Raw genomic sequence first — 72089 nt, 5'->3', positions numbered from 1 at the left:
GTGAATATTCCAAGAAGCCAGCAAGCTTGCTGTTGTATGGTATGAATTGCTTAGATCCAAGTCAGTCTTTAATTGTTAGAAGAGCTACAAACCAAACTCTTTTTGGATATATATATCTAAAGTTCTTGAGCCTCTGGAATAACAGCCACAAACGGAGACACTTTATGCAGAAAAAGTCCCTGATAGTTATTCCATGGGTATTAAATTAGTCATAAAGAGCATTGAAATATCCAAATGAGCGTTGGAGCTAGAGAGGCAAAATACTCGAGTAGTATTTGCATACTTTTACTAAGTAAAGAGTGGGTCATCCACAAATTTCTGCATGGGTGTGACATAAAAGCTTCCAATTTACAATTCAAAGATTCTTGTGGCTAGTGGCAAATTCAAAGCTGACACCTGATCAAGGGCTATTGGAAGCCTTCTGAAAAGACCAAAATTGTAAGTGCATGGACGTGGTTCATGCTCACTATGGTACATTGGGCTTGCAGTAGCCTGGCAACACTTGGATGTGGGGATAGAAACTCATGGGGATATTGCAAAACAGGGCCCTAGGAGAAAGTCATAGACATACACTCTCAAATAAGGAAGAGATACTATGACATACATGTATGTTTAGGTAACACTTTCATTGCACCAAAAAAGGGGTTCAACCAAATGATTGAACCTTTATTGTTGTAACAATGGGATAAAGTGGATGGAAGCTATGTGAAAACAGTGTGCCTAGAGAAAGGCATTGCTATATCCATTCCCATGCAGTGAATCATGGATGTGAGTCAGATGTATTTGTTGGAACCATTTTGTTGGGCATGTATGCAAAATATAGGAGCATGGAGGATGGACATCATGTCTTTGATGCGATGATGCATTGTGATATGATGTATGCTCAGAAGGAAGATGGTGTGCAGGCTGAAGGAAGATGCACATTCCAAGGTTATGCCTAGAAGGAAGACGGTCTTATGGCTTTGGAACTCTATGCATAGATGCAACAAGAGGACACAATCCCAGATCATCATACTTCCATTGGTATATTACAGGCTTGCAATAGCCTAGCAACACTTGATGCGGGGGAAAATTTTGATGGGAACTTTGTGAAAATAGGGCCTTTGGAGAAAGTTAGGGACATACACTCTCAAGCAATGAAGGGATGCTCTAAGATACATATATTTGTGGGTAACACTTTGGCGGATACTTATGCAAAATGTGGGAGCTTGGAGGATGCAAAGCATCTCTTTGATGAGTTGCCTGATTGTGATGGCCATGATTTTGGGAGATGCCGAGTAAGGAGAGGGTATGCAGGTTTTGGAATTGTATGCACTAATGCACTAGAAAAAGGTTCAACCAAATGATCAAATTCCAACATAGAGAGTGTTGTCCCCTTGCTATGTTTCGTGCACCATTTGGCTGAGAGTATGTGATCTTCGTTAGAATAGCTTTGCTAATGTAACACATTCACAGAACCAGCGCTCTAAATTATGGAGTGGATAATTTACACTTATATATCTTATCCGTGTTGTGTAGCTCTTCCAAGCTTTTTAGAATCCTTAAGCACGTACATGGCAAAGGTTTTTCGGAGTGGTAATTGCATACTTTTTGTTTGGACATCATAAAAATTGTTTCAAAGACAAATGGACATTGCATTATACTGTTTGTATTTTGTCTTGGCAAGGCATTTTGTGACTTATTTAGGAGGTAAGAAGCACAGGTCAATATGTGATCTTCACACTCGGCACAACATCGTGTGGGTCCCATACTTCTTTGAGAAAATAAGTGTTTCTTTCTTAATATGGGTTTAGTACGCGTGTGGTAAAGTACTCGCGCGATGTTAAGTCAACTTATTGTGTGTGTGTGTGTGTGTCTACTCGTGTGATGTTAAGTCAGCTTATTTTGTGTGTGTATGTGTGTAGACACACTTTTTTGGGTGAAGATTTTGCTGCTTTATATTACACGATATCTTCCCCCGAAAGGGAAGCTCAATAGTACATGAACTGAAAATCTCGATATATGACAAGTATACATCATAGTCTATGTAACGAGTTTGTAGATAATCAAAAAAATATTGCTGCATAGAGCATCTGAAAAAAGAGAAAGTGAAAAAAGTGGGATTACCAAAGACTCTATGATTGCAATCCTTCCATAGAGTCCATAGTGCCCAATAAATAACACATAAGAAAAATAACTCTTAACTCCTGTCCGTGTGGGTAAATCATCCCAGAAAGCCAAAAATGCTTGCCAAAGGTTGCAGTAGAAAATCTAGTTCTCAAACGCTGCCGAAGAAGACCCAAAAAGTCTTTGATGTGTGGACAATGCCAAAGGAGATGAGGCACAGATTCGTGTGGAGCCAAACATCGGTGACAAATAGCAGGAGCAATGTGTCTGCGTGCTGCTGTACTGACAGAAAGATCTCTAGCATCACCTGCCACCAAAAAAGCTATTGTGGGGAAGAGGAACTTTGGATCTCCAAAGCTTCTGTGATCTCTTCCGCCACCACTTCACTGGACGATTCATGCGCCAGAGTTGATTTGCCTTATAAAAAATCCAAGGTGGGAGCAAAGAACCTTATACAAAGAAGATACCATAATATGAGATAACGTCAAAGGATGGACTGATGAACCTGTGGAATGACGAGTCCAATCTTCAAGCTTGTCCTGAAGCTCAACTGAAGGTATCGGCGGAAAGGGTTGAAGCATACGAGCAATGGTTTGCCACAGAGGGTGATAATGCATCCCTTAACCGTATCCTAGGGTGTGTGGTGGCATCTCTCTCCATCAGAAGCATGTCACCCTTCCCAATGGTGGGTTCTTTGTCCCACTACCCATAGCTAGTTTTTTGCCTTCATATCTTTCTTGACGCAATCTCTGTGGAATGATAGCCGAGTATCGTCAAAGACACTCGGTTCATTCTCTGAGTTGGTCTTCTCAAAGGAAAAGATATGATGGTACCATCTGTGGGGGAAGAGGGAGCACTCAGGAAGGGATAAGAAGACACCAAAAGTGGTGGAGCAAAAGCTACTCCAGCTTATTCCTCTATCATATATATATGAGTATACATGGGCACTATACAAGTAGGTGGGCACACTGCCCTTTGCCCCAACAACCTCCCACTTAAAGGCAGTGTGCCTTTAAGGGAGTATAGTACACATATAATACAATCAGCCATAGGCTGAAAAACAAGATGACCAGACCGTCATCCTATGCCCATGAGCACTTTACAATGTGCAAAGTGCATAGAGGATAAGCTGCTAGCAGTCATCAAGTCTATAGGATAGAAAATGACAAGCTGTAGATGCCTGTCAACCAAGATCTCATGCCAGATCTCACTGGGAGAGTGAACTCTCACCAGCACGTGCTCCTATGCTAGGTCCATAGCACCCGAACTATCACTGTGCAAAGAAAATGTCTCTGTACCACTGTGACCATAAGCACATGACCTATAATAGACCTCTGCTGGTCTACCCAACCTGCATCACCTGCATGCTGCTCCTGGAAGCATAAGGACCTGATGTCCACAACCGCTTCCCTACTGCCAAAATCTATCATAATCATGCTACCAACTCCCACTGCAACGAAAGCAAGAACTGGAAGTGTAGCCCCAATGGCAAACATGTGAGAACCAAGTCTCAACACAGTCATGGATGCATGAAGTACTATGGCTGCCATATCAACCATAACTTGCTGCTCAACTAATCTGTGATCGTCAAACCTGTTGTGTTTCAAGTATGGAGCCAATACAGGCAATGGAGTACTCAGTAACTTCCCCCTCTCCATACTAAAACAACCAAGTATCTGACAAACATCATCAAGACCATGCAGCTCCCACCGCAAAGCATCCTTGTCCATAAGGAACCATATGGCAAGTAACCTCAGAAGGATAGCAACCTCCTGAATATTGAGACCATAGCTTGTCTCACTGCGCATCACATCCTGAGCTCTTATAACGGTATCAACCCTATGAAGCCAAGCTCGAGGGGCTGATCCATGGAGGCACTTACAAAACAAACATATCAATGATTCCTGCCCATGCGCAATATGACCCGAGTCAAAAACTCCAGATACCACATCTGTCCTGGCATAACCAGCCAATGGATCATACCGGGCATCATTAGCCAAGGTATCCTCCTCACCATGCATAGCCTCATCCTCATCTGCAAGAGGCACTCCGCATCCTAGGAGTAAACTGTAACTGTCCATAGAAGATGCATCAACAATCTCCATAGGAGTATACTTGTGGAATACTCGAGACATCTGACCATCTCTGACCAAAATCAGGAAGTAATCGTGGCTGTCCCAACTTTATAACCTGCTCACTGTGGGAAAAACCTCCCACTCCAAGGGATATGGGCTGCCCCTGCAAAGAATTCGGAGGTATCAGTGCACTTACACCCTCCTGGAATACCACTCTCCTGCTATCCACAGTCTTGGGCTGTCTAAACATAGCATCCTCTCTGAAATAGACATTATGGCTGTGTATTAACTCTCTAGTTGAAGAATCCCATAACCTGTAGTCCCTACTGGACTCACTGTATCCAAGGAAGATACACCTCCTCGATCGAGAACCATGAGCATAAGCCTCGCAGCCAAACACACGTAAATGCTCATAACATGGTGCCGTGCCTGTCAAGAAGTCAAATGGCACTCTACCATTCAGAGTTCTCCTGGGTGACCTGTTAAGCAAGTATGCAGTTGTCTTACATGCCTCAGCCCAATAGCATTCAGTAAGACGTGCATATTGTAGCATGCTACCAATCCTGTCCAATAGAATCCGATTTATGCCTTCTGCCAAGGCATCGTGAGCAGAAAGATGAGGAGTGGTCAACACCCTCCTAATACCAAGTGTATCACATAGATGCTGAAATCTAGAAGAGGTAAACTCTGCATCACCATCAGTCATCAAGCTCAATAGCTTCTTTCCTGACTGATTTTCAGCATTACCTAAGAAGCGCTGAAATGTATCATATACATCATGCTTCTGCGGAATCGGATATACCCATATGTACTTTGTAGCAGCATCAATAAATGTCACAAAGTAAGAGGCGCCACCCAGTGAAACGGTAGGCATAGGCCCACAAACTGCACTATGAACCAACTGCAATGGCTCAACATACCTCTCACTGACTGTCTTCCTCACAAAAGAGGATCCTGATTGCTGATCATCATCACAATCATGACATAAAATTTGAGAGACATCCATAACAGGAATGTATCTCAATGTTGTAAGGGCTTCCATACCTGCAGTAGACATATGTCCAAGTCTGGCATACCATAAACTAACTGATGGCTGCTTACTAATCATAAGCATCTTATCCTGGACACTTGATACATGCAATGCATAAGAGAATCCACCCCGTAATCCCCTAGCCATAACCAGATTGCCTTTAGCAATCTTCCATGCATGATCACCCAAAGAGACATGATAACTTGCCTCAACCAACTGTCCAGTACTAATCTTGCTCGTAGCAAGTCTTGGTATATGTCTAACCCTCTGTAGAACAAGAATAGAGCCACTAGGCATAACAAGGTGGATATCCCCATAACCATAGACATCCATAGAATGATCAATGCCCATCAAACCACTCTCCACAATGCATTCCTGATATGCACTGAACCATGACCTATGAGGGGTCATATGACATGAAGCACATGGATCTAACATCCAATCACCGAGAATGGGTACATCAGTGGCCAAGAAAGAGGGCCAAGAAAGAGGTGTCAAACATAGACAAAAGAATGCCTTCATCACTGCTACTGTCAGTGGAAACCCTGGCATCCACGCCTTGAAGCTCAACATGCTTCTTCTCCTTCCTGTCATTCTTAACCTTGCTCTTCTTCTTGTATTTTCTCAGCCATTTCCAGCAATATTTTTTCATGTGGCCATACTTTCCACAATAGAAACATCTAACACAAGTCCAAGAGCTAGACTTGCTCTTGGAATTCCCCCTTGAACATGACCTGTTTCTACCAATTGATCTACCTCTGGAGTGCATATCAAGGCTGTATTTCAACCCATCAGGACATTTCAACCCATCATGCTGTAACATAACACTATCATGGTCATACATCCGGCATATACGAGTATAGAACTCATATGCATGGCAGTCTACACCCTGTACACCATCTTGTACCTGCAAGTAGACTAACTTCGAGAGCGATGACTGAATGATAGAGCATGCTTGCTTATCCATGTCATCCCAATCACTCTGTTTAATGCTATTAGGCTTGACACCTTTGCATTGAATGGGCTTATGCTGCCTATTCTGCACTAACACATCATAAATCTGCTCTTTCCAATACTGAAAGTTTGATCCATCCAACCTCTCAATATCAAAGAGGGCACTACCAGCTGTAGATGCCATATCTGTGGCACAATAGCTCACAACCAAAGAGCAGTATAGTGCAATAGGCAACCCAAATGACCAAAAAATATAGTGTTGTCCAGACCAATCAGGTCTCCAAGTAAACTGGCTGATCCAATGCTCAAAAGCACTCAGCCATAAAGAGGCATAAACAAGAATATATGCAGCCCGCCAATGCCTGGCAATCCAGGTAAGAAATGCACTAAACCAAATGAGCAATGCATGTTCAACCAATGGCAATAGGAGCCAAGCTCAACTATCCATAAACATCAGTGCGGCATCCACCAATGCAAATCCATAATGCATCGAAATGGCATTTACTGCATCACCAATGCATCACCTCAAGTGTGCAATCCTTTTGCAACAAAATCAAGCATTCACCACTTGCCAAATGTGCCAAGTGACTTGCCAAAATGCCAATAATGCCCTTGGATTGAAGTGAGATCCCAATCACTTTCTGTAATTTACTGTGAGTTCCCAATTCACTGTTGTGCAAGAGAAATTCCTACAACAATACCTCACAGCCACTTTGGGCAAAATAACACACTATCCCTATTTTTGAACAGCGATATCTTTTCACTGAAAGACCGGATGCCAAAGCTGTAAAAAGCAAAGTTGTAGCTGGTAGAAAGATCTACAACTTGTCAGTTGACCTCAAGAGCCAAATCCTTGTGGATTCTCAGATATTCTCACCTGAAAAATAGCTTCCTGCACATTGGTCACAAATAGACAGTAGACTGCAACTTTTTGTGGTTTTGCAGAGACTAACTCCTGCAGCTTATACCGGATCAACTTGCTTCCAAAAGCAAAGTTGTAGTATGTTCTGTGAACTACAACTTTCCAGTTCGGCACAAAGTGCAATTCCGCACCAGGAAAGAGATATTCAGTCCTGAAAATGACTGTTTTGTCATAAAAACAGTAACAGCAGCTTCCTTGAATGTTTGCTGCCCTTTACAGCACTCATCTGCTCCGGCAAAAAACAGCCCCAAAAATGGTCAAAATACATCCAGCAGATCACCCCGTATGTCAACTGCAACACCAGCAAAATGGCAAGTACAATGCCCAACCAAATCAACCCCGAGAATGCTCACAGATCAGCAATAAAATAGCCCAAAAGCACTGGCAAAACAGCCCCGAAATGTGCTCCAAACAACGCTAATCTGACAGGATCTCAATACATCACCGTACCACCGTATGTATCCAACATAGGCAAATAACCATGCATCCAACGAACTGTCAATGCATCTCAACTAGGCATGTACCACTGTCAAAGCATGTGTCAATGCCACTGCCAAAGTGATGTACAGATTGAAAGCTCCTTGTGCAAGACTGCAAAATGGAATATGACCAGTTCCGCAAAGTGCCCAAGCAACAGCCTCAAATCAGCCTATCCACAGCTAATGTCCACAAGGCGTACTTCTGCAAAATGTCCCGCAAAGAGACCAAAATCAGCCAATGCTCAGCTCCAAGACCCCAAATGCAACACCGGCTATCTTCCAAGCATACAACTGCATCAAACATGCAATCCACAAGCTCCCCAACAGCTCATCTTCTCCAAAATGGATGTTGTTGCTATCACTGGGCTGCTCTTCCTTTGCTCACGGGATGGAGCATCCCTACAACCCTCCATGCAACGGACTGCCACGAGTGATCCTCAACAGAGCTAGCCATCATCAACATTGCAACGCCCACAGCTCTTGCTCCCAAGCACTCAGCCATCCACGGTAGCTTCAAGCAAAGCTTCAGCACATGTTTGCCCCCAACGTGAGCAACTCTTCATGCCTCGGCAAGCAAGCTGACTCGACATAGCTCACAACACAGTCAACCCTCCATCGGCCAAGTCCTCTGTTCAATGGGACAAACCAATCCGCAGCTGCGCCTCCACCACCCACGGACGAGCAAACTCCCACAGACAGTCAACCATACAGACAGCCAAGCCATATCCCTCAGCTACTCTCTCACGAGCGCCATCTCCATAGCCCTTCAGCAGCGCCACAGCCTCTACCCCGACGCTCAGCCTCAACGTCCATTGCTCCAAACCCACCGACAGCGATTCGTAGGCCAAATAACAAACGGCTCCAGCATCGACAAACTCAGCAACGACCTCTCATGGCATCCCTCAAATGTCAGAGCGGATCTTATTCTCCACGCACAGCAACTCCAACAACCTGCTGCCAAGAGCTCCTCATCACTGCGCCCATCGTCGTGGAGACTGGCAAAACCAAAGCCACCTCCAGCGCCGCTTCCCAGTGCCGCTTCCTAGTGAGCCGAGTCTCCATATTACGATCTGGATGATGTCTACCCAAAATCTCTCCGTGAATGAGAGAATCGAGCTCTCCAAAGCTCCCGGTAGATCTCTCGAAGCAGTGCCCGTTCTCCTCTCACCGAGCTCTCGTAGATCGAACACCATGGGCTCTGATACCAGTTGTGGGGGAAGAGGGAGCACTCAGGAAGGGATAAGAAGACACCAAAAGTGGTTGAGCAAAAGCTACTCCAGCTTATTCCTCTATCATATATATATGAGTATACATGGGCACTATACAAGTAGGTGGGCACACTGCCCTTTACCCCAACACCATCATCATGAATCACATCTGCCATAGAGCGGATTCCTTTGAAACTAATGAAGTAAGAACGCCTAGGTTTTTGTAAAGCCAAAGGAGGGTCAAAGGCCTTTGACCAATATATACTTTCAGCCCTTAAAGAATTGCCCTGTAAGGAGTCACGACCATGCCATTCTAAGTGGGAGAGGATATGCTTTCAATCAAAGTGGAGACCAAAGGATAGCTAAGAGTGTGTAGAAGTTGCAGCATCATTTTGTCCTTATGGGCAAGGATGCGCAGATGAATGCTGAGAATATTTAAACCCCCATGCATCTTGGCGAGCAGAGACGTTGCATTGAAAGCAATCTCAAACTTTTTTGGCCATGTTTGAAGCGCCAAAAAGTTTCCATACTGGCTGACATAAAGCATGTAAGGTTTGCCTTGCCAAACATGATCAAAGGCAGGTAAAACTGAATATATGTCACCAAAATGGATTGGACTATTCTTAGGCCAACATTTAATGACCAGCTTGCCAGTTTCTAGTATTCCAATATTTTCTTCAATTTTACAAGCACCCAGTTAGTTTGTTGATGACGAGTAATGGTCCAACCCTAAACCGTAAACCCTAAACCCTAAACCCTAAACCTAACCCCTAACCCCTAAACCCTAAACCCTAAGATACTCCACAGTGCCTTCACTGCCAGATCAAGTACGATGATGATTATGTCCGCTCTGATGAGGACGATCCGAATATTTATAGCTTCATGAATTTTCCTCATCACCGAGGCTCTCTTCGAATCGACATCGACATATCTTCTGAATCAGATGATGATAATGCCCCTGAAGAGCCCTCTCTTCCGGATGTTTATGCCCCAGCACCAATTGGGCGTAGTTCCAACCGCAGCCGTGCAAGAGATAGAGGTTTTCGTCGCAGTTTCCATACTCACGATTTCGAAACATCTGAAGAACTTTCCGACTCCTCCTTAGCCCCTTTTGCTTCTCCTACGTATAGACTTCCTCCTGCTAACCAATATTCAGGACCGTCTGTTTTCCATCCCCCACACAGCGTCCATGATTCCTCCAATTTCTTCCTCCCCCGTTTTGGCGCACTCCTGTCCATACTCTCTCTACCCCAGCTCCACCTCCCCAACCAGTTCCGCATAATACTCCATCTCGTCCCGCCTGTTTTGATCAATTTGAAAGTCTAGGTATTAGTATAGACGACCTTAGAGTACACCTTAAGTTGATCACTGATAACTCTCAAAAGCTCCAAACCTCCATAGACTCTCTAGATCGAAAGGTCAGTGAGCATCTTACCTAGTGTACATTATACTCTCCTCCTCCTACTGAAGCTGGTCCCTCAGTCTTCTCTCTCCATGACTTCTTCCAACAGCCAACTTCTCCAGTTCGTAACCCCATGAAGACATGGCTTATCCGTGTCCAAATTCGGCCTGACGGTATTGTTCCATATTTTCTCATTGCCCTGGTTGATACAGGGTCTGGATTTAATGTTTGTAAATATCATGCTCTTCCATCTCATTGCTGGCAGAATCTAGAAGAACATGACCAAATGAAAGGTTCAACAATGGGTGGGGGCTTAGTTGCCTGCAAAAGGTTTGCTTCCCAAATTAATATATCTTTGGCAAACCATCCCACTAACATTGACTTCTATCAACTCGAATCCCAAGGAGTTGATTTAGTCATCGGCACTGATTTTCTGAACCGCCACCTTCCTTTCGGGTTTTCCACTAACGAAATGGTTCTAACAATTGGTGGCTCGCTTGTGCATATCCCCGCTCGCGAAAGGCTCAAAAAAGTTCTCAAACCCCTAGATAAAGACCTTCAGATTGTCAGCAAGTGTGTTCCTGCCTCGCCGTTTGCAGAGCCCCCATCAGAATTTGCTTCAACACCCGAGGCCTCTCCGCTTTCTGAAACAACTGAATTAAGCCCTCAGCCTTTTGAAGATGCACAACAACCAATGGCCGGAACTGAACTACATGCCTTTGTCCGGCAGCTTCTCCATGATGAAGTACAGAAGAGCTTGCGCACGCACACGCATACTCTACATATGCTCTCTTCCCTCCAACAAATGCAAGAAAGGTTTGTCCAAGATTGTAGCAGCGAATCCCCTCTTGCATTCAAGCATATATTTCAGCATCAAGTTTCCTTGCCTCTCCGAGATGGTTCAAAGCCCTTTAAGGAAAGCCCGTATGGGTTTACCCAACAAGATCGAGTCCTTTGTAATCAAGAAATTTCTGAGCTTCTTGAAATGGGACTTATTTCTGAGTCTCGCTCCGAATGGGCCGCAGCTGCCTTTTATGTGAACAAACATTCTGAGAAAAAGAGGGGGAAAAAGAGACTTGTAATCAACTACAAGCCCCTCAACAAATATTTGCTATCACTCTCTTATCCCATTCCCAACAAGGAGTACCTGATGCAGAAGATTACAGGCTCCACAATCTTCTCCAAGCTCGATCTCAAAGCTGGATTCTGGCAGGTGGGCCTCTTACCGGAAGATCGTCACAAAACTGGTTTTGTGATCCCCCAAGGGTTCTACCAATGGAACGTCCTTCCGTTCGGGTTGAAGACAGCGCCAGTCGAATTTTAAAAATTTATGGACTCGGTTTTCAGCCCCTATCATTCCTTTTGTCTTGTGTACATTGATGATATTCTCACGTATAGCAAAGATCTCCCTTCTCATCTCAAACATTTGCAGATTGTATATGGTCTCTTGAAAAATAAAGGCCTTGCTCTCTTGGCCAAAAAGATCATGATTGGGCAAGAAACAATAGAGTTTCTGGGTGTACATATTCATAAGGGTGCTATCGAGATGCAAGACCATGTTCTCAAAGCGCTCCTTGCCTTCCCAGATGAAATACGTGATCGGATGCAGCTCCAACGATTCCTCGGTTGCCTCAACCACATTTCGCCTTTCTATGAACAGTTGGCTAAAGATCGTTTCCATCTACAACTTTGTCTATGCAAAGATGGACCCCCATGGGGCGAAGTTCAAACAGAAGCTGTCCGACACATCAACGAGAAAATTCAGAATCTGCCCTCACTGAACATTCCTTCTGCCTCTGGCACCCTGGTAATTGAAACTGATGCCTCCGACCAATTTTGGGGTGCAGTGTTACTTGAGAAAACCACAACACAGGAAACAATCTGTGCTTTCCGATCTGGCATGTTTCAAGGAGCTGAATTAAATTACCACTCTATTGAAAAGGAAATCCTTGCAGTAAAACGCGCTATACAAAAGCTCGAACTCTTCATCCTCAACCGAGAATTCATTGTGCGCACAGATAACCAGGACTTCAAAACTTTCTGCACCAGGCGCATCGACAAACAGATCGGACGAGGCCGCCTTGCCCGATGGCAAGAATTCTTTACAATGTATGATTTCACTTTAGAATGGAAAAAAGGTAGCACAAATGTCCTCCCAGATATGCTATCCCGCGAAGGTGCCCCTTTTTGGGCAGCCCACAATAATGGTTTACTCCTACCCACAAGAAATGGGCCTGGGATTGCTGAATCCTTATCCCCTGGTCATGATGAGTAGACATTGTCCCTATTGAATAAGACCTTCATCATGACCTTGTACATCTATTCGATGATTAGACACTGCCCGTATTCTCGGGAAAGACCTTCACCTTTATGTCTTATCTATTGTATAAAATATTCCACTCAGATAGTGAGATACAGCTCATTCCCCACTCAAAAGCCACTCACCCCCTTCTATATAAAGGGTTCATTGGCTCATTTGTAAGGCAGAGTCTGCCTTCGAGAGTTCTTGTATCTTCACGCCTTTTGCAATATACTTAAGCTTCCAAGTCTCCTTGCTCCCAAGCTTCCTTGTCTCCATCTTTTACATTCTTCGCATGCCTTCTCCATATTTCCTTCTTCCATCTGCTGAACTTCCTTTCCGTGTTACTTACGAACTCTTCTACGCCTCCGAACACTCTTCTCCTCTCCTGCGCACCTCTCCTCCCACTCCATTTCCCGTTTTCGTTTGTTTCATCCATGCTTCTTCACCCAGCTTCACGTTCTCTCTTCCTCTTGGCATCATCCTTGGCTCCCGCATATTTTCCGTCTAGTGTTTCTATGCGCTCCACGTTCTTTTCTCTCATCCTCTTGGCATCATCCTTGGCTCCCGCACATTTTCCGTCTAGTGTTTCTATGCGCTCCACGTTCTTCTCTCAAGGAGCTGAATTAAATTACCACTCTATTGAAAAGGAAATCCTTGCAATAAAACGCGCTATACAAAAGCTCGAACTCTTCATCCTCAACCGAGAATTCATTGTGCGCATAGATAATGAGAACTTCAAAACTTTCTGCATCAGGCACATCGACAAACAGATCGGACGAGGCCGCCTTGCCCGATGGCAAGAATTCTTTACAATGTATGATTTCATTGTAGAATGGAAAAAAGGTAGCACAAATGTCCTCCCAGATATGCTATCCCGCGAAGGTGCCCCTTTTTGGGCAGCCCACAATAATGGTTTACTCCTACCCACAGGAAATGGGCCTGGCATTGCTGAATCCTTATCCCCTGGTCATGATGAGTAGACACTGTCCCTATTGGATAAGACCTTCATCGTGACCTTGTACAGCTATTCGGTGATTAGACACTGCCCGTATTCTCGGGAAAGACCTTCACCTTTATGTCTTATCTATTGTATAAAATATTCCACTCAGATAGTGAGATACAGCTCATTCCCCACTCAGAAGCCACTCACCCCCTCCTATATAAAGGGTTCATTGGCTCATCTGTAAGGCAGAGTCTGCCTTCGAGAGTTCTTGTATCTTCACGTCTTTTGCAATATACTTAAGCTTCCAAGTCTCCTTGCTCCCAAGCTTCCTTGTCTCCATCTTTTACATTCTTCGCATGCCTTCTCCATATTTCCTTCTTCTATCTGCTGAACTTCCTTTCCGTGTTACTTACGAACTCTTCTACGCCTCCGAACGCTCTTCTCCTCTCCTGCGCACCTCTCCTCCCACTCCATTTCTCGTTTTCGTTTGTTTCATCCACGCTTCTTCACCCAGCTTCACGTTCTCTCTTCCTCTTGGCATCATCCTTGGCTCCCACACATTTTCCGTCTAGTGTTTCTCTGCGCTCCACGTTCTTTTCTCTCACCCTATCGCCCATCGCCGATCTTTTGTTTCCTCTTTAGTTTCCTCTGTCCATTCTCCATCGCCGATCTTTTGTTTCCTCTTTAGTTTCCTCTGTCCATTCTGGTATCAGAGCCTTGTTAGTTTGTGTGAGAGTTCCAAGAGGCGCTACTTGTGCTCCCCGTCAAAGGCCAGTGAGAGCCGTGTGAGGTTGAGCCTACCTGCGTGAGGAATTGTTGTACACATTCCCAAGGTCCTAGATATTACCATGGCCAGTATCATTCGTTCCCTGTCTGCCCGTTTCTCCGCTCCTCGCTCTATTTCAGCATCCACTGAGATCACCGACAGCAAGGCTACTTGGAATCTTCCCTTGATCGACCCTGAAGAGGTATACAAGTTCTCAGCCTTTCAGTTTAAGGCTCTCAAGCATGTCAAGATTTTTGAGGTCTGTATTAACATTGCAGATGAAGGTGCTTCTGGTGTTTACCTTCCTCTTTTTACCCCTCAAGAAATCGACTCGTTTGTACATTCCAGCTACCACTATATCCATTACGGTTGTCTTGTTTTAGCCATAGAACCTCTTTTCCGTCTTGGTGTGAATGCTACTTGTATGGCTAGTCTTGTTGATACTCGCCATCTAAACTTAAAAGATGCCCGTATAGGTCTTGTTCATGGAAGTCTCAACAAAGAGCCTGTATACACTGTCGTCTATCCTAATTTTAAGATGTCTTTTCATGATCCTCATCTTGCTACCGCCCTCCGTGTGTATGTACAAGTCAAGGGTCTGTCTATGAAACCCCGGTCGGAATATTGTGCAATTCACGTCCGTTCCGTCAATTACCTTGTATCTACCATCAATCCCATCCCTCGTCATGTACATCCTGACTCCGAATGTATATTGTATGGAAAAACCAATGGTGAAATCACCCGTTTCTCATTTGATGCTGTTCCTATGCCTACCGAGTGGGAAAGGGATTATCAAAATGTTTTGAATGAAGTCTCTTCCCAGTTTCCCCTATTCCAGATTGAAGACACCCCCTCTAAAGTTGTGATCCGTCGGCATTCTCCTCATGAGCATGGCAAATGTGTTATGCGTTTGACCTTTCCTGCTTCGTCCCGAATATCTATTGCAAGAATCCCTGCTGACGAGAACGAAGGAACTTCTGAAGCTGCCCTACCTCTTGAACTAGAGTGCTTAGCCAGCTGGGCTCTTGATGAATACTTCTCTCTTTTGCTATCTTGTTGAGGTTCACATGAGTCACGTTGTCAGAAATGATGCAGAAGATTGATGTTCAATTGCATGCAACCTTTTCTAGAGATTTCGTTATCATCCAGTCCTGCTTGCACTTGATGTTGTTCATGTCGACAGTAAAACGTAGTTTTTCTTTTTTTCGGAGGAAGACAAATTTCTATTCTTTGCACTGTAAGCAAATCTATTGTCATTCCACTTCGAGCGAAAGACGGGGAGATGTATTTCAGAAATGTATAAATAATAAATCAAAACCAAATTGAGCCAGAAGCATGCAACTGTGACAAGAAAAATCCAAACCCAAAGTTGCATTGCATGTACGACAAAAGTTCGAGCACCATTTGCAACTTCATTGGATCCCTTTTTTCGAAGGCGCAAATGTTTTTTTTTGGTCAAATTATGTTCCTACGCTTTAGGAAATAGTACTTCCGCGCTCTAGCCGGATGGCCCTCGAGCGTGTTGTAACCTAATGGACCTACTGTGTTGTGGCTCCTTATGTAGTACTGCTCTAAAGTTTGTGCTTTGTCTACAGTGTCTGTTGTTTCCAAAACTTTGATTTCGAAATTTTCTTCGAAGGACTTGTAACGCTGCAAGTCCTCTTTCATTTTCGCCGGTGGTTTTTTATTGTGCTGTTTGATCCTCTGCGGCAGGTCTGTCGTGCTCCCTATGTATTTTCTGTTGTTGGGCTTGCACGTGATGCAGTAGGCGACGAGGCTCGCGCGATTCCCTTGCGCGGGCGCTTCAGTGGAGGCTCCTCCTTCATCTCGAGGCTCGCGTCTTTCAATGTCGTACCTGCGTAAACATTGACAATTACGTTAGTCGTCGAGGTTTTCGGACTTTTTTTTCCCGTTTGAGTTCCATAATAGAATGCATTTATTTACTTGCCCTGGTTTTTCTCTGTTGGCGTGAAAGGATCGTTTCCAATACCGAAGCGCTCCTCGTATAAGTCCCTGTCAAAAATATACGTAAGCTTCTCCATTGTCATCACCGGGTGCGTCCCTCCAAATTGTTCCATGAATTATTCGAGTATAGCCGTTGCTTGATCGCGCGTCGTGTCCCTCAGCAACTCCAAGGATACGTTGTACCCGTAATGCAGCAGCTCGCACGCATACGCTGTGATCCCTTTCGTCTTCGTGTCTAGTAGCTTCTGCCCCTCCAAACTTTCCATCATCCTATCGGTCTCATCGAACTCAATGTCAAGCTCGACAAGGATCTCTTTGAGGAGTCCTGCAGGAGAAGTGCAATCCATGATGAGTTTGTTGTTCTTGCAACTCGTTAATTCTTTTTCTCAATTGTTGCAGTTTTTTTTAATTTTCGGAAGCATTACGCACCATTTGCGAATCTCAAGCCTCCCGGCTGTCTTTTAGCTGGCAAACGCCTATTGCAGTTGTCAATGAAGTCGCGTAGTTCCGCATACATGTTGAAGCCGTTGATGTAAGCTCCCGGACGTTCTCCTGCATTGTTTGCTAGCCAGAATTGCTTTGTGGTTAGGAAGAACCTCCTCTTTGCTGGTGGAGGTTTTGTTGCCTTCGCGTTGCTTTTGTATAGCTCAAATAGCTGCTTGCAGGCACGACTTATTACACCGTCTTTTCAAATGAGCCGTCTTTTTAAATCTTCAAGAAAAAAAGATTCTTTCATGCTGGTGGAATTTACCTTGTCTGCGTCCATGTCTTATGCTGCAATGTCCCGAACTTTCTGATTCTCTGCACCTGTTCTCGACAACAGACAAGATATTAAAACCATTTTCCTTGCACGCATGTTTGACGTAACATATTCATGACTTGCCTCTGCCTTTTTCAATCTCTGGTAGTGAATACCTTTATGCGCGTGGTTGTGTTGTCGGCTGTGAGAACTGTCGTGGAATTGGTCTGAATATGTCTGGATGTGGGCAATGTAGTATGCGCAGCCTCGTTCTCTCAGTCACTCTGGACAACATCATGTATGCTAGGCCAGGGGCAAACACTCCTCGAAATATGAGCAACGCTTTGTTGGATATGGTTGCGCCTTGGGATTTGTGTCCCGTGATAGCGTATGCTAGGGTTAGTGAAAATGTGGACTTGTGGAACCATTTTTCATTTATTGCCTTCCGCTGATGCTTCGAGCGTCGTAATGTGAGCACGGCCGCTGTTGTCTCCACGACGACAGTGATACCGTTGATTTCCCCCCTGCTAATTGCATTGATGCTCTTGATTTTGCACATTGCTCCATTTGCGGCAACTATTGCGAGGTCGATGTTTTCTGTTATCATTGCCTTCGCCCCCCCACGCAAATTTTTCCTATCTCGTTGAAGCTTTTGTCCTCCAACCATTCTTTGAGAGCTGGTTTACTCGCGGCGTTACTGTGTATTTGAACATGCACAATCATCTCGGGAGTGTTGAATTTCTCCACAAGCTCATCGTTGAAGGTAGCGACATCGACTCTGTGCGTGCAAATGATGGTTGTTTCGGCATCGATGAAGTGGCATGCATCTTCCTTGTCGACAATGCACTGCCCCAAACAGTCGAAAATCTCGTCAGTTGTGGGCGTCCTGAGTCTTATGGTATGCAAGAATGCCAGGAACGGCATGTCTCATGCATGTCGCACCGAGAATTGCATGTGGTACATTTTCGCTATAGGCCAGTGCGCGGAGGACGTGATGTAGCACGGCTCGCAGAGATCCTCGCGGTGTTTGCAGACTGGCGGTAATTGCGCCAGGTCACCAAAAATTATGAGCATTTTGTGTCTGAATGGCTCATGCAATGTGCCATTAGTGACATTGACGAGTTGTCTTACCACGAGATCGAAAGTCATCCTTGTTAGCATGGACATCTCGTCAATGATGATCGCGTTGGCTTCCTTGATTGCGAGGTGTCGCTCATCCGTCTCATGGATGTTCAGTGGGTACTGACTGCTGCGCACAGGGATCTTGAATTGGTAGTGTACAGTGGTTGCAATCCCGCTCAGCCGCGTCGCAGCCGCCCCTGTTGATGCACAGAGTATTGCCGTTTTGTTTTGCGCTACCAGATGCGAAACATAGTACCGTATCAAGAAGCTTTTGCCGCTACCTGGTGTTCCACAAACAACGTGCAGCCCCGAGCTTGTTGAAGCCAGGCTTTCGAAGACTCTTTGTTGTTCTACTGTCAATGCAGCATTGGCGACGGTGCGAAACTCGGCCATTTTTTCCAACATCCTCGCGCGTGTTGGCCCTTCGACGGTTTGCTGGTCGATGTTAAGCGCTTCCATCGGGCAGTCTCAGATGATCGCAACCTTTTGCAATATCATATTGATCAACTGGTCCCTGTGGTCAGTCGCTAGCAAGTTCCTTTGCGTGTATTCGGTCACATACATCTCGAGGTCCTCGTTGCTCAATATGAGGCCGCGCATTTGGCATTCGACAAAGTAGGATCCAACTGTGTTGGCAGGTGATATGAGCTCCGTTTCATTCCTGAAGCTGAGTTTTCGTAAGAGCACATTGTAGAAGTACCCCTCTGGTTGATGTCCAGGGTGGTAGTCAGTGAATCTGACTACTCGCTCACATTTTGCGATCCTGTTGCCGAAGAGGTCAAGACCGACCGTTCCACGTTGCGTTTCCTTGGGCTTTCGGATCACATATTGCCTATGGTAATCGTAGAACGTGCTATTCTCGATGACGCTCGGTCTCCCACAGTATATGTCGACCGGGTGCAGGGTGACGACTTGTTTCGCGAGACGATGCGTTGTCTTAGAGATGGTGGCGAGGAGTCGACATAGTGAACGGTCTCGCTCCTTGTGATTGTTGGTATACTGCATGCAGTTTAGCGCGGCCTCTGTTGGAGAGGTTGGTTTTGATAGGAGGCTCGCGGCGATGAGTTTCAGCTTTACTTCGTCGAGATGTTGCAACCCCAAACGCGAGGCGTCTTCTGAACGGATGTTCAGTTTGCCCATTGGTTCCGATTTCATCACGTACTTGAGGAGGTAGTGAGAGATTGAAGAGTTTGTCACCCGCTGTATGTTCATGTGTGCACCCCACAACAGTAACACGGAAGGGTGGTAAGGGACGACGTTTCGATGCTCATGTCCCGGCCGGTAATACAACCAACGTTGCGTCAGAGGGTCGAGGATGGGTTCATATTCTGGCTGTGTTGCGAAAGGAAAGCCATGCTTGTGTGGTGTGACGGTCCGACGTAGCACGCTTTCCTGCATACGTGCAATTGCTTCCTGAGAACTAGTTCTCGCAGCCTTGTGTTTCGAGGATCCAGGGCCTCGTCCCTGGGGACGTAAGCCGCAATCTCATTTGCAATTCGCTGACGGTCATCATGGTGGACCCACAATATGACATGGGCGTGTAGGGAGCCCCTATTTTGTATCTCATAACGAATGACATGGTGTTGTATTCGGCGAAGCAGACTGTCGGATGAAAGCAAATGCTTGCGCATGAACATGTGGAAGCGTGCGTGGAAAAGTACCACGCATTCAACAGGACAGTCCTTCCAAGTGAATTGCACATTATAATGTGTTGCGATGCTCTCGATCACATTAATTTCTTGCCACCGTGTATCGGTGACCTCGTCTGCAATGAATGTCAGAAAGAAATCTGGGAGGCCCCAAGCATCGACCATCGTTACGAGGTCCTTCAGTTGCCGTCGATGCCACGATGGGAACCCCGGCATTCTTGATGGCATGCTGTAGCGAAGCACGTGTCTCATTGCGTCTTCATCGGTCGTGGCAGGGTTGGCTTTCCTATATTGGTCGATGTCTCGTTGCAAGCATGTAGAGTTGCTTGAATTGGCAATCATCACTGCCTGTTTTAACTGGAACATGATCAACAGGTACGGCTTGTAGAGCGTGTAGATAGAGAATAAGATGCATATTCTCATTTTCACATAGTTGCTGAACTGTATGCAGCCATCATAGTAGCCCCGTCCGAAAGGGAACAGGAACGGGAACACTGCTGACTCCATGGTTATGTCAACGCACGCACTGCCAGCTGCTGCTACTCCGTCGACATGGAATGAAGCGACCCTCTCTGAAAGCATTTCTGTACCCCGTAGCTGTATGGAGGCAAACTTATGCTTGTCCCTTGCATCAAAGGCGACGGTTCGCGGGATCCACCATGTTTTGCAAAAGCAGGAGCTCAGGCTGAGATTCTGCTATTGACATTAACTCGAAGGGAGCTGTCTCATCGTGTAGTTCCAAGATACCTGCAATGGTTTGAGGACTCAAGATACACATACCCATCTTGATGTCCGCACGCTCTGCTAAAGAATTGTACTTGCGCAATATTGGATCGTTCTCGATGTTGTATGCGAGCACACCTGACAGCTCGTTCGTCACGATTTCTTGAGCCGAGCTTAGTGGGACGTTTCGCCAAGATATCAGAGGATTGTCTAGAAGTGACCTTCGATCGAGTGTGCCACGAGCAATCGCATTTGCAGTCGTGGTAACTGAAATGGATACATCTATGATGCTTAGCAGTTGCGTGTGGAGGTGGTTTGTTTTAAGCAACTGCCGAGAGTACTGTGGCATCAACCGCACAATGTATCTGCTCCGCTGGGCATCTCGTGTGCAGCTTTGGCATTTCCAGTAAGTCACTTGCATGCCCATATTCTCGCAGGCATCCAAAAGTATCATGTTTCCGAGTGCGGCGCTGTGGCTCGAGATGCCTATGCCTTGTGAAGAAACGATCCTTTGGTTTGTAGACAGTAGCGTGGTTATGCCACAGACACCGCAGATTTGAAGGCTAGAGAAAATAGCCGCGCAATTACTAACCCATTGCTTGTATCTATCTGCGATGGTCAACCACGATGACGTAGCTGGCCTCAAGGACATCTTTCTTGATGTTATATCAAGTTGAATAGCTCGACCTCTGGCTGCTCTGAGCGTTGACGAAAGGTCATGTTCGAAGGAGTTTCCGGTGGTCATTTCTACATCGTGACATGAATCGATGTCTTATGTTCGGGTTTAAACACCTACAGGGATTAATAATAAAAACCATCCGAAACTTTGCTACAATTTCACTCACGTGGTTTTGTCTAAACGCAACAGGAAAACCAAAATGGACTGAACCTCTATCTTTAGAAGGTGAAAGAATTGATAAAATAACTTGAATCAAGCAAATACATTTTGTTGTGCGTACCTTTAGGAGAAGACACTCATTTGGAGGCTGCAAACATCTCGAAAAAAAAAGTGTTGCAGACATGATTAGTATGTTGGTCGAACCAAGCAAATGTAATGTTCCCTTGCGGAAACAGAATGTGCGAAGAAGTGTGCGTGCTCAAGATGAGTTTTTAAAAAAAAAACCATACGTAATGTATGGTGGAGAGTTGACACATGTCTCTCCAAAAATTATATATCATAGGGGAATGTGTCATCCCCCCGTTTCGAATAGTCACCTCCAGTGTTGGAGGTGTAGCGCACTAATGCGGACCAGAGCAACAGACGGTGCAGAAACATTTCAGAATTGAAATGACCGTACATTCTACTTACGTGGAGTGTCCTTTGTGACGTCCACAGCTCGACGAGAAGTCGCCTATTTCTTTGCTGGAATGTTGGAATCTGAAAAACAATCATGATTAGTCAATATGCATTCCTCGTGTTCTGCATGTTTGGATATGTTGGTTAGCATATGTGCAATTTCCTAAAGATGATAAATTCAAGCACAAAAGCTATACGCAATCCAACGTCAGACATCGTCCATGTGCTGATATCTATCTCTCGGAGGCTCAGTTCCTTTAGTAATTATTTGTCAATGCTGCGAGCTTCTAGCGAGCTAGAGAATGTCAAAATTTCTCATCAGCGTTTTAGTACTTTTGTCTATCGACCTATATGCACTATTGATTGGAAATTCTGAGTTGTAAAAGGGGGTTCACATCCCAACCTACAACGAAACAAGGTTGTGGCAAGCCAACGCAACCTACAACGGAAATTAGAAGCAATTGTAGAAATTATAGCTAAAGAACTAGAGGATCTCTCGTTGCAAGCCCACACCGTAGAACCAGCAACCAATAAATCAACTTTTGCTGCAGTTTTGTAAGCTGCAGCAGCTTTGTTCTTCAGGACTTTAATTCCTCTGCCATTGAGCTCTTGCAGCACGAACCATGAAATGTGTAAATAAGATACAAAGTAAAGTAGTAGGAACCATGAAATGTGTAAATAAGATACAAAGTAAAGTAGCAGGAGGACACGCAGACAAGATTCAGCAAGAGCAGTAGCGACAGCAAGAAACGTCCACGCAAGATACCATCCAGAGGACGCGAGATAGTACCAGTGAGTATGTGCCGAAAGGCAGCGACGACAGTGCAATGCAGACGAAAGACCAAGGAGTGCAGAAAGCCAAGGATAGCGCAGTGCAGACGAAAGACCAAGGGGTACGTAGGCTACGTGCAATCCGTGACAGACACAATCTCTCAGAAGGCAAGGGCGTGGAAGGAGACGCTGTTGGGAAAATTGGAGCAAGCGAAGGGAGCACCGGAGGGGACAGCAGAGGAAGCGAAGGAGAAGGCGAGGGGGGGTGCGCAATCGGCAAAGGAGGGAGTACAAAGGAAGGCAAAGGAAACGAGAGGAGCAGCTAGGGAGGCGGGGGAGCAAGGAACGGGGTATTTGCAATCGGTAGTAGAGACGGTATCAAAGACAGCAGTGTCGTTGAAATCGACACTGATGGGAAAGACGGAGGAAGCAGGGAATGAGGCGAGGAAGGCGAGGGAGCAAAACCTGGGAGAGATGAAAGTGGAGTAGTAGTAAATCGAAGCTCTCAGACATGATATTTCTGTAGCTTCATTTCATTCCGTCACCAGTTCTGTCGCTTAATTTCTACATGAAGATCTAGCAGACTGAACAGCAAGGTTAAGAAAGCATTGTTTCTCCGCTTCGTCACACAGAGCAGAGTGGGCGTCATCGCCATAGACACTGTTGTTTTCGACCATGCTCATAAGGCCTAAAATGAAATCCGAATGGCAATTGCCAAACACGAAGAAAAGAGCTCAACCTTTCTGGAAAGTGCCACTACTAGTATGCATACAATCCCAGATAGTTCTGGTTCGTCTCCAGCATAGACAGGACGTATGTTTGCCGTATAAAAGAAAGGATCTGCAAAACGAAAAATCACGAATAGAAGAAAAGCGAGACGCAGAGGCGGTTTTATAAACGGAGAAGCACTAGCTCGATATAGCAAGAGCATGGCAAAACATACTACTCTCGCTCAACCGTTTCCTAACGTGGGTCTAGGTAGTAACAAGTAAGGAAGTAGAAGCAAACCTGATGGTGATGATGAATGATGAACAAATAGCAACACACTTGAAATTACAATGTTTTTGTTTCGCCTGTATTTAAAGGTTTTGCCTTGGCTTTTTACGCAGCTTTTCAAAAGCTTTCAAAGCTTTTTTCCTATATTTAAAGGTTTTGCCTTGGGCTTTTACGCAGTTGGCTTTTTACGCAGCTTTTCAAAAGCTTTCAAAGCTTTTGGGCTTTCAGAATTATAAAAAAAAGGTTTTGGGCTTTCAGAATTTAAAAAAAAGCTTTTGGGCTTTCAGAATTTAAAAAATCTAAGGGTGTACATTGTGCCATGTGGAAGCACAGGATTTCAGAATTTCAAAAAACATCCTAGTGCTGGCCAAGTAAAAAGCAGAAGCTATCCAAGATTGGGTAACATCTACTACTGCCTCTCGATTCCCTACAGATGCCAACCTACAGTATAGGCGATCCACAGCAGTAAATCTCAAGCCCCATACGCATTCCAACTTTGACAGCGTGACTGCATCTGACCGGGTACATCCGATGCTCATGCTCCGCGACCTGTTCAATGGCCCAAGGCATCTGGATTCCAAGCTACCTCCGATGATGGATCCCTTAAATCCGTGCATGCCTCGTATGCCCTTATTGACAAAGATGATGATGGCATGCCCGTAGAGCAACAACAATTAAATTGGTGCAACTCACACAACATTGCGACGCAAGCCTGCCTCGACGCTTGCTACACGGCACTCTACGATCTCCAATTGGCAGTTGGTAAGCTTGATCGAAACATTCATACTGTTCTGAATGAATTACGAAATCTTCAGTCTGGTCCTGCTTCATCAACACGCCATTCTGTGTATATCTCGTTTCCTCCAGCCCTACCACCATCCTCCGCTAGTCCGATTGATGACTCCCTCCATCCTGCTGATGCTCCCATTTTCATGCTTTGGCCAATCTCTACTCCTTCCGATGCTGAACCTTCTCAATGGCTAGCATATCCCATTATTCGTGCCTTCCATCGGACCGACCAAGATAATGATAATGTTGAAGAAGTTCCTCATATCCCCTTTATTCCACTTGATCCTACACTTTTCATTACTCATGTTACTCCTGGAGCCCCGCCTGCCGGCTGTCCCTGAACAAGCTTCTCCGCCACTTCCTAATTCACCTCCTCCTTCACCAAGTACTTATTCCATTGACTCTTCCTCCACCTCCCCTTTTCTATATATGAACCAGGGTGTAAAACCCGAACCTATGGATGAGGATCCTCAACCCTCTACCTCGGCAGCCCCTCCACAAGAGCCCCAACAGCAGTAACCCTGGCGTGGAAAACGCACCGCTTTTTATGATTCCCCGGGTGCGTAGTTTATCCGTGGTGAATTTCAAACCCACTTTACTGATGGCGATCTAAATGAGCAAGCTGATCTTCAACGACGTCTTCAGCATAAGTCTTTCCCTGGATATATCTTGAATATTAATGCCGCTTCCCCTCAGGCCATGAAAGATATTCTAAAAATTTTCCATGGCCATATGATGTCTCTTGTTACCATCTATAGATGGAATCTCAGAGATGCTGCGGTCGAGACAACCAAGGGTTTTACTGGTGTAATTGCCAATTAATGGGAATTCCTCTCTGAGGAATCAAAAGAATAGATATTTTCAAGTGTTGATGGCAACCACCAGCCAAATGCTCCAGATGCCCTTATTGCGGCTATCTCGAACCAATTCGTGCCTACATTCACTGATGACCGTGCTCAGGCTTCCAATGAGTTTTCAGCACTCAAGCTTTGTGATCTCTTCCAGCTTGAAGCCTACAACGCCCATGTGCAGCAATTGGTTTATCGTGCAGGCATTTTTGCAGACACATCTGCCAAGAGACATTACTTGTACAGTCTCCCTCATCGGTTAGGCGAAGCAATCATGGCATTGATCGAAGCCCAAACCAAGATTATAAATCTTGACAACAAGCCGACTGAGGTACAGAAAATAGTTGCAGATTTCACTTTTGCTAATTTGTTTTAGATGGTTCAGGTATACATCCGCCGCCAGTGTACAGAATACTCTTTTCGTAAAAAACTCAAAAAGATTGGTATTGCATCACCGGCCATCTGTGAGCAGTTCGTTGGTCACCAAAATTTATGTCCTTCCTCTACTGTAACTACTCGTTCTTCTCGCCGCTCCAGCTACTCCAAGCACCGCTCTTCTAAATGTTCTTGTGGCTCTTCCACCTTTCCCAAAATTCGCAAACTTCGCTGACGCCACCACTATCCTCGTCGCCCTCAACGGTTCCTCCGAAGGTGCCCCTTCAATAACCGTAAGTCCTCTTCATCCGGATGTTTCATATGCGGCAAGAAAGGTCATTATGCCCGCGATTGCTCAGAACAGCCTCGCAACTCCCAACAACGACAGTTGAAAGGCTTTTTTGCAATGGTCAATCATCCCGACGACTGGGAAGTCGTCTCTCAAGGAGTGACAGATGAGTCTCTCTTTGAATGTTCTGAATCGGATACTCCACAGTGCCTTCACTGCCAGATCAAGTACGATGATGATTATGTCCGCTCTGATGAGGATGACCCGAATATTTATAGCTTCATGAATTATCCTCATCACTGAGGCCCTCTTCGAATCGACATCGACATATCTTCTGAATCAGATGATGATAATGCCCCTGAAGAGCCCCCTCTTCCGGATGTTTATGCCCCAGCACCAATTGGTCGTAGTTCCAACCGCGGCCGTGCAAGAGATAGAGGTTTTCGTCGCAGTTTCCATACTCACGATTTCGAAACATCTGAAGAACTTTCCGACTCCTCCTTAGCCCCCTCTGCTTCTCCTACGTATAGACTTCCTCCTGCTAACCAATATTCAGGACCGTCTGTTTTCCGTCCCCCACACAGCGTCCATGATTCCTCCAATTTTCTTCCTCCTCCGTTTTGCCACACTCCTGTCCATACTCTCTCTACCCCAACCCCACCTCCCCAACCAGTTCCGCATAATACCCCATCTCGTCCCGCCTGTTTTGATCAATTTGAAAGTCTAGGTATTAGTATAGACGGCCTTAGAGTACACCTTAAGTTGATCACTGATAACTGTCAAAAGCTCCAAACCTCCATAGACTCTCTAGATCGAAAGGTCAGTGAGCATCTTACCCAGTGTACATTATACTCTCCTCCTACTGAAGCTGGTCACTCAGTCTTCTCTCTCCATGACTTCTTCCAACAGCCAGCTCCTCCAGTCCGTAACCCCATGAAGACATGGCTTATCCGTGTCCAAATTCGGCCTGACGATATTGTTCCATATTTTCTCATTGCCCTGGTTGATACAGGGTCTCAATTTAATGTTTGTAAATATCATGCTCTTCCATCTCATTGCTGGCAGAATCTAGAAGAACATGTTCAACAATGGGTGGGGGCTTAGTTGCCTGCAAAAGGTTTGCTTCCCAAATTAATATATCTTTGGCAAACCGTTCAAAATCTTCGGACAAAGGTTTGAGGACTTTTTCGAGCTTTTCTCGAGCTGGAACATGTACCAATATTCCACCAATGGTTAAGGCCATCTGGTCGGTGGAGAGGCCAAATGGCAAATGCCGATTGAGGAAGTCGGTGCCGATTACAATGTCGACTCCCTGAGATTCAAGCTGATAAAAATCTATCTCTGTTGGATGTTTCTGGATAGAGATAGGTATTCTAGCAGCAAATCTTTTACAGGCGATGACGCCACCACCCATAGTGGAGCCATGCATTTGGTTAGCCGAATCAAGTGGTTCCCAGCAGTAAGAAGGAAGGGCATGATACTTACAAATGTTGAAACCTGACCCTGTATCTACCAGGGCAACAAGAGTGTAAGGAATAACACCAGGCGGACGAATAAGGATCTAAATGAGCCAAGTCTTCATGGGATTGCGGACTGGAGGAGCAGGTTGTTGGAAGAAATCATGGAAAGAAAAGACAAAGGGCTTTTCTTGGAATATGGAACATTGGGTCATGTGACTGCTGACTTTCTTATCCACGGACTCTATAGAAACCTGCAACTTGGCACAGTTACCAGTAATCATTTGAAGATGGGTCTTTAATCCTTCGATACTGATACTCAGAATTTCAAACTGGTCATAACAGGATGGCCTAGATGGTTGTGCCATAGGAGGAGGAGCACTTAATGTATGCACAGGCGTGCGCCAGAAGGGAGAGGGTAAATATTGTGGAGCTGCAGAGGTGGAAGCATTAACATGATGAGGAGGGCGGAATATGGAGGGACCTGTATAGTTATGTACAGAATGAGAAGAGTGAGGAAGAGAACGCTGCGAAGGGCGAGACAACCTGCAGAAGTTGGAGAGTTCTTCAGAGGTCTCAAGGTCACTCGTACGGAGACTGCGTTGAGCATTTCTTCCTCTGCCGCGACTGTGAGAAGGTCGAAAAGATGGGGGACGAATATAAGCAGCACTGTCCTCTGGTCCATCTTCATCGTCAGAGGCTGAAGTAATATCAATGTCGATGCGGGATTGCCTGCGTGGTTGATTCATATAGACAGGGACCTCATCTGCAGAGCTTGCTGAATTGCTAAGCTAGTCCCGAAGTTGGCAATGCAGACATTGGGGGGTGTCAGACTCAGAACATTCATACAATGATTCGTCTATAACCCCTTGCGAAACGACCTCCCAATTATCTGGATGATTAACCATAGCAAAGAAGCCTTTGAGCTGCTTCTGTTGGGAGTTGCGAGGTTGTTGAGGACAATCCTTGGCAAAGTGGCCTTTCTTGCCACATATGAAACAGCCTGAACCCTTCCGTGATTGGTTGAAGCGGCGATTACGAAGGAAACGTTGGGGCCGTCGGTGGTAGCGGCCGCGCCACCGAAGTTTCCTGAGTCGGGGAAACTGCGAACTTCCGCAGGAGCATTTGGAAGACTTTTTTCCCTTGCTTCGAAAGATTCTGCGAGAAGAGGATGCAGGAGGGCAGAAATCTCTGTGTCCAACAAATTGTTGGCAAATAGAAGGAGAGACAAGGCCGAGCTTCTTGAGTTTCTTCTTCAAAGTATACTCGGTGCATTGCCTGCGAATGTACACCTGAACTAATTGAAATAAATTAGCAAAAGTAAAATCAGCTACTGTTTTATGAAGCTCTGTTGGCCTATTGTCAATATTTACAATCTTTGTTTGAGCTTCGATCAAGGCCATCACAGCATCACCAAGCTTATGTGGAAGACTATACAAATAATGGCGTTTGGCGGAGGTGTCGGCAAAGATGCCGGCTCTGTACACCAGCTGCTGGATATGAGCGTTGTATGCATCAAGCTGAAAGAGATCGCACAACTTGAGGGCGGAGAATTCGTTCGAAGCCTGAGCACGATCATCTGTAAACGTGGGGAGAAACTGATTTGAAATGGCAGCAATCAAGGCATCAGGAGCATTGGGCTGATTGTTGCCATCGAGGTTGGAGAAGATCTGCTCCTTAGATTCATCGCTCAGGCATTCCCACCAGTTGGCTATGACTCCGGTGAAACATTTGGTGGTTTCAACTGCAGCATCGCGGATGTTCCACCTATAGATGGTAACAAGAGACATCATGTGGCCATAGAGATTTTCAAGATATCTTTCATGGCTTGTGGGGTTGCCGCGTCGATGTTGAGGATGTAACCGGGAAAAGACTTATGCTGCATGCGATTACGAAGATCACCGGGCTCATTCATATCACCATCAGTGTAGTGAGTTTGGAATTCACCACGGATGAACGCAGCACCAGGGGAATCATAGAATGTTGTGCGTCTGCCTCGCCAAGACGGTTGCTGAGGAGCATGAGAGGACTGCGGTTGTTCTTCTTCCATGGGTTCCTGCTTGGGCTCTTGGTTCATATATGCAAAAGGAGGAAGAGTAGAGGAACTGACAGAATATACATCTGGAGAAGGAGGACGAAGGTGTTGAGGCTCAGATGTTGGAACAGGGGGCTCAGTAGGAGGCTGAGGATGACCTACTGGTCCTGGAGCAGGAGTACCAAGATAAGGGAAGAACAGAGAGGGATCTAGTGGAATAACAGGAGTCGGGGAGCGGACCTCAGTGGGATCATTAGCTTGTTCATCTTGGTCTATCCATCGGAAAGCTCGTATGATAGGATGAGCAGGATCAAGCCATTGGGATGGAGCTGGAAATGCTTCACTATCATCATCAGACTCAACTTCGTCAAACATGTCGGGAGGTAAGAATATAAGAGAGGGGGTATGAACATTCTGGAAGGTGAGATGAGGGGGACTAGCAGAGGCAGGAGGCAAAGCAGGAGGAAAAGAGGTATATACAGAAGCATTATTCACAGTAGAAGGACTAGATGCTTGTAACTCTTGTAAGATGCGATGTACCTTGTGATCAAGTCGGCCGATAGCAAGTTGCAAGTCGTACAGGGCTGTTTGGCAGGCATCAAGGCATTCTTGGACTGCTAAATTATGAGAGTTACACCACTTCAGCTGTTGCTGCTCAACTGGAACATCTTCAGTCTGTAAGGACTGCTCAACCAAAGCAAAGAGGGCAGAGAAGGAAGCTGCCTACGCAGCAAGGCGAGGTGAGGTGAGGAGTTGGCGCAGCAAGGCCATGAGGGGAGGGGATTGGGGGGGGGGGAAATGGGAAGGCGAGGGGCTGGCTGCGCAGCCAGAACAGCAGGGCGGCAGGGAGGCGGCGTGAGCAGGCCGAGGAGCAGCCAGGCGGGGAAGACAGCGAGGAAGGAGGTGGACGGAGGGGGCTGCGCTGAAAAAAGAGGCGAGGGGGGGAGCTGCATAGGCTGGAGAGGAGGAGGACGGGGGAGGGGAGAGCAAGGTGGGAGAGGGGTGCGCAAGTTGGAGAGGAGGTGCGCAGGTTGGGGCAGGCGGGCAGCGATGGAGGAGTGTGCAGCAGCAGCCCCCTTCAGAAGCTTTCTCAATCAGCAATTATCATTTTCTTCCCAGGGAAGGTACCTTCGACAATGGATGTGGGTCAATGGATTAACTCTATGCTGGGAGGTGGTTTTGTGGAAGGTGTATATCTGGCCTCCAGAGGCTTTTATGAGGTCCATTTACCGGATGCTATGCATAAGCAGAGGATTTTGGAAATGTCCCCTTTACATTTTGGCAAACAAATGGTCCATGCAATGCCTTGGTCTCCCAATAAATATTACTAGAGTTTGATCCGGCACCGTTGCCTGGTCTGGGTTGAAGTGGTGGATTTCCCGGATTACATGCGTGCTGACTTGCCTGGTCTAGCTAGCACATGGGGGCAGGTCATTTGCCCACTGCGTCCAGTAGGTAATAAGAATCAATTTTGCATTTTGTGGGATACTGATTTGCCCACCCCACCCTCCATTGCAGTGAAGGGGAAGGGCTGAATTTGGGGAAAAAGTTTTTTGCATTGAAGTGGGGTACCTTTGCGAGTGCCTGCTTCAGCTGTCACAATTTCGGACACTTGCAGTCTGAGTGCCCTTCTTTGCTTCATCCACCTCCTCCTGCTGCCATACCCCAAGAAAGCCGTGTGGGTACTCCATCTCGTCCTATCCCACCACAGGTAGACAAGAGCAAAGTTACCCCTCATACAGGAAGCCAAGCAATCAATATGGCAAAAGGGAAAGACAAGGGCAAGGGCAAACAGGCTGAACCTAAAAAGTCGGATGGATGGCAGGCTGCAAGGAAAACCATTGCCCTTAAGCAAAGACCCTTACAATCTCGCAATTGGGATGCATCTGCTTCTTCCCCTGGCCAAGGGTCACTTTAATGACAATTGGGTTTCTGTGGTCAAAACGGGTATTCCGATATATGAAGATACTGTTCCTCCTCGAAACTTGCTACCATGGGTAAGCATGACCCGGATACTATGGCTGATGCCTGAGCCTTTTTGCTCTTTGGTGGTTACCTACTACACTGTATATATTTTTCATGTCTGTCTCTCTTCAGTGTTTTACATATAATATACAAGGTTCTTTGCGATGCAAATAAGTGGAGATTGTTTTGGCACTATGTACATATTTCTCACCCTGACATTGTGTTCTTGCAAGAGCACAATCAGCATATGTTGGCTTTTTTGCAGGATATTGGATTTTTTATGCGGGCACCATGCAATCTTCGGGCGTGTGTGCCATTGTCCGACATGAATTGCAGCCTTCTTTGAAGTTTAATGACCCACAAGGCAACTGGATGGTGCTTCATTGTTTGGTGGGGGAGGAGGTTTATGATATAGCTTCTGTCTATGCAGTGGCACGTGTCTATCTCTGATCACCTCCTCCGACAACTCCTCACCGCCCCTGAACCAATCTCCAACTGTCTCTACCCCCTGAGCATGCCACCGGGCCAAGGGAGTCCTAAGTTCCGTATCAAGGGAAGATACATGATACTGAACCAGGGGGTTATAGTAAAGTGGCTGCCTCGTAATTTTCTCTCTGAAGGAGGAAACTGCCCTGATGAGGTGCTGTCGAAAGTGATCCCAGATCTGAATAAGCCTTCTCACCAGTGGTGAGGATGGCTGAGAATGCTGATCCGACAAGAAGATCCAACTGACTCTTCCTTCCCACTAGCCTGTTGCTCTAGGGGTGCACTGATGAATCCCATGTAGCAGGAACTGCTTCCACGGCTGATCTCCTGGAGTCAAACCTCTAACAAGAAGTTTGACTAAAAGGGCTCTGCTCTGCATCTCCGGATCAAGAATCCCAATTCCTCCCTACGAGGAGGGTAAGGTGATAGTATCCTATGAAACTCTGACCCTGGTGTCCTCAGAACCATCACCACCACTCCACAGAAAGTTCCGAAGCAATCTCCTCACCTGTCGGATCGAGTCAGCATGGAAGCACCAACATGACGCAACGTGGAGATGCTTGTGCACAATGTAGTTGACCTAGTGAGGCCAGAAGAAAAGAAAGAGGGATCAATGAAGGATAAAATCCATGAAATGGCTGAATTGATGAAGAATCTCAATTTAAACCTCATAGCAGGAAGAGGACGAGGTCAAACTCCAGGTGCCAGACGAGTAGGTGGTGTGTTTAATTCAAGTGTCCAAGCACCATTGCAAGCCGGGAGAGGACGAGGAGTGTATGCTCCGTATGTGCAATGCTTTAATTGTCTGGATTGGGGACATTATAGCACACAATGTGATAAGCCTCTCAGAGTTGGCAGTGATGTGTACCCTCTTCCATCAAATTTGAATGATAGATCAACCGATCATGGAGTGGAGATAAAAGAGCCAGGGCCTTCTTTCTTCAGCCTTGGACAAAGCCCAACCATCTGTGCAAAAGTAATATCGACCTTTCTTTTACATAAGTCAGCAATTAAGTCATATTCAGCCTGCTCCTTTCCCAAGGGATAATCAGCTGTAAATCCGGGTAAGAAGAGGGTTGTGCATAAGGTGGCAAAAAATATTATTTCTATCACTGAACTTTCTGACATCTGCCCTTTGGTGGAGGCATGGCATAAAGGATATGAGCTTGGAGAGGCATACATAGATGGAGGTGCCCAGATATGTGTGATGACTCAATCGTGCATTGAGAGGTTGGGTTTGGAGGTTGCTGATCCTTCTCACTTCCGGATAAGGATGGGCAATCATGCAAGAGTGAAGATTTTGGGTGTTGTGAAATATTTGGATGTGGAACTCTTCAATGTGCATTGTAGAGTGGATTGCCATGTTATGCCAGCAAGTATAGGTGCTTATCCTCTCATTTTAGGCAGGCCCTGGTTGAGAAAAGTGGGAGCTATTCAAAATTGGGAAAAGGGAGTAATCTCGGTATACACATCAAATGGTTAAAAGTTCGGCTTTGATATGGTGAGTCATGCTGAGATATCAAGCCCAATCGAAGAAGAAGAAGAAGAGCAGAGTGAGACCACGAGTGAAGAAGAAAGCAGTACTACCTCTGATAGCGATGAAGCTCATGTTGCTTTTATTGAGGGAGTGGACTGTTTAGGTACAAGTGAGCAGGCTGAAACTGTACATCAGTTAGAAGAGCACAGATTTGAAGCAATGGAGGAGTTTATGCAATCTAAAGAGGCACCTGTCTCAACACAGGAATTAGTGCAGCAAATGATAAACCCAGATCTTACCTTGAAAGAAAAGGAAGAATACTCAGCCATGCTGTGCATGTATCCCCATTTATTTATCACATCGTATGAAGAGATTAGAGGGTTTAAAGGGAAGCCTTTGAAGATTGAATTAAAAGAAGATGCAAGACCAGTGTTTTAGAAAATGAAAAGATTGAGTCCTGAGCAAGTCAGAGTACTTCGAGAGGAGGTGGTCAAATTATTAAACGCTGATCTAATTTTTCCCATTGTTCACTCTGACTGGGCCAACCCTGTGGTTATTGTACCCAAGAAGGATGGAAGATGGAGAGTGTGTGTTAACTATAAGCCGTTGAATGCTATGACGAAGAGTAATCACTATCCTCTCCTACATATAGATGATATACTGGATAAGATAGCCGGTCATGAGATGTATAGTTTATGTGATGGGTATTCGGGCTATTTTCAGATTGCAATTGCTCCTGAAGACCTGACAAAGACAACCTTTATTACTCCCTTTCACACTATCGGGAGAACACAAATGAGGTACTTGCACCCTTTCTTGATAAACTTTGCAAGGCTTTTATTGATGATATGTATGTTTTTAAAGATCGGAAGGATCATTGTTCCAAGCTGGATCAAGTACTTGGGAGAATTGATGATAATGGAGGACAACTCAATCCCAGAAAGTGTAAGTTGGTACGTTCAAGTATAAAAGTATGTTGTTTCTAAGAATGGAATAGAGCCTGATCCTGAGAAGATTAAAGTATTGGTTACTTTAGTACCTCCAACAGAGACAAGGCAATTGCATACTTACAAAAGGTGAAGTATCTCTCAAGATTCATTTCTATGCTTTCTGAAGTTTTGTATCCATTACAACAAGCAGTGAAGAAGGTGCCTTTGCAATGGACAAGTGAATGTGGAGAGGTTTTTGAAGCAGTCAAAGAGATTATTGGAAGAGTATCAAGTGTTAAAGCTCCTGGTTTCAATAAGACTTTCTATGTCAATCCTTCAGTGGGGCCAGATGCATTGGGAGCGATCCTGTTGCAGCACGGAGAACAATCGAGATATATGAGGCCTGTGTTTTTTGCAAGCAGGGTAAAGAGGGAAGCAGAGAAGAGGTACTCAGCTGCTGAATTGGTATTAGCCAGCTTTATGTTTGCATGCTGAAGATTTCGGAATTATTTATTGCCTCATTTTTTTGTGGTACTTACCAGTTGTACTCTTTTGCCATAACTTTTGAATGGTACTAGTTTCTCACGAAGTATGGTGAGGTGGATAACAAAGTTGCATGAGTATACTTTTACTTTCTTGGTGGAGAACTCAACCAGAGCAACCCTGGCTGATTTGCTTACTTACAAAGATACTCCCATTTTGGTCAAAGAAGTGGAAGATCATACGGAGAAAGTGCAGGAAAAGGGTTTAGAAGACAGCTTTACCTTGTTTTTTGATGGCTCTTACAGGAAGAGTATTAACAAAGCAACCGGTAGAATGGTTGTCTATGATCTTGATGGTAAGGTAATTCAGAAATCAGGTTTTCCCTTGACGGTAAACAATAACAATGAAGCTGAATATGCCGCTTTAGTTGAAGGCTTGCAGTTGTGTTTGAAGATGGGAATAAAAAGGCTGACCATAATGATGATTATATGCTGGTTGTAAAACAGATTTTGGGAGTGTGGAAGAGAAAGCATGAACACTACAGAGAGATATTAAGCATTGGTGCAGATCCTGTTTACAATGTCAACAGATGTGAAGAAGAGTGTTACATCTAGAGTTGAGAAATCTCATTATAGCATACAATATATTCGAGAAGTGGGGTATTGATGCAATTGGCCATCTTCCCATAACTTCAGGAGGAAAGTGTTACATTCCCACTGCGGTAGATACGCACGAAATGGGTTATCCCCCCATTCAATACATACGCACGAAAAAATATACATACATAAAGCTCACATCTACCGCAGTATGGGTTATCCCCCCATTCAATACAACGATTCACAATTAGTAACTTCTGTTACAAAATCACCGACCCTTCCAAATCAAATTGAGGTGTCTACCTCTCGGCAAAAGGAAACTTCAAATATTTAGAAGGATATAAAGCCACCAATTTATAATGGGGAACAAAGGAAAAGAACAAGAACACAATAAAAACGTTCTTGTAGAAGTGGCAACACTTGCACCGACTCAAGAATACTCCTAAAAATCAAGTCGTAGAAGCTAGCCTTTTCCTAGCAATAAAGCATATAAATGGTAGATGAACCTCAAGAAAATGAATAAAATTTCCAAATATTGACCCAAATTTGAACAAGCACTCTTGAAGGAATTTTTACCAAAAAATGAATTAGAAAAAGTATGGGAAGCTTGGGACAATTGCCACATGGGCAAAAATACTTTAATTCAGTATATAGCAAATTATAGAGAGGCAATCCTCAAATTAAAGAACATAGATGAGTTGCAAAAAATAAGAGGCTTTGTTACATTTACAATAGGTCGTCCGTTCTAGGAGTTGATCATGTGATGAGCTCCTAGAACAAACGATCATCCTAAGAACGTTCCTTGAACGTGCTCACATCCTAAGAACGTTCCTTGAAAATATTGAAAACTAATGTATTGAATATCCCCCCTTATACATACATACATACATACATATATATATATATATATATATATGTAAACCTCTTCTCCCCACTTCATGGCCATGTACCATAATTGTAAATGATGGCTAAGAGTGTTCACTTTGACTCTACCGTTCTGACTTCCACTAATCGTTTTAACAAGTTAGAAATCAGGAATAATTCCCACAGGAACAATCAAAGAAGTAAAGGAGTCAGCATTTTAGGACCATTGGATTCAGTCAAAGATAAGCTCTGTAGTGAGGCAACAGTAATCATACAACTACAGGTAGTCAATAAAGACACGTGTTGAAAGTGGTATGCTAATGAGCAGAAATTTTTGCATAAAACTTGTGCATTAAAAAAAGGCAAAATTCTATTTCATCATTACTGTGAGGTGGCATCAGCTACATATATGTACACCTATTCCTAAACCAGTTTGCAGGCAAGCAGATTTCACCAATCTTTTGCATCGAGTCACCGCGTAGGCACGCAGTCTTATCATGTACAAAAAAGTTTTCTTGATTTTGTGTACTTGGTTTTGGAAAAAAATAGTGTATAGAGAGTCTCACTATCCTTCGTAACTCCCAAAATTGCACAGAGTCTCACTCCCCTCTGTACGCGTGCTCCATGTCTCTGAAGTGCAGTTTCATATCTTGCCTCTCACTGCAAAATGCCAGCATATGGCACATTAAAACTTCAAACACTTTTCATTAGCAAGTATCGCAATACATGATGCAAATACCATAAGAACTAAATTTGCGAGTTGTACCAAAATGATACGGCAAAAAATGTAATCCTTACCATCAGCAAGCAATGTTTCCATTTCTCTAGTTTCAGCGATTAGGTCTTCACTCTCTGCATTTAGATTAGACGACTCAAAGTCAATAAACTTTGGACTATCCCTCCACATTACGTGAGAAAGTTTCAAGTCATTGTGCAACACACCACACTTGTGGATGTCATTGAGGACTCCCAATATGCAACGTCCCACTTGCATGCCACCCTTGCCCCGGAGTTTCTTCCTCACACCATGTTGGCCTTCATTTGTGAGGGCTAGAAAGATAACATTGCAATGAGGCAATCTTCCAACACCTAGCAATGCTGGGATATGTGTTCCTTGTAGAGCATGAAGCTTCTCATAGGCAGTTTGCTCTCTCACTATAGCTACTGCAGCCCGCTCACAACGCAAGTCAAACAGTTTCAAGGCTAGTTTCACTCCCTGTGCTTCTCCTTCTATGATATTACTGTATTTCCCAAGCCCAACAACTCTCCCGCAGATGCCTAATTCTTTCATGTTTGCTGTCGGTATCTTCTTGAAATCCTCCTCCTCATAAATCGGTAGAGTGACATCATCCTCAGCCCAAGTCAATTGCCTCTTCCTTCCACCACCTTTGGGCCTTACTTGTATGGATTGGAGTGGACGCATTGAACGTCTATCGGAACTGGTAGTATACGCTAATCGAGTCAGGATCACCTTGTAGCTACGATTACCTACCACCTCCCATTGCCACGGACCTCTGCCTCTCCATTGTAAAATATTCAGCTGGAGAGCTCACTGCGTTCAGCATCAGCAGTAGGGTGTGGTTGGCTGCCATCTAATATCACCAAGTCTGTATAGCTGAAGCTCCTATTACTGCCACCTTGGTCATACATAAACTGTAACCCAAGCCGCCCCGCTAACATGACTCTCCAAGGGCACTCTCACCTCTATCTCATCTGTAGCTGCTCTTAAAGGATCAATTGTCACCAAGGGCTCAAAATTTCTTTGAAGTGTGTTGTCTAGCCGCGTGGCAGCGAATTATGCTGTGTCAGCCATAAACCCTGGCCAAATACTAAGATCAGAGAAGCTTCTAAGCGCCACAGGCTCTGTGCGGGACCTGCTCCGTCTCTGAGTCAACCTGTAAGGAAGGTGAGGAAAAGGAGTCTGTGATAATTCCCAATCTGTCAATAATCGGACCTGACTCATCTCTGCTGGTGAAAGTGACTGCGTGAATAAGGGAGGGTTTTCTTCCTTCCCTAAACAAGGCGTAAAATACACTTTGGCCCTGCAAAGTTATGATTGCAGTTTAATAAACGTAGTTACTGGTTTACAAGTATAATGCAGTGGAACACCAAAGCTTTCTCCATACCCTACCTCACGTCCCTTCATAACGGACCAATAATTGTGCACTGAGATTTCTACCTTACCTTTGCATCTTCTCTGTACCACTCAAACGCTCATTCTTGATACATAAATCCATACGCATCAGCTCGCTTTCACTCCTCCCTTCCTACTTTTCCTTCTCCTCCCTACCTTCAACACTTACGCATGCTAGATTTCCGATCAATTGTAAAGGAAGAATATTTTCTCTTAGCCATGACCACAATTTGTTGGAAAAGGTTTGATTCCATCGCCACCAGCTACAAATGAATTGCGCAGTTGTTTGGATTTTTGTAGCATTCACATGGATCATGATCTGCTCTTCGGCGTGGGACTGGACAGAATTCTATATACGTCTTCACTTTTCGTACTTTCTTCAAGACCTCGTCCGGTTTCAATATCTTGTTGACAACCACTTTTCTTGATTCCAAAGACCAAGCCAAACGCTATCTGAGACCAAAAGTTGCTTCCAAAACTAACTCGACAAGTGTGTTTCCCTAAACCCTAAACCGTCCACAGTGCATACCAGTTGAGCTTTCAAAATAGGAACTTACGAATGAGGTACATAGATGTATACATTGCAGTTGCTGCCAACCACCAAAGTCTTATTAAAAGTTTTCGAAAGACCAAAAAAGGTCCATGAGACTAAAAGAAGTCTAATACAATGAGCTGAATGGGCATGAGCCTCCAAAAACAGGCCTCATCACCCAAAACCAAAACCAAACATAACATAATCATAGGAAAACACAAGTACATGTATAATACATGAAACTAACTGTAGATATCAGTCCAATTCTGTGGTGAGAAAACAGGCTCTGGTGTGGTATCACAATGCTACTCCGTTGGGAGGTGATAGTGGGATCAAACCAAAAGGGGAGCTCGGCGGGAGATAAGCATATAGTGGCATAAGACCTGTGATAGAGTGCTAATAATGATCAATACGTGCAATCCGCTCTAATCTCTTAGCGGTAGCTCTGCACCTGACGAGTGCCACTGTCACCCCCGTCATTTCTGTCTCCGATCTGATGAACATAGATGGAAGGTCCCCAAGTCTAATATCTGCATCAACCCACTAGCGAAGATGTTGTAGCTCATACTCCGTGTCTCGGCTCTGCCATCTCATTGGGGGTTACATGTCCCATGTCGTCTAGTAGGAAAAAATCCATAATCATACGTTGAGTGGAGTCTGACTGTACCACTAGACCCGGAGTACCTGTGATAGAGTACTAATAATGATCAATACGTGCAATCCACTCCGGGTCACGTGCTAAGAGATTAGAGCGAATTGCACATATTGATCATTATTAGCACTCTATCACAGGTACTCCGGGTCTAGTGGTACAGTCAGACTCCACTCAACGTACGATTATGGATTTTTTCCTACTAGACGCATGGGACCTGTAACCCTCAATGAGATGGCAGAGCCGAGACCCGGAGTATGAGCTACAACATCTTCGCTAGTGGGTTGATGCACATATTAGACTTGGGGACCTTCCATCTATGTTCATCAGATCGGAGACAGAAATGACGGGGGTGACAGTGGCACTCGTCAGGTGCAGAGCTACCGCTAAGAGATTAGAGCGGATTGCACGTATTGATCATTATTAGCACTCTATCACAGGTCTTATGCCACTATATGCTTATGTCCCGCCGAGCTCCCCTTTTGGTTTGATCCCACTATCACCTCCCAACAGAGTAGCATTGTGATACCACACCAGAGCCTGTTTTCTCACCACAGAATTGGACTGATATCTACAGTTAGTTTCATGTATTATACATGTACTTGTGTTTTCCTATGATTATGTTATGTTTGGTTTTGGTTTTGGGTGATGAGGCCTGTTTTTGGAGGCTCATGCCCATTCAGCTCATTGTATTAGACTTCTTTTAGTCTCATGGACCTTTTTTTGTCTTAGCACGTGACCCGGAGTGGATTGCACGTATTGATCATTATTAGTACTCTATCACAGGTACTCCGGGTCTAGTGGTACAGTCAGACTCCACTCAACGTATGATTATGGATTTTTTCCTACTAGACGACATGGGACATGTAACCCCCAATGAGATGGCAGAGCCGAGACACGGAGTATGAGCTACAACATCTTCGCTAGTGGGTTGATGCACATATTAGACTTGGGGACCTTCCATCTATGTTCATCAGATCGGAGACAGAAATGACGGGGGTGACAGTGGCACTCGTCAGGTGCAGAGCTACCGCTAAGAGATTAGAGCGGATTGCACGTATTGATCATTATTAGCACTCTATCACAGGTCTTATGCCACTATATGCTTATCTCCCGCCGAGCTCCCCTTTTGGTTTGATCCCACTATCACCTCCCAACGGAGTAGCATTGTGATACCACACCAGAGCCTGTTTTCTCACCACAGAATTGGACTGATATCTACAGTTAGTTTCATGTATTATACATGTACTTGTGTTTTCCTATGATTATGTTATGTTTGGTTTTGGTTTTGGGTGATGAGGCCTGTTTTTGGAGGCTCATGCCCATTCAGCTCATTGTATTAGGCTTCTTTCAGTCTCATGGACCTTTTTTGGTCTTTCGAAAACTTTTAATAAGACTTTGGTGGTTGGCAGCAACTGCAATGTATACATCTATGTACCTCATTCGTAAGTTCCTATTTTGAAAGCTCAACTGGTATGCACTGTGGACGGTTTAGGGTTTAGGGAAACACACTTGTCGAGTTAGTTTTGGAAGCAACTTTTGGTCTCAGATAGCGTTTGGCTTGGTCTTTGGAATCAAGAAAAGTGGTTGTCAACAAGATATTGAAACCGGACGAGGTCTTGAAGAAAGTACGAAAAGTGAAGACGTATATAGAATTCTGTCCAGTCCCACGCCGAAGAGCAGATCATGATCCATGTGAATGCTACAAAAATCCAAACAACTGCGCAATTCATTTGTAGCTGGTGGCGATGGAATCAAACCTTTTCCAACAAATTGTGGTCATGGCTAAGAGAAAATATTCTTCCTTTACAATTGATCGGAAATCTAGCATGCGTAAGTGTTGAAGGTAGGGAGGAGAAGGAAAAGTAGGAAGGGAGGAGTGAAAGCGAGCTGATGCGTATGGATTTATGTATCAAGAATGAGCGTTTGAGTGGTACAGAGAAGATGCAAAGGTAAGGTAGAAATCTCAGTGCACAATTATTGGTCCGTTATGAAGGGACGTGAGGTAGGGTATGGAGAAAGCTTTGGTGTTCCACTGCATTATACTTGTAAACCAGTAACTACGTTTATTAAACTGCAATCATAACTTTGCAGGGCCAAAGTGTATTTTACGCCTTGTTTAGGGAAGGAAGAAAACCCTCCCTTATTCACGCAGTCACTTTCACCAGCAGAGATGAGTCAGGTCCGATTATTGACAGATTGGGAATTATCACAGACTCCTTTTCCTCACCTTCCTTACAGGTTGACTCAGAGACGGAGCAGGTCCCGCACAGAGCCTGTGGCGCTTAGAAGCTTCTCTGATCTTAGTATTTGGCCAGGGTTTATGGCTGACACAGCATAATTCGCTGCCACGCGGCTAGACAACACACTTCAAAGAAATTTTGAGCCCTTGGTGACAATTGATCCTTTAAGAGCAGCTACAGATGAGATAGAGGTGAGAGTGCCCTTGGAGAGTCATGTTAGCGGGGCGGCTTGGGTTACAGTTTATGTATGACCAAGGTGGCAGTAATAGGAGCTTCAGCTATACAGACTTGGTGATATTAGATGGCAGCCAACCACACCCTACTGCTGATGCTGAACGCAGTGAGCTCTCCAGCTGAATATTTTACAATGGAGAGGCAGAGGTCCGTGGCAATGGGAGGTGGTAGGTAATCGTAGCTACAAGGTGATCCTGACTCGATTAGCGTATACTACCAGTTCCGATAGACGTTCAATGCGTCCACTCCAATCCATACAAGTAAGGCCCAAAGGTGGTGGAAGGAAGAGGCAATTGACTTGGGCTGAGGATGATGTCACTCTACCGATTTATGAGGAGGAGGATTTCAAGAAGATACCGACAGCAAACATGAAAGAATTAGGCATCTGCGGGAGAGTTGTTGGGCTTGGGAAATACAGTAATATCATAGAAGGAGAAGCACAGGGAGTGAAACTAGCCTTGAAACTGTTTGACTTGCGTTGTGAGCGGGCTGCAGTAGCTCTAGTGAGAGAGCAAACTGCCTATGAGAAGCTTCATGCTCTACAAGGAACACATATCCCAGCATTGCTAGGTGTTGGAAGATTGCCTCATTGCAATGTTATCTTTCTAGCCCTCACAAATGAAGGCCAACATGGTGTGAGGAAGAAACTCCGGGGCAAGGGTGGCATGCAAGTGGGACGTTGCATATTGGGAGTCCTCAATGACATCCACAAGTGTGGTGTGTTGCACAATGACTTGAAACTTTCTCACGTAATGTGGAGGGATAGTCCAAAGTTTATTGACTTTGAGTCGTCTAATCTAAATGCAGAGAGTGAAGACCTAATCGCTGAAACTAGAGAAATGGAAACATTGCTTGCTGATGGTAAGGATTACATTTTTTGCCGTATCATTTTGGTACAACTCGCAAATTTAGTTCTTATGGTATTTGCATCATGTATTGCGATACTTGCTAATGAAAAGTGTTTGAAGTTTTAATGTGCCATATGCTGGCATTTTGCAGTGAGAGGCAAGATATGAAACTGCACTTCAGAGACATGGAGCACGCGTACAGAGGGGAGTGAGACTCTGTGCAATTTTGGGAGTTACGAAGGATAGTGAGACTCTCTATACACTATTTTTTTCCAAAACCAAGTACACAAAATCAAGAAAACTTTTTTGTACATGATAAGACTGCGTGCCTACGCGGTGACTCGATGCAAAAGATTGGTGAAATCTGCTTGCCTGCAAACTGGTTTAGGAATAGGTGTACATATATGTAGCTGATGCCACCTCACAGTAATGATGAAATAGAATTTTGCCTTTTTTTAATGCACAAGTTTTATGCAAAAATTTCTGCTCATTAGCATACCACTTTCAACACGTGTCTTTATTGACTACCTGTAGTTGTATGATTACTGTTGCCTCACTACAGAGCTTATCTTTGACTGAATCCAATGGTCCTAAAATGCTGACTCCTTTACTTCTTTGATTGTTCCTGTGGGAATTATTCCTGATTTCTAACTTGTTAAAACGATTAGTGGAAGTCAGAACGGTAGAGTCAAAGTGAACACTCTTAGCCATCATTTACAATTATGGTACATGGCCATGAAGTGGGGAGAAGAGGTTTACATATATATATATATATATATATATGTATGTATGTATGTATGTATAAGGGGGGATATTCAATACATTAGTTTTCAATATTTTCAAGGAACGTTCTTAGGATGTGAGCACGTTCAAGGAACGTTCTTAGGATGATCGTTTGTTCTAGGAGCTCATCACATGATCAACTCCTAGAACGGACGACCTATTGTAAATGTAACAAAGCCTCTTATTTTTTGCAACTCATCTATGTTCTTTAATTTGAGGATTGCCTCTCTATAATTTGCTATATATACTGAATTAAAGTATTTTTGCCCATGTGGCAATTGTCCCAAGCTTCCCATACTTTTTCTAATTCATTTTTTGGTAAAAATTCCTTCAAGAGTGCTTGTTCAAATTTGGGTCAATATTTGGAAATTTTATTCATTTTCTTGAGGTTCATCTACCATTTATATGCTTTATTGCTAGGAAAAGGCTAGCTTCTACGACTTGATTTTTAGGAGTATTCTTGAGTCGGTGCAAGTGTTGCCACTTCTACAAGAACGTTTTTATTGTGTTCTTGTTCTTTTCCTTTGTTCCCCATTATAAATTGGTGGCTTTATATCCTTCTAAATATTTGAAGTTTCCTTTTGCCGAGAGGTAGACACCTCAATTTGATTTGGAAGGGTCGGTGATTTTGTAACAGAAGTTACTAATTGTGAATCGTTGTATTGAATGGGGGGATAACCCATACTGCGGTAGATGTGAGCTTTATGTATGTATATTTTTTCGTGCGTATGTATTGAATGGGGGGATAACCCATTTCGTGCGTATCTACCGCAGTGGGAATGTAACACTTTCCTCCTGAAGTTATGGGAAGATGGCCAATTGCATCAATACCCCACTTCTCGAATATATTGTATGCTATAATGAGATTTCTCAACTCTAGATGTAACACTCTTCTTCACATCTGTTGACATTGTAAACAGGATCTGCACCAATGCTTAATATCTCTCTGTAGTGTTCATGCTTTCTCTTCCACACTCCCAAAATCTGTTTTACAACCAGCATATAATCATCATTATGGTCAGCCTTTTTATTCCCATCTTCAAACACAACTGCAAGCCTTCAACTAAAGCGGCATATTCAGCTTCATTGTTATTGTTTACCGTCAAGGGAAAACCTGATTTCTGAATTACCTTACCATCAAGATCATAGACAACCATTCTACCGGTTGCTTTGTTAATACTCTTCCTGTAAGAGCCATCAAAAAACAAGGTAAAGCTGTCTTCTAAACCCTTTTCCTGCACTTTCTCCGTATGATCTTCCACTTCTTTGACCAAAATGGGAGTATCTTTGTAAGTAAGCAAATCAGCCAGGGTTGCTCTGGTTGAGTTCTCCACCAAGAAAGTAAAAGTATACTCATGCAACTTTGTTATCCACCTCACCATACTTCGTGAGAAACTAGTACCATTCAAAAGTTATGGCAAAAGAGTACAACTGGTAAGTACCACAAAAAAATGAGGCAATAAATAATTCCGAAATCTTCAGCATGCAAACATAAAGCTGGCTAATACCAATTCAGCAGCTGAGTACCTCTTCTCTGCTTCCCTCTTTACCCTGCTTGCAAAAAACACAGGCCTCATATATCTCGATTGTTCTCCGTGCTGCAACAGGATCGCTCCCAATGCATCTGGCCCCACTGAAGGATTGACATAGAAAGTCTTATTGAAACCAGGAGCTTTAACACTTGATACTCTTCCAATAATCTCTTTGACTGCTTCAAAAACCTCTCCACATTCACTTGTCCATTGCAAAGGCACCTTCTTCACTGCTTGTTGTAATGGATACAAAACTTCAGAAAGCATAGAAATGAATCTTGAGAGATACTTCACCTTTTGTAAGTATGCAATTGCCTTGTCTCTGTTGGAGGTACTAAAGTAACCAATACTTTAATCTTCTCAGGATCAGGCTCTATTCCATTCTTAGAAACAACATACTTTTATACTTGAACGTACCAACTTACACTTTCTGGGATTGAGTTGTCCTCCATTATCATCAATTCTCCCAAGTACTTGATCCAGCTTGGAACAATGATCCTTCCGATCTTTAAAAACATACATATCATCAATAAAAGCCTTGCAAAGTTTATCAAGAAAGGGTGCAAGTACCTCATTTGTGTTCTCCCGATAGTGTGAAAGGGAGTAATAAAGGTTGTCTTTGTCAGGTCTTCAGGAGCAATTGCAATCTGAAAATAGCCCGAATACCCATCACATAAACTATACATCTCATGACCGGCTATCTTATCCAGTATATCATCTATATGTAGGAGAGGATAGTGATTACTCTTCGTCATAGCATTCAACGGCTTATAGTTAACACACACTCTCCATCTTCCATCCTTCTTGGGTACAATAACCACAAGGTTGGCCCAGTCAGAGTGAACAATGGGAAAAATTAGATCAGCGTTTAATAATTTGACCACCTCCTCTCGAAGTACTCTGACTTGCTCAGGACTCAATCTTTTCATTTTCTAAAACACTGGTCTTGCATCTTCTTTTAATTCAATCTTCAAAGGCTTCCCTTTAAACCCTCTAATCTCTTCATACGATGTGATAAATAAATGGGGATACATGCACAGCATGGCTGAGTATTCTTCCTTTTCTTTCAAGGTAAGATCTGGGTTTATCATTTGCTGCACTAATTCCTGTGTTGAGACAGGTGCCTCTTTAGATTGCATAAACTCCTCCATTGCTTCAAATCTGTGCTCTTCTAACTGATGTACAGTTTCAGCCTGCTCACTTGTACCTAAACAGTCCACTCCCTCAATAAAAGCAACATGAGCTTCATCGCTATCAGAGGTAGTACTGCTTTCTTCTTCACTCGTGGTCTCACTCTGCTCTTCTTCTTCTTCTTCGATTGGGCTTGATATCTCAGCATGACTCACCATATCAAAGCCGAACTTTTAACCATTTGATGTGTATACCGAGATTACTCCCTTTTCCCAATTTTGAATAGCTCCCACTTTTCTCAACCAGGGCCTGCCTAAAATGAGAGGATAAGCACCTATACTTGCTGGCATAACATGGCAATCCACTCTACAATGCACATTGAAGAGTTCCACATCCAAATATTTCACAACACCCAAAATCTTCACTCTTGCATGATTGCCCATCCTTATCCGGAAGTGAGAAGGATCAGCAACCTCCAAACCCAACCTCTCAATGCACGATTGAGTCATCACACATATCTGGGCACCTCCATCTATGTATGCCTCTCCAAGCTCATATCCTTTATGCCATGCCTCCACCAAAGGGCAGATGTCAGAAAGTTCAGTGATAGAAATAATATTTTTTGCCACCTTATGCACAACCCTCTTCTTACCCGGATTTACAGCTGATTATCCCTTGGGAAAGGAGCAGGCTGAATATGACTTAATTGCTGACTTATGTAAAAGAAAGGTCGATATTACTTTTGCACAGATGGTTGGGCTTTGTCCAAGGCTGAAGAAAGAAGGCCCTGGCTCTTTTATCTCCACTCCATGATCGGTTGATCTATCATTCAAATTTGATGGAAGAGGGTACACATCACTGCCAACTCTAAGAGGCTTATCACATTGTGTGCTATAATGTCCCGAATCATTAGACACTATCCATATTGGATAAGACCTTCATCATGACCTTGTATAGCTATTTAGTAATTAGACAGCTCATTCCCCACTCAGAAGCCACTCACCCCCTCCTATATAAAGGCTTCTTTGGCTCATTTGTAAGGCAGAGTCTGCCTTTGAGAGCTCTTGTACTCTTCAGTTGTTTACAATTTAGGGTTTAGGGTTTAGGGTTTAGGTGATGAATTTTCTTCATCCTCAACAGCCCTTCCATGTTGATACTGAAATCTCCTCAAATAGCCCAGATGGTAAACCTCCTGAGGAACCTCCTCTCCCTGAACCTAAACCCTAAACCCTAACCCCTAACCCTAACCCTAAACTCTAAACCCTAAAGATCGTGATCGGACAAGAAACCATTACGTCGGATTGCTTCAATATATACTTCACTCCATGAAGGTCTATCTTTCCGGAGGCATGGCTAATTGCTCATAAAATGGAGAAATGTGGTTGAGGCAGCCGAGGAATCTCTAAAGCTGAGTTCGGTCTCTGATTTCATCTAGAAAGGCTAGTAGTGCCTTAAGCACATGATCCTGCATTTGGAGTGCACCTTTATGAATCTGTACACCAAGAAACTCAATGGTTTCTTGTCCGATCATGATCTTTTTTGCAGAAAGGGCTAAACCCTTAGATTTCAGGAGTTCATACATAATCTGCAAGTGCTCCAGATGGGGAGAGAGATCTTTGCTGTACACTAATATATCATCTATATATACAGGAAAAAATGAATGGTACGGGCTAAAGATTGAATCCATAAATTTTTGGAATTCAACCGGTGCTGTCTTTAGCCCAAATGGTAATACATTCCATTGGTAGAATCCTTACGGAACTAGAGACCCGATCTTGTGTTGATCCGCAGGGAGAAGGCCTACTTGCCAAAATCCGGCTTTGAGATCAAATTTCGAGAAGATCGTTGCTCCAGTGATCTTCTGCATAAGATACTCTTTGTTGGGAATGGGATGCGACAGAGAAATCAAGCATTTATTAAGAGGCTTATAATTGATGACAAGACACTTTTTGCCTCGCTTTTGCTCAGAATGCTTGTTGACGTAGAATGCCGCTGCAGCCCATTCGGATCTTGATTCAGAAATAATGCCCATTTGCAAGAGTTCAGCAATCTCCTAATTACATAGTATCCTGTCCTCGTGAGTAAAGCCATAGGGACTTTCTTTAAAAGGTTTAGATCCTTCTTTAAGCGGAAGAGAAACCTGGTGCTGAAAAACATTCATGAATGCAAGAGGGGATTCACTACTACAATCATTAACAAACCGTTCTTGCATCTACTGTAGTGAGGAGCACATGTGTAAAGTATGAGCATTGGTTCACAAGGCCTTCTGTTCTTCAGCTGATTTTGTTACTTCATCTGATCGAGTGCATCCTATGCTTATGTTTCGGCCAGTCAAATGGCCTAAAGCCTCCGGTTTCCAGGCAACTTCAGAAGACGGCTCGCTCAAGTTCGTGCATGCACCTTATGCTCTCACTACCACAGATGATGAAAGCATGCCGGTGGAATAGCAACAACTCAATTGGTGTAACTCGCATAATATTGCAGTACAAGAATGTCTTGATGCTTGCTACACCGCCCTCTACAACCTCCAGCTTGCAGTCGGTAAGCCCGACCGTAAAGTTCATACTGTTTTATCTCAATTACAACATTCTGGTCTTGCTTATTTTGCACAGCAATCTATGTACATTTCGTTTCCTCCTGCTTTACCGCCATCCTCTGCTAGTCCCATTGATACTCCTTCTGCATTCATGCTTCTTCCGGTAGTTTCTCCTTCAGATACTGAGCCCTCTCAATGGCTTGACCCGGAACATCCCATCATTCATGCATTTCGTCGAGATCATATAACCTATGATGATGATGATGTTGAAGAAGTTCCTGCTCTTCCCTTTATCCCTCTTGCTCCTAAGCTTTTATTTACTCACGTCACTCCTGATGCTCCTCCTGCAGGCTCCTGCACCTCTGCCTGAACAAGCTCCACCTGTGAATCCTCTTGCACCTGTCCCTGAGCCAGACTCCCCATAGCGTCCTGACTCCCCTAGTATCTGCTCTCAAAGATCTTCTTCCTCCATTTATCCTTTCTTGTATATGAACGAAGGAGCAAAACCTGAGCCAATGGACGAAGATCCCCAACCTTCTACATCGGCTCCCCCTCCTAGCCAACAACAGCAACAACAGCCCTGGAGAGGAAAACGCACTGCCTTTTATGATTCCCCAGGTGCCCAGTTTATCCATGGCGAATGCCAGACACATTATACTGATGGTGATTTTAATGAGCAAGCTGATTTGCAAAAACGCCTCTCCATAGGCCATGAAAGATATCTTGAAGACCTTCTACGGCCATATGATGTCTCTGGTCACAATTTACAGATGGAATCCACGAGACACTACAGTTGAGACAACAAAGGGTTTTACTGGAGTCATCGCTAATTGGTGGGAATTCCTTTCCGATGAGTCAAAAGAACAGATCTTTTCTAGTGTGGATGGTAACCACCAACCAAACGCTCCTGACGCCCTCATAGCGACAATTTCAAATCAATTTCTACCGACTTTTACAAATGACCATGCGCAGGCTTCTAATGAGTTCTTCGTGCTCAAGCTGTGCGACCTCTTCCAACTCGAAGCCTATAATGCTCATGTACAGCAGTTGGTTTACCACGTAGGCATCTTTATAGATACATCTACAAAAAGACACTATCTGTATAGTCTGCCACATCGGTAATGCGAAGCCATCATGGCTCTCATCGAGGCGCAAACAAAGATCATCAACGTCGACAATAAGCCAACCGAGGTACAGAAAATAGTAGCTAATTTCACTTTTGCCAAGTCCAAATGGTTCAAGTGTACGTACGGTATCAATGTACAGAATACTCTCTACGCAGAAAGCTCAAAAAGATCAACCTTGTATCTCCAGCTATTTGTGAGCGTTTGTAGGACATCACGACTTCTGTCCTCCTATAGATACTCGCTCCTCCAGGTGTCCTCGCTCTTCTACTATCGTCTAAGTGCCCTTGTGGATCTTCTCAGTTTCCTAAGATTCGCAAGCTTCACTAGTGTCGCCGCTATTTGCGCTGACCCCAAAGGTTTCTCCGATGCTGCAGCTTCAACAATAATCGCAAGCTAGCTTCGTCAGCATGTTCCATCTGTGGTAAAAAAGGTCACTTCGCCAAGGATTGCCCTCAATAGCCTCGCAACCCGCAACAACACCAACTCAAGGGCTTCTTCGCCATGATCAATCAACCAGAGAATTGGGAAGTTGTTTCGCAAGGTGTCACAGATGAATCTCTGTTTAATTGTTCGGAGTCTGATACTCCCCAATGCTTTCATTGTCAACTCCACCTTAAAGATTCATCTGGCTATTCTGATGAGGACCCAAATATATATAGCTTCATGAATTATCCACCGCATCGAGACTCTCGCATCGACATCGATATCACCTCCGCCTCTGATGATGAAGATGGTCCTGAAGAAGTTGAAGCATATATCAATCGTAGCTCCACTCGCGGTCGTGCCAGAGGTAATAGGTTTGGTCGTTTCAATCGAAGTTTTCACACTAGAGACCTTGAAGCCTCTGAAGAATTGTTCGACTCCTCCCGTGCCCCTTCTACTATGTATAGATTACCTCCTGCAAGCTAGTACTCTGGTCCTTCTATATTCCGTCCTCATAGTGTTCATGACTCTTCTAGCTTCCTTCCCTCTCCATTTTGGCGTACCCCTGTCCATACCCTCTTTGCTCCTCCTCCGCCTCTTCCTCCAATTGCCCAAAATACTCCTTCTCGCCCTCCTTGTTTTGATCAATTCGAGAGCTTAGGAATCAGCATAGACAGAACCCATCTGAAGCTCATCACTGATAACTGCCAGAAGCTTCAGACTTCTATAGATTCCCTTGACCGCAAAGTTAGTGAACACCTAACCCAGTGTTCCTTGTATACTACACAACCTCCTCCTGAGGTCCGTCCCTCTATCTTTTCTTTCCATGACTTCTTTCAACAACCAGCTCCTCTTGTTCGGAACCCCATGAAGACCTGGTTGGTCAAAGTTTAGATCAAACCTGAAGGCATTGTACCATATTTTCTCGTTGCTCTTGTGGATACAGGTTCTAGATTCAATGTTTGTAAATATCATGCGCTCCCTTCTTTCTGTTGGCAAACTCTAGAGATGCATGAACAAATGAAAGGTTCTACTATGGGTGGTGGCATTGTCGCATGCCAACGGTTTGCTCCTGTAGTTCCTATTTCTTTGGCTGATCATCCCACATCCATCGACTTTACCAGTTAGAATCTCAAGAGATTGATCTTGTCATTGGTACTGATTTTCTCAATCGTCACCTTCCTTTGGATTTTCCACTGACCAAATGGTCCTAACAATCGGTGGCGCATTGGTACATATTCCTGCAAGAGAGAAAATCAAGAAGGTCCTAAAACCATTGGATGAAGACCTGCAGATTATAAGCAAATGTATTCCTGCTTCCCCCTTCACTGATCCACCCTCCAAGTTTGCTTCAACACCGAAATCCTCTCCTCTTCTAGCAAAAGCTAAGTTCAGCCCTCACGCATTTCCTGATGCTCAACAACCCATGGAAGGGGCTAAACTAGATGCATACATTAAGGGATTGCTCCACGCTAAAGAACAGAAGGCCTTGCCAACCAACGCTCATACTTTACACATGTGCTCCTCACTTTAGCAGATGCAAGAACGGTTCGTTAATGATTGTAGTAGTGAATCCCCTCTTGCATTCAAGAATGTTTTTCAGCACCAGGTTTCTCTTCCGCTTAAAGAAGGATCTAAACCTTTTAAAGAAAATCCCTATTGCTTTACTCACAAGGAATGGATACTCTCTAATTAGGAGATTGCTAAACTCCTACAAATGGGCATTATTTCTTAATCAAGATTCGAATGGGCTACAGCGGCATTCTACGTCAACAAAGAGTATCCTATGCAAAAGATCACTGGAGCAACGATCTTCTCAAAATTTGATCTCAAAGCCAGATTTTGGCAAGTAGGCCTTCTCCCTGCGGATCGACACAAGACCAGGTTTGTAGTTCCGCAAGGATTCTACCAATGGAATGTATTACCATTTGGGCTAAAGACGGCACCGGTTGAATTCCAAAAATTTATGGATTCAATCTTTAGCCCGTACCATTCATTTGGCCTTGTATATATAGATGATATATTAGTGTATAGCAAAGATCTCTCTTCCCATTTGAAGCACTTGCAGATTATCTATGAACTCTTGAAATCTAAGGATTTAGCCCTTTCTGCAAAAAAGATTATGATCCGACAAGAAACCATTGAGTTTCTTGGTGTACAGATTCATAAAGGTGCACTCCAAATGCAGGATCACATGCTTAAGGCACTACTGGCCTTTCGAGACGAAATTAGAGACCGGACTCAGCTTCAAAGATTCCTCGGCTGCCTCAACCGCATTTCTCCATTTTATGAGCAATTGGCCAAGAACCGGTTCCACCTTCAACTCTGCCTCCGGAAAGATGGACCTTCATGGAGGAAGTACAGACTGAAGCAGTCCGACGCATTCAGGGCAAGATTCAAAACCTGCCCCGCCTTAATATTCCTTATGCTAATGCTACCCTTGTATATGAGACAGATGCATCTGATCAATTCTGGGGTGCTGTGTTATTAGAAAAGACTCCCTCACAAGAAATTATTTGTACCTTCCGATCTGGTATGTTTCAAGGCGTTGAGCTAAATTACCACTCGATTGAAAAGGAGATCCTTAAGTGCGCCCTTGTAATTGAGACAGATGCATCTGATCAATTCTGGAGTGTTGTGTTATTAGAAAAGACTCCCTTACAAGAAATCATTTGTGCCTTTCGATCTGGTATGTTTCAAGGCATTGAGCTAAATTACCACTCGATTGAAAAGGAGATCCTTGCATATCACAAGTGGAGCTCAATATCTCAACACTCCCCCTCGACCTCAATCCCAATTCCCACACACCAAGCAGGTCTCTGAACTTGCGCAACTTCTCTGCGCCCAATGCCTTTGTGAATATGTCAGCTACCTGATCCTCTGTAGTGACATAAAAACCTACTAGAACCTTCTCCCACACAGAGTGATAATGCACCTCAATGTGCTTTGTTCTAACATGATAAACTGGGTTATTTGTCAAGTGTATACTGCTCATGTTGTCACAATAAATGACAATTGGCCCATCTATAGACTGCTGACGCATATCATTAAGTAGCTTACGTAACCAAGCTACCTCACATGCAGCCATTACTACACCCCTGTACTCGGCCTCTGTGCTCGACAAGGCAAATGTAAGCTATTTCTTGCTGCTCCAAGTGACTGCAGCACTCCAAAAAGAGAACACATATCCACTGATAGATTGTCTATAAGAAATACTACCAGCCCAATCAGCATCAGTGTATCCATGCAACTGTATCTGAATCCCAGTCTCAGAAAATACTCCATACTACAATGTGGACTTCACATACCTCAGTATGCGTCTAGCCGCATCCAAATGCGGTTTCCTTGGAGCCTGCATAAACTGACTTACCAACCCAACAGCATAGCTCAAATCTAGCCTGGTAATAGTCATATAAATCAAACTTCCTACTATGCATCTGTACATAGTAGGGTCTTCCAGAAGCTCACCTGCATCTGTGCTCAACTTCACATTCTGCTCCAAAGAAACTGAAATAAGCTTACAGCTTGTCATCCCATATTTTGACAGCATGTCCAATCCATACTGCCTCTACAAGAGCCATATCCCACTTGTGGATCTAATCACCTCAATGTCTAAGAAATAACACAGCTCTCCCAAATCCTTCATCCCAAACTTCTACTTCAATATCATTTTCACATGAAGCATATCTTCATCACTATCACTTGTGATGATCAAATCATCAACATAAATGACAAGCAGCATAATGCCTTTTTCTGTTTTTCTCACATAAAGTGAGAAATCCGCCAAGTTGAAAGCCAATAGTGACAAGATACATTCCTATCTTGTCAGACCATGCTCTGGGTGCTTGCTTCAAGCCATACAAGGCTTTCTTCAACCTGCAAACAAACTCACGATGAACATCATGCACATAACCTGGTGGCTACTCCATATATACCTCTTCTTGCAAATCACCATGCAAGAAGGCATTCTTTACATCCATCTGATAAAAAGACCATCCCTTTGATGCAACCATAGCAATGACTGCTCTTACGGTTGCCATCCTTGCAACCGAACTGAATGTTTCTTCATAATCAATGCCATATGTCTATGCATACCCCTTGACAACTAATCTTGCCTTGTATCTATTCACAGAACCATCTGCATTGTGCTTCACCTTATTAACCCAGTTGCAACCAATTGCATTCTTGTCTTTAGGCAAAGGCACCAATTCCCATGTAGCATTTGCTTCCAAGGCATCCATTTCTTCATCCATGGCTTTCTCCCATTTTTCTTTTCCCATGGCCTACTCAAAAGAAGTGGGTTCTAGTTCTTGTATCACTTTGATCATATAGGCATAGTGAATGGCTGTAAATCCATCATATTTCAGCCTATCCACAGGATACTTAACTCGAGTAGACCTGCGCAAAATAGGCTCACTACCAAGTGCTCTCAAAACATCCCTTCTCTTCCTTACTCTAGGTGTAACAACAGAAGGAATATCCAACTCATCATCAAGGCTCTGTTCTGAGCCACTGGTTACACAACAGAAGGAATACCCAACTCATCATCAAGGCTCTGTTCTGAGCCACTGGATTCACCATTCACATAAGAGTGACCTGCATTCACATCAAACATGGGCTGATCTACTTTCTCTTTTCCTTTTTGTATCTGCATTGCTTTGAGGAGATCCTCATGATCTCAATCTACCTGTCCATGGCGAAGTATGTGAACCATTGCTAGAGGACACTATAGGTCCACTAATATTTTGTGATTGCTGCTGTGAATTCTGTGTAGCATTACCATTTTGTGCATCTACATCATCAATCACATTTATTGGTTTATACAAACTGCTCATCTCATCAAAAACATCTCTGCTTACTATAAACTTACAAGTAGAAGGGTTATGGCATCTATACCATTTTTGTTGCAGAGAATAATCAATAAAGATGCACTTCTCAGCTTGGATCCAACTTGGATCTCAACTCATTTTGCACATGAACATAAGCAATGCAACCAAAAACTTTCAAATGAGAAATATCTGGTTTCCTACCAGTATACCTCTCCTCTGGTATCATGCCATGCATTGCTACAGTGGGAGTCCTGTTAATTATGTAGACTGTTGTAGCAACTGCTTCAACCCAATAATAATCTGACAGGTCTTTTTCGTTGAGCATGGCACGAGATATCTCTCCAATACTCTTAAGGAAGTTTGTCATTCTAAACTTCCATGCTTGAAAGTTTTTCTTGTCAAGCTTTTCAGTGACTATCTGTGAAAGAGCATTAAACGCCATTACAAAACACTGCAAAAAACACAACTTCTGCCTCACAAGGGCAAATCTGCAAAACTGACAAAAGTAGTATTTGACCACACAGTCACTTCCTAGTGACGATTTTGCATCAACAGGCAATAAGAATGATTCTGTCACTCCCAATATCTTTGCGCATATGCATACGATGCAATTTCTGCGGCAACTTTTCAACGACTTGCGGAACAGTGATCGCACAATAAAAAATAGGACGCTTTTCTGAGTGCCTGTGGAAAACTTCCGTCACCAAAACGGGCCCCGAAATGACCTCGAATCAAAAAAATAATGTCACAGAGGGCTTCGCCTTCACTTGCAGCATATAATGCCCTCTTGCCACACCACAAAGGACATCCCAATCTGAGACAGTGCACTCTTGCACTTTTCGCCTGTGCTACCTGCAGAGATTTGCCCCCAAACTCAAAAAAGAAAAGCAACACTGATCCTCTTACCAAGACACGAAGTTGGTTTGCTTTCTTAAGCTCCTTACCATGAACCGAGCTCTGATACCATGTGAAGAGAGTGGGAGATAAGTAAGGAGTCTCACTTACAACTTTCTCACATACACAATGGGGGAATACACACAAGGTGGAGGCTGAAAACAGTTTTCCTCTTCTTAGTTGTGAAAGCCAAAAGAACTCTCTAAGTACAAAAGGAATAGGTGAACCCTATATGTGAGTCTCAAACCAAACTCAGCTAACCTAGGCGGCATACTAACTGAGCCACTAACTAGAGTACATAAAGATAGTTGTCATCCAGCTATTATTCATGGGCAGTGTACCAACCGCATCTGCAGCTAACAAGTCGGTGACATAAATGCACAACGGTCACCCTGGCATATCACGAGTGGAGCTCGATATCTCAACAGTCCATACAGGAGGAGAAGGGACAGAGAGAGTGGTGACTCGAGTCTTCCAGAATGGAGGAGGAAGAAAGCTGGATGAGAGGTCATGTACACTGTATGGAGGCCGAAAAACAATGGGACCAGAATAGAAATCTGAAGGGAGTAGTTGTTGACGAGGAGAAGAAGCAATAGAGGAGTCAAAAAGCTCTTCAGATGTATGTAAATCAAAAGAAGGGAAACTGCGGTAAGAAAATCTTGGGTGATGTCCTCTGCCACGACCTCGGCTGCGATAATTGCTACAATTGAGAGTAGGAGCATAAATATCAGGGAGAGGAGGTTCCTCAAGAGGTTCACCATCTGAGCTATCTAAGGAAATTTCAATATCAACATGGAAGGGCTGTCGAGGATGAGGGAAATTCATCATGCTACATACATTGTCATCTTCAGAAGACCCAGATGCTTTTAGCTAACAATGAAGACATTCAGGAGTATCAGACTCGGAACATTCTAGCAGAGATTTGTCACCTTGGGAGATAACTTCTCATTGGTCAGGTTGACCAATCATAGCGAAAAAGTCTTTGAGTTGCTTTTGTTGTGGATTGTGAGGCTTTTCGGGACAATCTCTGGCATAATGGCCTTTCTTGCCACATATGAAACATCCTGTAGTTTTGCCTTGGCGGAAAGAACGCCTACGTAGAAAGCGTTGAGGGCGTCGGGAGTATCTGTGTCTCCAGCGGAGCTTTCTAATCTTCGAGAATCGTGAAGAGCCACAAGAACATTTGGAAGAACGAAACTTGGAGGAGCGGGAGCGACGAAGAGGCTTATCATAATAAGAACCAAAAGGACAGAAGTTTTGGTGACCAAGAAATTGTTCACATATGGCCGGCGAAACAATACCTATTTTCTTGAGTTTGTGGCGAAGAGTATCCTTTGTACATTGCTGCCTGACATAAACCTGTACCATCTGAAAAAGATTGGCAAAAGTATAATCTACAACTGTCTTGTGGATTTCAGTGGGTCGATTGTCGATGTTGACAATCTTGGTCTATGCTTTAATTATTGACATGACTGCTTCTCCAAGACAGTGCGGTAAACTATACAAGTAATGACGCTTTGCTACAGTGTCTACAGTGCCCTCTCGCCACACCGCAAAGGGCGTCCCAATCTGAGACAGTGCACTCTTGCACTTTTCGGCTGTGCTACCTACAGATATTTGCTCCCAAACTCGAAAAAGGAAAGCAACATTGATCCTCTTACCAAGACACCGCGAACTTGGTTTGCTTCCTTGAGCTCCTTACCACGAACCGAGCTCTAATACCATGTGAAGAGAGTGGGAGAGAAATAAGGAGTCTCACTTGCAGCTTTCTCACATACACAATGGGGGAATACACACAAAGGTGGAGGCTGAAAACAGTTTTCCTTTTCTTAGTTGTGAAAGCCAAAAGAACTCTCTCTGAGTAAAAAAGGAATAGGTGAACCCTATATGTGGGTCTCAAACCAAACTCAACTAACCTAGGTGGCATACTAACTGAGCCACTAACTAGAGTACATAAAGATAGTTGTCATCTAGCTATTATTCATGGGTAGTGTACCAACCGCATCTGCAGCTAACAAGTCGGTGACATAAATGCACAATGGTCACCTTGGCATATCACGAGTGGAGCTCGATATCTCAACACCTAGTAGTATTTGTGAATCTACTTGCCATGATGAATAGACAGTGTCCATATTGGATAAGACCTTCATCATGCCTTTGTAAAATATTCCCTGGTGATTAGACACTGCCTGTGGTCCTTGGTAATACCTTCACTTCTCTGTCATTTGGTGATTAGACACTGATTGTGGTTCCAGGTAAGACCTTCACCTTTCTGTCATTTCCGATTGTACAAAGATACCCACTATCCTCAGTGTGCACAAACTTAGTGCTCCACACTTGGAAGTTCGATTGTGACAACCACTCAGAGGCCACTCACCTCTTGCTATATAAGCTGGCCTCCGGCTCATTCTCAAGATAGAGCTTGCCTTCGAGAGTCTTGTATCCTCCAGCATTTGCAATACATCCAATCTTCCAAGTCTCCTTGCTTTCAAGTTTTCTGCTTTCAAGTTTCCTTGCTTTCCTTGAATGCCTTCTTCCTATTTCCTTCTTCCCGCTGCTGATATCCCGTTTCGCATCACTTACAAGCTGTTCTACGCTCCCACTCCTTCCTCTCCCACTTACCATACTTCTCCACCTACTGCCTTCCCCATTTACGTTTGCTTTATACACGCTTCCTCTCCGAGCTTTACTTTCTCCCTTCCTCTCGGCATTATTTTTTATTCTCGTACCTTCTCTGCTTAAGTATTTTTTGCTTCATATCGCCATGCTTGATTTCTCTGTCGCATCCCATTCCCAACAAAGAGTATCTTATGCAGAAGATCATTGGAGCAACGATCTTCTCGAAATTTGATCTCCATAAGCATAGGATGCACTCGATCAGATGAAGTAACACAATCAAAATTGGAGTGCGATGGTTGACTGCAGTAGAGCGCTGATATTGTAGACTCACATCTGCAAGAAATCTGGAAGCTGCTGCCATGATGAATAGACACTATCCACATTGGATAAGACCTTCATCATGCCTTTGTAAAATATTCCCTAGTGATTAGACACTACCTGTGGTCCCTGGTAATACCTTCACCTCTCTGTCATTTGGTGATTAGACACTGATTGTGGTCCCAGGTAAGACCTTCACGTTTCTGTCATTTTCGATTGTACAAAGATACCCACTATCCTCAGTGCGCACAAACTTAGTGCTCCACTCTTGGAAGTGCGATTGTGACAGCCACTCAAAGGCCACTCACCTCTTGCTATATACGATGGCCTTCGGCTCATTAAAGCCTGCCTTCGAAAGTCTTATTATAGTCTCCTTGCTTTCAAGTTTCCTTGCTTTCCTTGAATGCCTTCTCCCTATTTCCTCCTTCCCTCTGCTGATATCCCGTTTCGCATCACTTACAAGCTGTTCTACGCTCCCACTCCTTCCTCTCCCACTTACCATACTTCTCCACCTAATGCCTTCCCCATTTACATTTGCTTTGTACATGCTTCCTCTTCCGCTTTATTGTTGCGAGATAAAATTTCTGTCACTTGAGAAAGAAATTTTCTGTCCATTCATTTCATGAGAGATTCATGAGTTGAGTGTTCATTTAGATTTGAAAGTTTTTTGCTAAGAGGAAGAAGAGATTTTCGTTCATGTCTTAGAGATTTGGTGAGAGTCTAATTCACAAAGAATCCCTACTACGAGTCTTCTTGTGTGTGAGACAGAAAGAGTTTCTACAAATCTATCTACAGCCTACTCTATCTACAGCCAGCCAAGGCAATGCTTCAGCTTCTACCTCGACTACTAAGGCGGCTCTCCTACACCTACATGGGCAGAGTTTTAGTGCTACAACCGGCTCCTAGTATCCAACTACCTAAGCATCAAAAGCCCACTCGACCTCCAAGACTCAAACAGCTCCTAAGCTATAGCAATGAGGCAACTCTATGATCCTACAGGCTGACAGCTCCTGCATCGACTTTTGCTGCCATGCCATCTCTAACAAGGGCATTCAAAACAAGCCTCGCGGCCATGCTTCATTAATGCCTCCAAACGGCCAACCAAAGCTTCCTATACATCTAGGCAACACCATCTACCTTGCAAGCAAGGCAATGAGTTCCTGGCTCTCCAAATGCCCAGCGTGCCATCTATGAGCAAAACGGCAACTCTTTGCAGCCATACGAGCTTCCATCATCGACCGCTCCAACGCCGTCTCAGCTGACTCTGCAGCTCTCAGCGCTCAAGCTTCTCCTCTCTCGAGTTTGATCGGTTCTTGAGTAGTCATGGTGTCAAACGGGAATTTGCCAACACAGGTACCCCTTCTGATAATGGTGTGGTTGAACGTAAACATCGTACCGGTGTTGAAATGGCTCGGACCATGCTCACTCATAGTCAACTCCCTCAGTCTCTTTGGGCCGAGGCCATGATGACCGCCATCCATACTCTTAACCGCTCTCCGACATCAGCAGTCCCAGGCATGACCCCTTATCAGGCTTACTATGGATCTAAGCCCGATGTTTCCCATTTTCGAGTATTTGGCTGTGATGCTTATGTTCATATTCCTAAATCTGATCGTGGAAAGCTTGATCCTAAGTCCCACAAGCTCTTGTTCGTAGGCTACAACTCCGTCTACACTGGCTATCGCCTCTATGATCCTCGCCACCGCATTATCTCCGTGAGCAGGGATGTTCTTTTCGACGAGCAGGTCCTTCCGACATCCTCCGACTCTCCTCCTGTTCTTGGAGATCCGTCCGATGCCCCGGAGCCCTCTCTCCCTCCACCTGCCTCGTCCCCCGGTACATCACCTCCTATTCTCTCTCCTCCGCCTCCTTCTCCGGCTCCACCCTCGTCTGCTCCTCCTTTGGAACCCCGCTCGGTACGTGTTCCGCGATGGCTCATTGATACTCTCCGCTCCTCCGGTCTTGAGGATCCCTACTCCGAACCACCCCATGATGATGGGCCTCGTCGCTCTCATCGCCATCTCCCACCGTCCTCTTCTGATCCCCTTCATGTCAATTATGCCCTTATGTCTCGCATCCTCGCCACTCGTGAGCCCACTACCGTTCCTCAGGCTTTGGCCCAGCCTCATTGGAAACAGGCTATGGAAGCGGAAATTCATGCTCTTCTTCGGAACCACACCTGGGACCTTGTCTCTCGTCCCTCACATCGTTCCGTCATTGGTGTCCGGTGGATTTTCAAAACAAAATACGCCTCTGATGGTTCTGTCGACAAGTATAAAGCTCGGCTGGTGGCTAAAGGCTATGCCCAACGACCCGGCATCAACTATGGGGAGACCTTTGCACCTACCGCACGGATGAGCACCATCCGCACGATCCTCGCTCTTGCCGCCCACCATCAGTGGCCCATCTTTCAAATGGACGTCAAATCTGCATTTTTGAATGGTGATCTTCATGAAGAGGTATATGTGGATCAGCCGCCCGGCTTCATTAATTCTCGTTCTCCTTTCATGGTCTATCACCTTCACAAGGCTCTCTACGGTCTCAAGCAAGCTCCTCGGGCCTGGAATCAGCGTATTGATACCTTCTTCTGCCGCCAAGGACTTCTTCGCTCTCTGGCTGATCCCAATCTTTATCTTTTTCATGAAGGACAGCTTCATACCTTCATCATTCTTTATGTGGATGATTTAATCCTCACCGGGAGTCATACCAATCATATCCTTGCCATTAAAGTTGCTCTTCAAACTGAATTTGAGATGACGGATATGGGCCTTCTCCATTTTTTCTTGGGTCTTGAGATTTGGCAGACTAAGAGGGGGTATTTTGTCTCTCAGCAACGCTATGTTCACGAGCTCCTCGAAACTTTCCACATGGCTGACTGTCGGCCCATCACCTCTCCCATGGATCCCAACGCTAAACTCTCTACTTCTGGGTCCACTGCTTATCCTGATGCCTCCCTCTACCGCCAGCTTGTTGGATCTCTTCTTTGGCTACTTAACACTCGACTGGATCTCGGCTTCTCTGTCGGCACCCTCAGTACCTTCATGCAAACCCCTTCGCTTTCTCATTGGCAAGCTGCTCGACGTCTCCTCCGCTATTTTAAGGGGACCTCTACTTTCGGGCTCTTTTATGCTGCCGGTGGTTCCTCTCCTTCCCCGCTCACTCTCCGAGGTTGGAGTGACTCCGATTGGGCTGGCGACCCCGATTCTCGCCGTTCTACCACGGGCTATGTTTTCTCCTTTGGCTCTGCGGCTATCTCCTGGTCCAGTAAACGCCAACCCACGGTCGCCCTATCTTCCACCGAGGCTGAGTATCGGGCTATGTGTAGTGCCACCTGTGAGGCTGTGTGGCTTCGGCGCCTTCTTCTTGATTGTGGTTTTCAGCAATCCACTTCTACCACACTTTTTTGTGACAATCAAAGCTGTATTGCCCTTGCTCGCAATCCGGTTTTTCATGCTCGGACAAAACACATTGAAATTCAGTACCACTACACGCGAGAGAAGGTTCTTGACGGTACCATTGTGCTCCTATTCAGCACCACTTCCGACAACGTCGCCGACATATTTACCAAATCTGTTTCTCCTCCCCTTCTCCAACGTCATACCAGCTCTCTGGGTCTTGTGCCACACCCTGGAGCTGAGAGGGGGTGTTGAGAATCAGCATCTCCAGGCGTGGCCAGCCGACCAGCCCCCATGCAGCAAGAGGGGCCAAAGGGGGTAGGCTGGCCGACCAGCTGGTCGGCCCATTTGACCTGACCGACCAGGCTGGTCGGTCCAGCCAAACTGGCCGACTCCCCCCCTGGCCTGCCCTATAAAAGGGCCTCCTTCCCTTCACTTCCTCCATCACTTCTTGCAGCTCCTCAAGGCTCCAGCATACAGCCTGCTCCTGACCATCCCCTCAGAGCCTCCTCTCAGCTGCTCAGTTGGCTGCCCACACTCCCGCAGCAGATCTTGCCTCTTCAGGGCTCTTGCCTCCCCGCTCCAGGCCTCTACAGTTCCCTTGTTCCAAGGTTCCTGCCTCTTCACCCAGGCTCCTTCAGCCTCCTCTTCTCTAGGCTCTTGCCTCCTCAGTTCAGGCTCCTCTAGCCTCTTCACTCCAGGCCCCTGCCTCTTCGTTTCAGGCTTCTCCTGCCTCCGTGCTCTCAGGCTTCAGCTTTCTTGTGTTCCCCCCTTTTTCTCTGCTTCAGTTCAGCCTCTCCTGCAGCTCCTGTTTTCTTATCTTATTCAAGATATCTTGTATTTCAGTTGCTGCCCTGGTTTAAGGGCTGATTTACAGCAGATCAGTGGTGGTACATTTTGTTATCTCTAGTGTTCTCTGTGTGGCTCTATAATTTCAGTTTGTTTGCATCTTCCGCTGCCATTTTAATAAGCTGAGTGCCTGTGGAAGGCCATGGTCTCCCCATATGTGATCACACCTAGCGACGTGAGCAACATTTTCTTCTGCAACGATACTAATGTCAACTGAGCAATCCCCAATTTAAGGGGCAATCAAATAGCTCACAGGCCAGCCAAAAGGCCAGCTCTCTCAGCCAAACAAATGGCCAGAAAGTCCAGCTGGTCTGGCCGACCAGCTGGCAGGCCCACCGACCAGCTGGCAGGCCCAACCGACCAGCTGGCCGACCAGCTGGCAGGCCCACCGACCAGCTGGCCGACCAGCTAGGTCTGGCCTATAAAAGGCCTCTGCCCTCACACTTCCAGTGACAGGACAGGACCTGCAGCTGCTCCTCATCTCCTCCATCTTTTGCTGCAGGCCCGCCTGCTCCATCTACCTCTCCTCTCCACTTCTGCGTCCTCTGCTGCCTCCACTGCTGCCTCTCCTTCCTGCCTCCTGGCTGCTCCATCCTCTCCTCCAGATCTGTCCCAACTTCTGCTCCTGTGCTCAGATCTGCTCCTCTACTTCAGCTCAGCTCCTTCTGCTCCAGATCTGTCCCATCCTACTCCAGATCTGTCCCCTTCTGCTCCTCTACTTCAGCTCAGCTCCTTCTGCTCCAGATCTCTCCCATCCTACTCCAGATCTGTCCCCTTCTGCTCCTCTTCTCCAGATCAGCTCCTTTTCTTCATCATATTGCTATTCCAGATAGCCTGAAGGTTCCTTCCTCAGAGCATGCTGGTTTCAGCCATTTCCCAGGGCAGCTCCAGCTCCCATCATCCTCGTCATCATTGAGCTACACGGAGGACTGCGTTACGCTCCCTCTGCAGCTATCTTTTCTACTGTCTCTCTACATGGAATTATCTTTCTGATTCACCTCAGCCACGGTCCTTCAGACACGACGGCTTGAGGTTCTTGTATTCAGTTTTTCATATTACCGACAGGCACTATGTTTTCTGAGTTCCGTTCTTCAGTTGTATCTGAGCATTGTCTATTTTCTGATCGCTCCACTGCAAACCCTATGGTTTCTCTATCTTTTCTCTATATGGTATCAGAGCCATGGTGATCTAAAGACCCCAGATCTCAGGTGATCTAAAGATCCTGCTTCTTCATGAAGGCCATCGGTACAGGGAGCATCACTCCTTTGAACATATCAGTTTCCTCTTCATTCCGCTGCGCACTAAGGGAGAGAACTCCATCTTCTACTCCCATCCCTCCCTCCCTTTCATAACTCCATCTTCTACTGCCATCCCTCCCTCCCTTTCTTACCTCCATCTTCTACTACCATCCCTCCCTCCTTTTCTAGGTTTCTGGCTTGACATGCCCCATTCCTTCGAAAGAGGGGGTCATGATACTTCACCTCTACCTCCATCGGCATCGACTTCTAGGATCTACAAGTTCTCCCTAGGCGGGACCCTTTCTCTTCACATGTGTCTAGATGTCTGTTGTTTCGAATCTTCTACCTGCATAGAGGCGGGGATAGACTCCTCTCTCCCGAGGTCCAAGATCGGACACACACTGGCTCACTGTTCAGCTCCGACCTCTCTGGATTATCAGTACTGCTACGACAAATTTGTTCTTTCCCTTTGCACTTTCCTCCACCTTTCGGCGGTGAGAGGGGGTGGCTGAATCTCTCAAAGCTTCACAGATTTCTTATTGGTATCATACGTGTAACTACGACACTTGAGGAAGTGAACAATTCCCTTGCAAGGGCACTCCTCTTGTGATCTTCTATTGGGCATTTCACAGGGATAGCCAGCCCCATCATCGACATCCCTACACGAAGCTCCAAGCACACAATGTTTGCCCCTCAAAATTGGCAATTGAGAGGGGGTATTCAGCAACTGAGCAATCCCCAATTTACGGGGCAATCAAATAGCTCACAGGCCAGCCAAAAGGCCAGCTCTCTCAGCCAAACAAATGGCCAGAAAGTCCAGCAGGTCTGGCCGACCAGCTGGCCGACCAACTGGCAGGCCCACCGACCAGCTGGCCGACCAGCTAGGTCTGGCCTATAAAAGGCCTCTGCCCTCACACTTCCAGTGACAGGACAGGACCTGCAGCTGCTCCTCATCTCCTCCATCTTTTGCTGCAGGCCCACCTGCTCCATCTACCTCTCCTCTCCACTTCTACCTCCTCTGTTGCCTCCACTGCTGCCTCTCCTTCCTGCCTCCTGGCTGCTCCATCCTCTCCTCCAGATCTGTCCCAACTTCTGCTCCTGTGCTCAGATCTGCTCCTCTACTTCAGCTCAGCTCCTTCTGCTCCAGATCTGTCCCATCCTACTCCAGATCTGTCCCCTTCTGCTCCTCTACTTCAGCTCAGCTCCTTCTGCTCCAGATCTCTCCCATCCTACTCCAGATCTCTCTCCTTCTGCTCCTCTTCTCCAGATCAGCTCCTTTTGCTCCAGATCAGCTCCTTTTCTTCATCATATTGCTATTCCAGATAGCCTGAAGGTTCCTTCCTCAGAGCATGCTGGTTTCAGCCATTTCCCAGGGCAGCTCCAGCTCCCATCATCCTCGTCATCATTGAGCTACACGGAGGACTGCGTTACGCTCCCTCTGCTGCTATCTTTTCTACTGTCTCTCTACATGGAATTATCTTTCTGATTCACCTTAGCCACGGTCCTTCAGACACGACGGCTTGAGGTTCTTGTATTCAGTTTTTCATATTACCGACAGGCACTATGTTTTCTGAGTTCCATTCTTCAGTTGTATCTGAGTATTGTCTATTTTCTGATCGCTCCACTGCAAACCCTATGGTTTCTCTATCTTTTCTCTATAGAGTGAGGGCCTGTGTTGGGTTGTGGGTGTGCCCGCCCCCTATGAGGGTAGAGTAGGGTAGGGTAGATCTTCCACTGTGGATCCATCTAGGCTTCGTGGATGCCCCTACTATGGTGCACTTTGCTGGGCAGTGTTTAGGGCTTGTGGCTGCCCCTGGAGCTATAGACCTGCCCTGTTAGTTGGCCCATAGGCAAGGGGTTCAGCCCCCAGCCACCCACAAACAAAGAGCTAGCCTCCAGCCCTAGGAGCCGACTAGGCAGTCAACCTATTTCCAGGGCTGCCTGCCCTATAAAAGCCACCCTTCCCCATCATTTCACTCATCCAAAGCTTGCTGCAGCCTTCCACTACAGGCAGTGCACCCAGAAGTAGTAGTAGAGAGAGTTCTCAGGCTGGTCTATACCAAGGAATGTAGTGGAAGGGTTAAGGAAATTGCTTCCTCCTCTACAACACGGCTGGAGGTGTCATTGGTACTCATGGTGTCTGAAAAGTTCATGGCTGTCCAAAGGACTGAGTACAATTGCAATAAATGGAGAAAATAGTACTATATGAAAGGTGGTGATCCTTCCTAGAGAAAACTACAATAACTATGTACAGGCTCTCTAGGTTTGCTCGTCTGTGTTGAGCTACATTCCCACTTCTACTATAACCCATGGGCCTCTATTCATTGACTACATACACTCCCTTCACATCCATAGGGATTGCATTCAAATCATCACAAGATGCTCCCAAAACTTTCTATGTTCAGCTCCTACAAATGGGAGAGCTCATTGGCAACCCTCTATGGCAAACCACGAACTAAAAGAGAAAAAAAATAGTGTGTGTTGTTTCTAGAAGGATCTTGGCCAATTACATTATGTGGAAAAACAACAGGATAGCTTGAGGAGGGATTGTAGCCCCAAAGTGCATGGGAACAGCTCCCAATTTAATGCGTGCCCACTTCCATTGAGCTCTCTCGAGGTTTCCTCACACAGACACTTTATCTGTCTATGTGTCATAGTGCTTTCTTGCCATGTCCAAAATGATATGGATAGGCTTCCCATAATCTTTGCTTAAAGGCCGCTCGGTTGTAGGTTGTCTCTTCAGCTACATGCGGTTCAAGGCTTGAGCTTTATGCCTCCCATGGCTTGGTCTCTAGCTACGTAGGCTGGATCTACCCACAAGCCTTGTCTCAGCTTATAGCCACTCATAGAATTCCCTCTTTGTCTCCATTATGGTTGCTCCTAGAGCATATAACATCTCACAAGCTATCCCATGAGACTTGCCAAACCTTTTGAAGGTTATGCACTCTCTTGTTTAATGCCCACAAGCTTGAGCCATGAGCTTCAATCTGCAAGGTTCTACATCTTGCTTTCCTTGCTGTCCATAGAAGTGTTTAATCTTGAGATCTAAATGCCTGGCATCTAGTGCTTAAGATAAAGAAAGAAATGTGGCTTAAGACATAGTTGCAAGCAAACATTTGCCATGGTTCAAACATTTAAAAACGTTTGCATCAGAAGGGTGGTTGAAATAAACACAATATGTTCTCTAATGGAATACTTGTTATTTTCCTAACTACTGATATTCTGCTGTTGTTGAATACTTCAGAAATAAATCAGAATTTTTAAGGGGTTTTTTACAAATTTGCAGGCTCTAGAAAATTGAAGGTTTGCAAACCCGTTTTTTACAAACGTTTGCAAACGTTTGCCTCAGCTTGCAAACGAGTATGTTGGCAACATGTGAAGCATTCCCAATCACAAGATGTACAACGCTCTACAATATGTGAAGCATTCCCGATTCACAATATGTACAAAGCTCTTGGTTTCCTTTCTTATTGGCAAAATGATACATTAAACTCCTGCAAATGGATCTGAACCTAGCTCGATGGCAGTAGTCAAGTGCTAGACAAAAATTTGTTTCTTCAATTGAAATGCAGAATCATAGCCCAAGGGGGTTCAGGAGAAAAGGGCCAATACCAGAGCTTCCATTCGTTGCAGGCGGGTTGTAGGGAAACCAACACATCCAAGCACATCTTCTCAACAAAATATATTATTGTACATCCATCCAAGCGTAACTCATAATTTGAACACTTACAAAAAGAAATATTACGAAGAACAGTGACTTTCAAATTATCTGTATCTTGCCAAAAGAAACATGTGTGTCTAAGGGCTACCTGGGTGGACCGGCCTAAGAACCAACCTGTGAAGCGTGCGATGCCATCTTGCGAGGAATGAGTACTTTGGAAGATGTGGCACAAGCTAGACGTCAGCGATCACGTTGGAAATTTTTTGCGATAGGACACAGCCATGGAGAATTGATCATCGACTAGAAAGAAGCATGAACCATCTGTAGGCGAGTGGACAGCTGGACGCACAGGAGAAACCGATGACAGGAGATTGGAAGGAATCAAAAGTAGGGCTCGTATAGGTGGATTGCTAGCTGGGCAGGATGAAATGTACGATAGAGGGAAGGGCTTCAATGGACGGACGGAAAAGGAAGAGTCGAAGGAGCAAGGAGTCTTCCTTTGGCGGGGAAACTTCTAATTTTTCCCCTCAAAAAATGAATTTTCCCCTCCTGCCTTTCAAAATTGACCTACTAATGTTCTTATGGGTCTACTAATGTTTAAAATTCACGTTCTCCCAATCTACTCATCAATTTGACCTCGAATTTTTTGCATTGACAGTCTAATTTTGTAATCTAAATGTCTAACAACTTTAAATTTAAATTGAACTTCAATACAAGATGAAAATTTCAAAAATAGTTTTTAAAAAAAAGACTTCCATTTGATATAGCGTTATCTGTTACATAAGGTCTTTCAAGATAGTGTCTACATAAGCCAAAAAGGCTCAAAATGACAGATATAATAGAGGGGCTGTATGCCAGTGGCAACGTCAGCAAATCCAGTGCTCCCTGAATGCCAACCCGTCTTTATCTGGAACAAGTGGGAGAAAACCCAGAGCTGTATGTAGCTGTGTGTGAGACATGAAAGAGATGACTAATGTGCAACAAGATCACAGTCCAACAGTAATTAAGTTCTGAAACTTAATGAATACAAATATGAAACAGCATATATTACATTGGAGCTGTTTGAAGCACACCTGATATCCTGGACCAACGGCCATGATAAGCAAGTGAGGAAATAAACAAGGAATGTTCTACAATACAGAAATGCTAGGAGAACAACTGCTAAAAATGTTCCCAAATGCCGAAAGTTTGTTAGCTTTGACTTGTTAGAGAAAAACTGCACACACAAAGAGACTTGCTTCCTGATCATGAAAAGTCGTGACTATGAGGCCATTCTGGGAGATGATTAAACAGAACACTCATGAGTCTAAGAATCTCACTTCCTTATGTTGCTGAGACACCAAGTGAGCTGGCCATAGTGATTCACTCTTTATTGCAACATTGCAAACCTTGCAGACAGGCTAACCCAACTCATTATACCTAGCAGCATTCAAAACATTATGATAAAAAAAACAGCCCGATTGTAATCCATATTTCACATGTATATGTAAGCCGAGCATCAATGCTATGATAGAAAAAAATGCAGTCATGCAAAACTGAAAAAAATGCAGTCATGCAAAACTGAGATTAACCATATATCCATGATAAAATTTTCCCCAACAAATGACAGATGTTACAAGAACTCGAGTCAAAGTATGAACCACCACATATGACATGTAAACACACAAAGACATAAGGAGTTTGGCTCCATGACACCTCAAAGATTGCTTTCACAACGAAAGTGCGCTGCCATGAGGAGTTTGAGACAGAGCATAGTTGTGACTTCCTCAGCTACAGATGAAGTACACCAAACGGCTCTGAATGTGGGTATGCCACCAAAAGAATGATCAGACCACTCTTTTGTCTTGTGTATGTCCATCTACTGTCTGCTAGGTAACCATTTGTATCGTATACTGAATGTGTACTTGGAGCTGTGTGCATACAATTGTTCCCTCTAGGCACACACTGCACAAGTGTCTATAGACTAGTCCCTCATTTCAGTGCCTGATGGCCATGTGTACCCCACTATGGGTACTGCGCTCTCGAGGCTCTGGTGTGTCTCAATGAATTCTATGAAGGGGCAGGGGCAGCCAAAGATAGATAAAACAAGATAGAGCTAGGAATCACTCAATGTCAATTTCAAATCCAACGTCTTTCCGTGATGTGCACTAGTGTAGAGACAGACAGTTAGCCTAGGGGATGAATTTTATGTCTCGTGTTGGCCAAGTTGGTTGGCTGTCCCAACAGACTTGGTTGGCTCAGCCCAACCAGCCCTATATAAGGGCAAGGGGCGAGGCCCCCCTTGCTGCTCTCTCTGCCCCTCTTGTGCTGCTGCCAGGGCCCCTCTGCCAGCTCCATATAGGAGCCTCTTTCCAGGCCATTACCCTGCCCACAGCCATCGCCTGGGATCCGTACTACCCGTACTGCTACTGATGCCATCTGTACGTTGCTGATGTTAGCCCATAATCTGTAGATCTGCCACATGGCATTGCGCCACTGTTTCTTGCTGTCCTGCTGTTCTACACAGCCAGGTATGCTCTGAGGCCCACATGGTAGCCTGTTTGCTACCCATGTGGCAGCCCCACAATTCTCTCTCTTGTTGTCTGAATTGAGCCCACATGGCAACCATAACTTTGCCCACGTGGCATTCTCTCAAACCCTAGATTCAGCCCCCCAATGCTCTCCTCATATGGGGGCTTACAAACAAGGCGCTGACCTCTATATTTCCAACACCCCCTCTCACCAACCCATCTTGGCCCAACACCAAGACGTCTCCAATAGCTCCCATGTCGTAGCCCTCTGGAACAATTTGGCGTTGTCAGTCTTCTAATGGCTTTTCAACCAATGGCTCCTGCTCCACCAGGTCCGGTTCCACTTTCGCATACCAGACTGGTACACAGTCCATATTTGGCAGCACCTAATGGTACCACCACCTTCAGTCACGAACTCGCCTCTAAACTCGAGCTCTCTAGGTACCAACATCCTCCAACTGTCCCCCTCAAGATAGGTGAATAGCCTCAAGTCCTCCGGCACCAAGCTTTTAGGGTCTGTTTCAACCAGCCCTCTGTCTGGCTAGGTCACCATACCTGAGACATCATATCCCATGCAAAAATCTAGTTAACTTGGACCGTCAAGCTCCAACTGTGGTTCTGTATTGTTGTCCCCCTCTAAGTCACAGCCCCTGTCTGACCTTGAGCTTCAAATCCTGTCGAAGAATCCCCCTCTTGATTATCAACACCGGCCAAGCACCCAGATGACTACAAGCACTCGTCATTGTCCATCACCTTCATAAAGGACCCTAACTACTCTTCTGACCAAACACATATCCCTCAATATCGTCCAGGCCTCGAAAGAAGTGTTCATCGTCTAAATATGAACGTCTAAATATGAAGTAGCACCATATCCACCGCCGTACCGACAATGATAGCCAAGGCTTCGCACCCCTGATATGCCATGCTCTCACTAAGATAGGGTCTACTGGCGTTGTCACCGCCGTCGAGGATGATGTGGCTCGAGTAGTCACGATGGCCTAAGGTATAAGTTGTGTCCATCCCCGTCACAATTCCCCACGACTCCCTTAAGACTATGTGGTTCCGCACCTTCATTTTCCACAACAGGTAGTCGGTCTCGTCGAGCTTGCCTATCTCACCAAAATTTGGGATCTAGTATCTATTGGCCATGATAATGAGCTGAAATAGGAAAAGGGAATTTGAGTATATCGTACACCGGTCTGAGCCTAAGCCTCCTACCTGGGTACAATCCTTCAAGCATCTACCTGAACCTAGGCCTCCCGCCTAGTTGCAATCCTTCATACACCAAAGCTAATTCCTTCGAGTAAATGAATCAAGGTCGTCGTTCAACAAGGTCCTTGCGTTCAAGCTCCACTTCTCGATAACTTCGGTTAGGACTCTGATACCATGTTAGAAAACTGAAATCCCACCAAAAGTATCCCACAGCATAAGACTTATAGATAGCCTAAGAATTACACGACGAAGTGTTTCACAATGGAATCAAGCTTCATCGAGTGTGCGTACTTCGCAGCATTCATGTGTATGTGCAGATGTGTATGTGCAGACTAGCAAATAGACTG

The 72089-nt window shown here is 44.9% G+C and overlaps 3 protein-coding genes and 1 pseudogene across 3 annotated transcripts; 2 read left to right on the top strand and 2 right to left on the bottom strand.

The window, feature by feature from the left end:
- Positions 1-36333: 36333 nt before the first annotated feature.
- LOC147902281 (uncharacterized) lies at positions 36334-37515 on the bottom strand. Its single transcript, XM_087375235.1, has 2 exons — positions 36841-37515; positions 36334-36702 (listed from the first exon to the last, which is right to left on the bottom strand). Exons 1-2 carry the CDS (start codon positions 37463-37465, stop codon positions 36686-36688), a joined length of 642 nt encoding a protein of 213 aa, XP_087231361.1. The 5' UTR covers positions 37466-37515; the 3' UTR covers positions 36334-36685.
- A 9-nt stretch (positions 37516-37524) lies between these two features.
- On the bottom strand, positions 37525-38776 carry LOC147902280 (uncharacterized). The gene is made up of 2 exons (XM_087375236.1): positions 38227-38776; positions 37525-38084 (listed from the first exon to the last, which is right to left on the bottom strand). The coding sequence occupies exons 1-2, from the start codon at positions 38283-38285 to the stop codon at positions 37838-37840; spliced, it is 306 nt and encodes a 101-aa protein (XP_087231362.1). The 5' UTR covers positions 38286-38776; the 3' UTR covers positions 37525-37837.
- Positions 38777-41193: 2417 nt separating this feature from the next.
- Positions 41194-42066, top strand: LOC147902279 (uncharacterized; annotated as a pseudogene).
- Positions 42026-43205, top strand: LOC147902278 (uncharacterized). Its single transcript, XM_087375130.1, has 2 exons — positions 42026-42698; positions 42837-43205. The coding sequence occupies exons 1-2, from the start codon at positions 42074-42076 to the stop codon at positions 42851-42853; spliced, it is 642 nt and encodes a 213-aa protein (XP_087231256.1). The 5' UTR covers positions 42026-42073; the 3' UTR covers positions 42854-43205.
- The last annotated feature ends 28884 nt before the right edge of the window (positions 43206-72089 follow it).

Source organism: Dipteris shenzhenensis, chromosome 5 (genome assembly GCF_047967505.1).
Source record: "Dipteris shenzhenensis isolate YYH24624 ecotype China chromosome 5, Dip_SZ_1.0, whole genome shotgun sequence".
NCBI lineage: Eukaryota > Viridiplantae > Streptophyta > Polypodiopsida > Gleicheniales > Dipteridaceae > Dipteris > Dipteris shenzhenensis.
This window is presented reverse-complemented; position numbering and strand designations above follow the sequence as displayed.

Bases quoted from the DNA above. Each gene is read 5' to 3' on its own strand.
- LOC147902280 (XM_087375236.1), bottom strand. From the start codon at position 38,285: ATGCGTATGGATTTATGTATCAAGAATGAGCGTTTGAGTGGTACAGAG. The intron at 38,085-38,226 runs GTAAGGTAGAAA...ATAACTTTGCAG, and splicing joins GGTACAGAGAAGATGCAAAG to GGCCAAAGTGTATTTTACGC.
- LOC147902278 (XM_087375130.1), top strand. From the start codon at position 42,074: ATGCGTCCACTCCAATCCATACAAGTAAGGCCCAAAGGTGGTGGAAGG.
- LOC147902281 (XM_087375235.1), bottom strand. From the start codon at position 37,465: ATGCGTCCACTCCAATCCATACAAGTAAGGCCCAAAGGTGGTGGAAGG.